The following is a 72,089-nucleotide window of genomic DNA, read 5'->3' as shown; positions in this document are numbered from 1 at the left end:
TAATGAATAAGATTGATTTCCTTTAGGTTTGACTGGTTTGATTTCCTTGCAGTCCAAGGGGACTCTCAAGAGCCTTTTCTGACACAACAGTTCAAAAACAACAATTCAGCATTCAGCCATCTTTACGGTCCAACTCTCACATCCATACCTGCTGCTGCTGCTGCTGCTAAGTCGCTTCAGTCGTGTCTGACTCTGTGCGACCCCATAGACGGCAGCCTACCAGGCTCCGCCCCTGGGATTCTCCAGGCAAGAACACTGGAGTGGGTTGCCATTTCCTTCTCCAATGTATGAAAGTGAAAAGTGAAAGGGAAGTCGCTCAGTCATGTCCGACTCTTAGCGACCCCATGGACTGCAGCCCACCAGGCTCCTCCGTCCATGGGATTTCCAGGCAAGAGTACTGGAGTGGGGCGCCATTGCCTTCTCCACACCCATACTTGACTACTGGAAAAACCATAGCTTTGACTATACAGGCCTTTGTTTTAGCTTAGTATGGCATTAATATGTTTGAAAACTAGTTAATTTGATTTGTATGTGATGCAAGATATCTCTGAAAGTCCTTTGGTAACCACTGGGGAAGTCTGTCTTAATGTACTGGGTTATGAGTAGTAGTATACTAACTTATACTGATAATATCTAGAAGACTATTCAGAATATATAAGGTGATAAGTAAGCACTGCTATTTGAAATATTATTACTGTCTTTTGGTCATTTCTTCCATATTTCTGTCAAACATGTTTTTAAAATCCACTTACATTTATGATCATCAAATTAGCAACTATCTGCATGGCTTACTCAATTCTTCTTCACATAGGTGCTTAAGAAATGCAGTCAAATGACCCTATCTTTTTCCTTTATAGTTTTCTGTTTCCTTAAGAAAAGAAGAAGAAAAATACACACACACACACCGTCTTTCCTGCTATTTTTCTTTTATATTTTTTAACTTCATAACCTCAATTCTCTCCTTCAATAGGAGTAATTGATATTTTTCTAATTCCAGAATCAAAAATTTCCCTGATTTCTCATAAGAGAGATGGGGCATGCATTTGTAAATACTTTTATAGCAAGAATAAATAATACTCAAGCTGTTTGTATATATCCTTTATAAATCATGAGATATCTAAGACAAGGGATATATCTTTTCTAACTTTGCTCTTCTACCTACTGGCACATCCTAAACAGTCTCAGAAATATATAAGTTCAATAAATACATAGTTCAGTTCAGTTCATTCACTCAATTGTGTCTGACTCTTTGCAACCCCATGAACAACAGCATGCCAGGCCTCCCTGTCCAACACCAACTCCCAGAGCCTACCCAAACTCATGTCCATTGAGTCAGTGATGCCATCCAACCATCTCATCCTCTGTCGTCCCCTTCTCCTCCTGCCCTCAATCTTTCCAAGCATCAGAGTCTTTTCCAGTGAGTCAACTCTTCGCATGAGGTGGCCAAAGTACTGGAGTTTCAGCTTTAGCATCATTCCATCCAAAGAAATCCCAGGGCTGATCTCCTTCAGAATGGACTGGTTGGATCTCCTTGCAGTCCAAGGGACTCTCAACAGTCTTCATCAATACCACAGTTCAAAAGCATCAATTCTTCGGCGCTCAGCTTTCTTCACAGTCAAACTCTCACATCCATACATGAACAAGTAGTAAATTTGATTTAGTTTAGGAGAAACAAAGTTTCAAGCCAGAGGAGAATGAGAAATCTCAAGCTGATGTGGCAGAAACCAGAGGAACTAGACAGGGGCATTCCCTGAATCCTTCACCTCCTATTGTCCATCTCTATATCACTGTCTTATTTCTTAAATGGGCCACTGGTCTAATAGTAGCTACTCAAGAAATATGTGACAATTTGCTGAAAAAGTTATGTCAAATTTCCTATAAGATTATGATAGAAGGAGCAATGTGGACAGGAAGGCCAAATACGCTGAGAACTGGGGGAGTTCTCTAGCATTCCTCCTGTAGTTTGATTAGCTCTTTTCCTTTTTTCTGCTTTGACTTCCAAACCAAAATGAGTCTCTTGCAGGAGAAGACAATATGGAAAAATCCTTTCAAAAATAACATGTCATCTAAAGGTTAATATTAAGCTCCTAAATGTTAGTGGGTTACTTCTATCAATAAATGAAGTAATATTACTGGGATTGATAGAATTACTGTAATGTTCAAGATTCAATGTGAACTCAGTTTGACTTTTCCAGACTGGGAGCAATCAATTTTATACAAATCCTCTGCAATCAGTGGATATATCCTCCATCCACACTTTTCCCCAGCTGGCTTGTTCAGTGGCCATTTTTGTAGATCCTGGGCCAGTCTCACTCAGAACAAGAGAGAAATACAGCTAGTTTTGAGGCAGCCAGAGCAACAGGTGAGCTGATATTTGAACCAACAGAAAGTCCTGCATCAGTTAATTCTTTTTGCTCTTGTCCTGCTTTCCCCAAAGTAGAAAATCTCTGTTAATAGCTTTTAGCTTAGTTTCTAGTCCGAGCTACCTATCTGACCTCTTGATACTGCGTTTATCAGTCTCTGACCTGTCCATCTGGCTTTCTTTCCTGCCTTGCCTTTACCTGAATGCTTATGTGTGTCCTTCATCAGACTGGCTAGCTTACCATTGCCCTTCAGTACGACACTGACTTATAGTGGCACACTTCTCTAGACCCTTTCTTGGTTTTGGCTCTTTAACCCATCTTTACTGCCTATAGATCCTGGTGCCAAAGTAGAAAAACAAATCAGGTGCATAATCTTGATTGAAAACTAAAACAATACTATTGACATATGCTAAGATGCAAGGGAAATAAACAGTTCTGGGTTAGGTATTTTATTTTTTCACTAATTAGGAACAAGCTCATTTAGAAAGATAATTGTCTTTCTGTCTTGGGATTCTATTATAATGGATGACTGCCTAAGTGCTAATATAAGAGAAATAGACCCCGAGGGGTGGGGGTTGTGAAAATGGATATTAGCTGATCCTGAGTCAGCAGTAAAGCCTATTATGTTAAAGGAAACATAATATTAAGAACTCCAGAAACTTTATTACAATCTGGAATTATGAAGTAATCTTTCCATTAAATACTGAATAGTTTGTGCTCTTATTAGAGCACAGTGAACAGTTCTGGACTATTTTACTAGAAAAGTTGGGCGGTGGGAATTAAATGGGTAAATAAACTTTCCCTAAAAAAAAGAAGAACAAAAAGAAGGTAAAAAAAAATTAAAGAACATTTGCAGGATGAAGAAAATAGTTCTCAAGACCAATGACTGATTGAATCAATAGTTTAAAATGTATAGGGTACTTATGAAGTGCTGTGTACATTATGAAAGGTAGCATTAAATAAGAGCTAATCTGGCTGTCAGGAATGTTGTGACTTAGCAAACTGTTGAATAAACTTGTAAGGAGAGAAAGCACTCTTGGACTGAGGATGGTTGATCAGGTCTTCATTTTCCCACTGAGGACAAATAATACCAAGGAAACCCCTATAGGGGTTTTATGTTTAGATGAGAAGGAAGATAACTGAGACCTATATCTGAATTCTAACATGTTAGAATGGTAGAATAGGATATTGGGGTCTTTCTTTTATGGAGGTCAAGTTAAGCATAATCTATTCATGTGAGCTTTTGATATGACCTTGTCTGGGAAAAGTGGACAATATGAGAAGTTTAATGTATTCTTGCAATGCTGTAGCCCTTTGCTTCTATTTATTGGGCATAGAGTCAAACTACATTTGTTGTGTCTAAGGTATGGGTGATCCTGTGTGACAGAAACATTTTATCTTAAAACAAATTAGTTAGTTGAAGCCCTTGATCCACAATAATTTATTTTGGATTGAGACATGGAAACTGCATAAAGACAAGTTCTTTTTTCAGGAATAGTGCACCTGTGTGTTGCTTTAGGCATGAAATTTAATCCTTTTTACATATTAATTTCTTTCAGCTTTAAAATCTGAGGGTCATCTATAAGATCTTTTCCAATTCTGTGACTATGAATTTTTCAATCACTTGTATGTTGGTGTCTGGAGACAAAAGATAATATTTGTCATGGTATTTATTATTTTTTCCTCTCCAGTATGAGGCATTAACAAAATCAAATACTATAATATCTCTGTATAAAACTTTCTATTTTTAATTTTCTTTAAAATAATTAAATGATTTGGGGTGTTATAGTACAGCTGAATAGAAAATGAGATGAAATTACAAATTTTTGCCTCAATTTTTAATTATCTCTCTTTTGTTTCTATGCATAGGATTTTTTTTTGCTAGCACATTATAAAACTTTTTAGATATGATTAATTTTGCAAAAGAGAGATGAAGTTATATTAACTATTCTTCATTATATAAATGAATTTCTATGTCCATTATTGGTTTTTAATCTCTTAGAGAATGAGAGAGATTTCTGATCTGGCAGATTGTAACAATTCTGTCAGCCCACTTGCCTCATACGAACCAGTTTGCCATAAGTCATTTTCAGTTAATTGCTAATTTACCTCTAAATTATTTAGTAGTTTTGATTTTAATTCTGCAACACCTAGAGGCAATGATCTGTACTTGAAACTAACAGCATGTAAAAATTTTGGTTTTAATAACCATCATTTGTTCTTAGAATTTAAGTAATGACAATATTATATAAATATTCTGTAAGAGGGAAAATGTTTAAGAAGTACTCAAGAAATGTGAGTACAGAATTTGCTGAATGCAAATTAATTATAGAAGAAATTTGTTCGGGCATTATAATCCCTACCTTTTCTACAAATTAGTGAAAAAATAATATTTGTAAAAAGGAAGATTAAAAACCTAGGAGAGTTATTACATAATTATAAAACATGGGACATGTATAATTTAAGTGAAAAGAAATACTATAATCAATTGCCTCATAGTAGGTTTAATATAAATTTTTAAGAATGACCTCTATATAGATAGATATTAGCTTCCAGATAAAATTATAGGATCTAAATTAAGAACATCATGTATGCATAATTATTATGAGCTAATAATTACTGTGTGTGTTTATGTGCCAGGCTCTGTTCTTATTACTCTATAAATAAACTCATTTAAGCCTCACACAAACTTATGAAGTAAGTAGTATTACTTATTTAATAGACGTGGCAACTGAGGCATTTAGTGCCATTTGCCAGAGCTCACAATCTTGCCTATAATCAACTTTTTTATGCAGCTATGCAATATACAAATATGTACTCATTAGGAAAATAACATAAATATTAATGATCTATAAATATTCTGTGCATTGAAATATTTAATATAAGGTAAAAATAGTACATTGCTGGAAGAAAAATCAGTAATCATAACAATGCTATGTCTATAAGCAGGCACTGCAAAATTGGAGATCTCTGGTCCATCCTCTAAAATGTTTACTTTTATCTTCTTTTATTGCTCTTGAGTATTTTAATTCACAGTGTGATTTTGAAGGTCAAATAAGATTGTGGACATGGGATCATCTCACCTCTCTACCACCATGCATCACGCTGCCATACACACATAAAGCAATTTTTAAAATACTATATTTTTGCATGTCCCTAAAGGGGATGGCATCCCACTCCAGTACTCTTGCCTGGAAAATCCCGTGGGCAGCGGAGCCTGGTGGGCTGAAGTCCATGGGGTTGCTAGGAGTCAGACGCGACGGAGCGACTTCACTTTCACTTTTCACTTTCCTGCATTGGAGAAGGAAATGGCAACCCACTCCAGTATTCTTACCTGGAGAATCCCAGGGACGGGGGAGCTTGGTCGGCTGCCGTCTATGGGGTTGCACAGAGTCGGACATGACTGAAGTGACTTAGTGGCAGCAGCAGCAACATATTCTTAATGTTATAAGTGCATTATTTTCTGTATTTGCAAATATTCCTCTCATACAGAGTTTATATTAATTTATTGATTCTCCAGATAAGTATTTACTGAGCTACTATCATTGTCAGATGCTGTTAGGTAAATTAGAGTAAAATGATGGACGAAATCCAGAGACCATCCTTAGGAGGACTTTGGTGAAGTAACTAGGTAATTATTGTGTCATACCATCAATTCAATGTTGGGTAGCATATATTGGGAAGAAAAGGGTGTCAAAAGTTTTGTAAGCAGGAAAACGAGATGCATTTTGGGAAGACTGCTCCTTCCACATTATAAGGAATGAATTGCATTGGAGGCAATGATGGAGAAACAGAAGCCAAGAGGGATTGGGGGAGGGACTATTTTAGTAAAATCAGGAGACAAGTGTTGGTGGCTAAGACAAGAACAGTAGAAGAGAGAATATACAAAACCTTTAGAATTTTTGAGATCTAATCAGCAGAATTTGAAAGTATTTGATATCATGGAAAAAATAATAGTTTCCTGTTTTATGGGATGGGTAAGTGGCTCAGATGGTTAAGAATCCATCTGCAATGCAGGAGACTCAGGTTCAATTCATGGGTCAGGAAGATGCCCTGGAGAAGGGAATGGCTGTCTACTCCAGTATTCTTGCCTCGGAGATCTCATGGACATAAGATCCTGGCAGGCTACAGTCCATGGGATCGCAAAGGGTTAGACACAGCTCAGCAACTAACCCTTTAACTTTTCATGGGATGGGCAAATGGTTGAGTGACGGAGGATCAAGATCTTCCAGGACAGTTTTTGCAAGTTGAATTCAAGGTCATTATGGAACATCCAAGCATACAAATTTATAGCATGTACTGGTTCTCATGAAACCATGAAAGAATAAGTGTCAGAGTGAAAAGAAACAATGACTGCTGATATTAAATGTATTTGTATTACATGTATGCAACCACAAATAACCATATAAAATACCTAATTAAAAAGATAATTAGAAAAGGGCTTCCTGTAATAAACATACAGTATCCTGTAAGAGCATCAGACATCCCTTAATTTTATTATGTAGATGTTATGATATTCACAAATTAACTAATAATAGAAATTTCTTGATTTATTTTGAATAAATCTATGTTTCTCAAAGGCATTCTTAGCAAAGCAACATTATTACTTTATTAAATACAAATTTTGCCTACTTGAGCTTAACAAACAACTCTAATGGTATGAAAGAATTTAATTTCAGAGCTGAATGATAATTTGTTAGGCACTGTTAATTCACATAATTCAAAGTTAATTATGTTTGCAACATTAGGAGTGTGGTGATTTTGTTCTGTTGAGCTGTAGCTTTTATAAAATTTTATATTCTGATTAAGCAAACCCAATTAACAAGAATATATCACAAATTGTAATATTTGCAGGAGATATTTTGTGTGTACACATGTATGTCTAATCAAATAATATTTTAGTCTAATTCAGTCACACTTTGGACTCTACTTCATGAAGACTCATGTTTTGTTTTCCAAGACTCATTCATTCTTCTCTGGTTATTACTGAAGCTAAAATTCTCAAGCATCATTTGTTGTTCTTGTTTTTCTTCTTCATTAGATAAAAGTGTTTTACCTTTTCCCTTGAAATTCTATTGGAGCTGCAAAAACAGTGTAATAAATTATACTTCAATGAACATTAAAATTATCTTTCCCAAATATGAATTTATGGTTCATTCTCCCATAATATTGTCTCTCCTAGTGGAGTTTTAAACAATAATGGTGAGTATTACTTTTAGTATGCTATGAATAGAGACATCACAGAAACCATTTCAGCTTCAGAAAACATGCAGGAAAGCATATCATATCTACTACATTTTCAAAGATGATCTTATGACAAGGGTTTCAGATTTCACTGTATCTTAAGTGATCAAAGCCACCTTAACATGTGTTAAGTGTGGAAAGCAAGCAAAACAAAAGGACACATCCTAGAGTGTAAGTTTATCATAGCTACAAAATTTTGCATATTGTTATCTTGAACCTTTAGTAGAATTCAGAGAATGAGTTAGAAGTTTCAAGTTAATTTTTCAGTCTCTTTGTTTATCCCCAGTATCATTTATCTCTATGAACTGAATTATCAGTTTTCAATTATCAGTTTTCAAAGCAGTTAGATCCTTTCATTAATTTCTTTCTAATCATTATACCTTTTCTAAATGTCTACCTGTCCCATTTCAAAACTTCCATAGTAGTAACTTTCTAAAAGAGTACTTTTAGCTGAATAATGAAAGTGGTCATTAAGTAGCCTTGTCAACAGAATAGAATAAAATGTATAGATTTATATACCTTAAAAAAAACTATAAAAACTTAAAAAACTATAATTTTCTCGTGGAGTCTTTAGGGTTTTCTATGTAGAGGATCATGTCATCTGCAAACAGTGAGAGTTTTACTTCTTCTTTTCCAATTTGGATTCCTTTTATTTCTTTTTCTGCTCTGATTGCTGTGGCCAAAACTTCCAGAACTATGTTGAATAGTAGCGGTGAAAGTGGGCACCCTTGTCTTGTTCCTGACTTTAGGGGAAATGCTTTCAATTTTTCACCATTGAGGATGTTTGCTGTGGGTTTGTCATATATAGCTTTTATTATGTTGAGGTATGTTCCTTCTATTCCTGCTTTCTGGAGAGATTTTATCATAAATGGATGTTGAATTTTGTCAAAGGCCTTCTCTGCATCTATTGAGATAATCATATGGCTTTTATTTTTCAATTTGTTAATGTGGTGAATTACATTGATTGATTTGAAGAATCCTTGCATCCCTGGGATAAAGCCCACTTGGTTATGGTGTATGATCTTTTTAATGTGTTGTTGGATTCTGATTGCTAGAATTTTGTTGAGGATTTTTGCATCTATGTTCATCAGTGATATTGGCCTGTAGTTTTCTTTTTTTGTGGCATCTTTGTCAGGTTTTGGTATTAGGGTGATGGTGGCCTCATAGAATGAGTTTGGAAGTTTACCTTCCTCTGCAATTTTCTGGAAGAGTTTGAGTAGGATAGGTGTTAGCTCTTCTCGAAATTTTTGGTAGAATTCAGCTGTGAAGCCGTCTGGACCTGGGCTTTTGTTTGCTGGAAGATTTCTGATTACAGTTTCAATTTCCGTGCTTGTGATGGGTCTGTTAAGATTTTCTATTTCTTCCTGGTTCAGTTTTGGAAAGTTGTACTTTTCTAAGAATTTGTCCATTTCTTCCACATTGTCCATTTTATTGGCATACAACTGCTGATAGTAGTCTCTTATGATCCTTTGTATTTCTGTGTTGTCTGTTGTGATCTCTCCATTTTCACTTCTAATTTTATTGATTTGATTTTTCTCTCTTTGTTTCTTGATGAGTCTGGCTAATGAAAACCCTAAAGACTCCACCAGAAAATTACTAGAGCTCATCAATGAATATAGTAAAGTTGCAGGATATAAAATCAACACACAGAAATCCCTTGCATTCCTATACACTAATAATGAGAAAGTAGAAAAAGAAATTAAGGAAACAATTCCATTCACCATTGCAACAAAAAGAATAAAATACTTAGGAATATATCTATCTAAAGAAACTAAAGACCTATATATAGAAAACTATAAAACACTGATGAAAGAAATCAAAGAGGACACTAATAGATGGAGAAATATACCATGTTCATGGATCGGAAGAATCAATATAGTGAAAATGAGTATACTACCCAAAGCAATTTACAAATTCAATGCAATCCCTATCAAGCTCCCAGCCATATTTTTCACAGAACTAGAACAAATAATTTCAAGATTTGTATGGAAATACAAAAAACCTCGAATTGCCAAAGCAATCTTGAGAAAGAAGAATGGAACTGGAGGAATCAACTTGCCTGACTTCAGGCTCTACTACAAAGCCACAGTCATCAAAACAGTATGGTACTGGCACAAAGACAGACATATAGATCAATGGAACAAAATAGAAAGCCCAGAGGTAAATCCACACACATATGGACACCTTATCTTTGACAAAGGAGGCAAGAATATACAATGGAGTAAAGACAATCTCTTTAACAAGTGGTGCTGGGAAAACTGGTCAACCACTTGTAAAAGAATGAAATTAGATCACTTTCTAACACCACACACAAAAATAAACTCAAAACGGATTAAAGATCTAAATGTAAGACCGGAAACTATAAAACTCCTAGAGGAGAACATAGGCAAAACACTCTCTGACATAAATCACAGCAGGATCCTCTATGACCCACCTCCCAGAATTCTGGAAATAAAAGCAAAAATAAACAAATGGGATCTAATTAAAATTAAAAGCTTCTGCACAACAAAGGAAACTATAAGCAAGGTGAAAAGACAGCCTTCTGAATGGGAGAAAATAATAGCAAATGAAGCAACTGACAAACAACTAATCTCAAAAATATACAAGCAACTTATGCAGCTCAATTCCAGAAAAATAAATGACCCAATCAAAAAATGGGCCAAAGAACTAAATAGACATTTCTCCAAAGAAGACATACGGATGGCTAACAAACACATGAAAAGATGCTCAACATCACTCATTATCAGAGAAATGCAAGTCAAAACCACAATGAGGTACCACTTCACACCAGTCAGAATGGCTGCGATCCAAAAATCTGCAAGCAATAAATGCTGGAGAGGGTGTGGAGAAAAGGGAACCCTCCTACACTGTTGGTGGGAATGCAAACTAGTACAGCCACTATGGAGAACAGTGTGGAGATTCCTTAAAAAATTGCAAATAGAAAACTGACCTTTTCAATTCCTGTGGCCACTGCTGAATTTTCCAAATTTGCTGGCCTATTGTGTGCAGCACACTCACTGCATCATCTTTCAAGATTTGAAATAGCTCAACTGGAATTCTGTCACCTCCACTAGCTTTGTTCGTAGTGATGCTTCCTAAGGCCCACTTGACTTTGCATTCCAGGATGTCTGGCTCTAGGTGAGTGATCACATCTTCATGGTTATCTGAGTCATGAAGATCTTTTTTTATAGTTCTTCTGTGTATTCTTGCTATCTCTTCTTAATATCTTCTGCTTCTATTAGGTCCATACCATTTCTGTCCTTTGTTGTGCCCACCTTTGCATGAATGTTCCCGTGGTATCTCTGATTTTCTTTAAGAGATTTCTAGTCTTTCCCATTTTATTGATTTCCTCAATGTTTTTTTGTATTTGTCACTCAGGAAGGCTTTCTTATCTCTCCATGCTATTCTTAGGAACTTCACATTCAAATGGGTATATCTTTCCTCTTCTCCTTTGCCTTTAACGTCTCTTATTTTGTCAGCTATTTGTAAGTCCTCCTCAAATGACCGTTTTGCCTTTTTGCATTTCTTATTCTTTTGGGTGGTCTTGATCACTGCCTCCAGTATAATGTCACAAACCTCCATCCATAGTTCTTCAGTCACTCTGTCTATCAGATCGAATCCCTTGAATCTGTTTGTCACTTCCACTGTATAATCATAAAGGATTTGATTTAGGTCATACTCAATGGTCTAGTTGTTTTCCCTACTTCAATTTTAGTCTGAATTTTGCAGTAAGAAGTTAATGATCTGAGCCACAGTCAGCTCCTGGTCTTGTTTTTGCTAACTGTATAGAACCTCTTCTTCTTTGGCTGCAAAGAATAAAATCAGTGTGATTTCAGTTTTGACCATCTGTAGAATCTTCTACACTTCCACACTGACCATGTATAGAGTCTTCTCTTGTGTTGTTGGAAATGGGTGTTTGCTATGACCAGTGCATTTTCTTGGCAAAACTCTGTTAGCCTTTACTCTGCTACAAAACTTTTGTACTCCAAGGCCAAATTTGTTTGTTACTCCAGGTATCTCTTGACTTCCTACTTTTGCATTACAGTCCCTTATGATGAAAAGGACATCTTTTATAGGTGTTCTAGAAGATCTGGTAGGTCTTCATAGAACCGTTCAACTTCAGTTTCTTTAGCATTACTGGTTGGGGCATAGACTTGGATTTTGTGATATTGAGTGGCTTGCCTTGGAGACGAATGGAGATCTTTCTGTTGTTTTTGAGATTGCATCCAAGTACTGCATTTCAGACTCTTGTTGACCATGATGGCTACTCCATTTCTTCTAAGGGATTCTTGCCCATAGTAGTAGATGTAATGGTAATCTGAGTTAAAGTCACCCATTTCAGTCCATTTTAGTTCACTGATTCCTAAAATGTTCGTGTTCACTCTTGCCGTCTCCTGTTTGACCACTTCCAATTTTCTTAACTTCAGAGCCACTGGATCAGCTAGAACAGGCTGTGCATTTTCAGGGGTCTCAATCATAAGCATGCCTTCCGTTAGTATTTGGATCCTTTCTCTTCACATGCCTTAGTTGTCTGTCTTCAACATTTAAACATCATTGGCTCCCAAGTCTCCTAGTACAACACTTAAAGCGCGGCATAGCCTTTTAAAAATAAAAATGTGGTTTCCAACAAACTAAACTGCTCTCAGTCATCAATCTAATTATGTAGCCAGGTGTTGTGTGTACACACCATAGAAATAATTGCCAAAGTTTCTGTAGTTTAGTTGCAAAGTCACGTCTGACTCTTGCTACCCCATGAACTATAGCCTGCCAGGCTTGTTGACCATAGGATTTCCCAAACAAGATTACTGGAGTGGGTTTCCATTTCCTTCTTCAGGGGATCTCCCTGACTTGGCAATCAACCCCGGTTTCTCTGCAGGCAGTCTCCTGCATTGCAGGCAGATTCTTTACCTACTGAGCCACCAGGGAAGCCCCAAAACTTGTAAAAAGTCACCTGTATCTTCCAGATTATTTGCTTAAGATTAGAAATTTTGCACAGAGGACTGAGTATTTCTTAAAGATAAAATCAGACTACCATAACTTAGAGAAAAAAGGAGATTCTTGAGTCCCTAAAATGTAACTTCAATATTGTGATAGATTCTTGTAATATATATTCCCAATATTGCAATAATTATGTCAGTATGAATTTTTAAGTGTGTTATAGTTTCATATGTATGATGTAGAGAGTATATAGACATGAATTTCCCCCTTAAATAAAATTATATGCGTTATTCAATTAAAATAAGATTTTGAAATTTTTACTTAAACTAGCACATCTCTTGAAAATGGTTACTGGAAGGTAAACCGCTCAAATCTTATTTACTTTGTTTGTTTGCCTTATTTAGGTCTTGTTCTGCATCATCAGTAAGCAAATATAACCTGATCTGCCAGCTGGTGAAAATTAAGTTCTACTTCATCATTAGCTTTGCAGATGGCAATTGTTACCCTAGACATCCATAATGAAAACAAAAAAGGATGGCATAATGCTCTCTAGATCAATTATAAAATAATTACATTTTCTTCCCTTTTACTTCAGAAGAAAAGAAATTCTGCTCCAAAGGACACCAATTTTTATTTTCCAAGATTAAATATTTAGAGCAAATTCATCCCCAGAAATAGAGTGTATAGATATATGGCAGTAATTCATTTCTTTAAAGCTTTTGCACACCGTGCATTGGACTTTCCTGCAAGTGTTGATTACTACTTCTGTCACTACCTCTGTTGTCATTATTAAATTATTTAATTGTGGTGCATAGCATCCCACCAGAAGCCTGTTAAGATTCTACTTGTCAAGGAATTCAATCACAGATTGTACAAAAGGCCACAGACATCCAGAAATGTTGGGATGAAACACTTAGATATCCAAGAGCATTTTTTTTCAGGCCACCACTAGTGTTATGAAAAGCAAAGATTGCTTATTTATTTTGGTGATACAAATGCAACACATGCAGGGGTATGATTCAGTCATGGGCCAATTAGGCAGCAGCTGGAATCAACAAAGTTTGTTTAGATGGAAGCACAGTGGATTCACCTTAGCCAGGCTGTTCTAGGAGCTCTAGCAAGACAGCTTCCTCAGAGAAAATCTTTTTCTTCCATTCCCCCCTGTTCTTTAAAACTGAAGTGGAATTTTTGTGGAATTTTCCCCTGCAGTACAATTATGGAGTCACATACTGAAAGCATTTGACTCTATAACAGCAGCAGTGGTCTCAGCAGTTAGATAATGATCTGAAATTTGAGAGCAGGAAGTGTTTTTCTAGAAATGGGTGATAACGGATAGTAAATAGTGATAGATTCTTGCAATATATATTCCCAATATTGCAATAATTATGTCAGTATGAATTTTTAAGTGTGTTATAGTTTCATATGTATGATGTAGAGAGTATATAGACATGAATTTCCCCCTTAAATAAAGTTATATGCCTTATTCAATTAAAATAAGATTTTGAAAGTTTTACTAAAATTAGCACATCTCTTGAAAATGGTGAGACTTCTAGGGATCAATATCCTAAAAATGTTTCGTAACATCAATGCTATTTTTATTGACAGAACATGTATTGCTGTTTATGTCAATAGCAGCATGACAGCAGATTGAAGATGTGCAAAACTAATTAAGGAAATTTGAGGATCTCAAATCTCCCCAACTTTTATACTTTAACATGCATTAGGAATGTGTAAAAGACCCAGAAATTGTAAACTTTACTGAAATATTCATACTTCAAACAGGTAATTCTATAATAGATGATGAGTTAGAAATAGTGGATAAACTTAAGTTAGGTTGGAGTAGAATATTTTACCGAACTTTCAAGCTTCTGTTTATTTTGAAAATATATGCATCATGTATGTTTCAGTTGCATCTAAAAGTTAGCTGCCTATGACTTATTTATATATATTTTTTGATATTTATGAAATCTTATTAGAAATATGGTGAGTGATAAAGGACAGATATACATTCCTAAGTTTAAATAAGTGCCTGTGGGTTCTTAATTGGTTTGGCTTCTGAATTATCTTACAGTTGAATGCAAAGTAATTCCTCATCCAATTAGAGAATTTTTTCCATTGGTATTAAATCATTTATTAGATTAGATCACTAGACTGGTCAATGTATGTCATGTATTACATTTGTTTATTTATTTATTTTTTAATACTCCGGTACTCTTAATTTTTTTATTTAGTTGGGGAGTAGGGAATGGAAGTATACAATCCTTGGCAAATATAATGAACTCAATAAACTGAATAATATGGAATAATACAGGAAAATACTATAAGTTATATCTTCAGACTGTTGATGAATGTATACTGTTGATGAATATATTGACCTTGCCCTCACCTTGTCATGCTTTCTTCTGTTTTTAAGTCTCTAAAATAAAGTGTGTAATGAAGACAATTTAAGCAGTAAGAGATTCTAGTCCTATAAAATCTCCCAAGAAAATGGCCAGGTATGAGAATTTGGAAGGGTATTTTGGAAGTACTACTAAAGAGTCCCTTCCTGGGCCTGGACCTTCGGGGCGGAGCCCTGCCATGCTCCTTGCTATGTAACAGTCAATCAGCACTTACCTGATCGAATGGCGGTAGTTACCCCATGCTCTGCAGAAACCTGAGACAGCTATTTCAGAGCTGGACCTGCTTCTTGTCTGTTTTCTCTGTGTAACGATAACCTGTGAAGAGGAGAGAGTTAACAGAACAACCAAGTGTGTCTGAGCCCTCTATATAGGTGTGAAGAAATTCCATCAAGCTCATACGTTTATCCGTGTTCTGTGTGTAGCATTTAATACCATGTGTTAGAGAAGCAACAGTGCAGAAGTGCTCTAGGAGATTCTAATTTTATTCCTGCTAATGATTTAAAGATTAAAACTTCTATTAAAAAAAAAAACTAATATCTCCTTGGTGGACGTGAAAATGAGATTTCAAGGCAACTGTATGTCTGATATTGAATTAGGAACATGAAACTTTGGAAGCTAAAGCATTTAGTAGATGGTCAGTTTCTAATCAAAATTTAATTCTGGATTTAAGAAAATACAAACTAGCATAATTTGTGAACTGTGATTCTTTCTCAATGTTATTATTCTAAATTGATGAGTCTACAGCTAATAGAGTATGAAAATGGAAATAATAATAGCACATACCACAAACAGCTTTTAGGGCTTAGATTAATATATTTATAGTGTTTAGATAAAAAACTGTAAACTGTTATTATGACATGTACTCATTATTTTACATACTAAGGAACTCACATGATTGATTTAATTTTATTTACTTATGAAGGTCTCTTGATATGAATGATGTTGAATAAAGAATAGAATAAAATCAACTAAGAAGAGGATAGAAATAAACCACTCTTTCTTGGATTTCTTACAGAAAAGTCTTCATGGATGGGGTAATGTTTGAGCAGGATTTTTGAAGAATAGATAGAAGCTTGCCTAGTAGACAGATGTTCAATGCAAGCTGAATAACATTACTGTATGTTTAGATGCATTCTAAGTACTCCTCTCATATTTGTTAGATCAATGTTTACCAATTTTTCTGTGTATACACAACACCTGAGGACCTTGTTAAAAATGCAGATTCTGACTTAGTGGGTCTAGGTCAGGACCTGAGAGTTTGCATTTTGACCAGGTTCTCAAGTGACTTGACCCTTACTTTGAGTAGGAAGGTGCCAGATTATTATAATCCCTGGAGTCTTGATATTGCCTTTAGATACCTGTGAAGTTATTTTTTTTAAATAATATAGATCCTTCAAGTTAAGGAATGAAAAGAATGCTTCTAGAAACCATCACTACTCATGTAGGTCTTGCCGAAAAACTTGAGTAACTCTCTCTTGTTAATTTTGCATTAGCAGTTATTAACTTGTGCTTCTTTGAGGAGAACATTCATAACTCAAATGCCTCAGAGTATACCAATATGGCAGCTTCTTTGGGAAGCACCATAATCAGAGGATGAGTGGGACAATAGCAAGGGCCCTCTCCTGGCTCCAAGTCTCATTTTTGAAGACTGAAAGCTTACAGCACAAACTGCAAAGCTGAAGGTCTCTGACATCCTTGACCTGAGCTGGGTGAGTGCATACACATGGGCTCTGTGTGGGTGAGGGACAAGCAGCAGGCTGTGCCAGGATTGGCACCTGGTGGTGGCTTTGTGGCTTTTGTTTGCAGCTAGCAGCTGCAGGGAGAAGTGTGTCTTTCTCTTGGAGAGGGATGCTGGCAGGAACTGGATGGTATATCAGGGTTCTCCTAGTCAAGCCAAATGACTAAAGGGTTGGTAGCTGCTTCAGTTCCAATTGAGGAAACTCAAGTATAAATCAGGATGAATATTTGGTCATACATATTTTATACATAGGCTAGAAGTCAGGGAGAAAGTCTGCAGTTTAGTGAGCATGCAAATGAATGTTGGTTTGTTCCAGATATACTAGATGTCAGAATGAAGGAAGTAGGTAAATCTAGATCTCAAGTGCGAAGGGGCTAGACCTGATGATTATGACCAACTTGTTTACGGCTGAGTTGAAGCTGAGGCATGGCTGCATATGATGGCTGAGGAGCTTCGGTGCATATATTTAGTTGGAGCAAGAACAAGGTAGTTGCTCAGTTCAGTTCAGTCACTCAGTCATGTCCGACTCTTTGTGACCCCATGAATCACAGCACGCCAGGCCTCCCTGTCCATCACCAACTCCCGGAGTTCACTCAGACTCGCATCCATCGAGTCAGTGATGTCATCCAGCCATCTCATGCTCTGTCATCCCCTGCTCCTCCTGCTTCCAATCCCTCCCAGCATCAAAGTCTTTTCCAATGAGTCAACTCTTCGCATGAGGTAGCCAAAGTACTGGAGTTCCAGCTTTGGCATCATTCCTTCCAAAGAACACCCAGGGCTGATCTTCAGAATGGACGGGTTGGATCTCCTTGCAGGCCAAGGGACTCTCAAGAGTCTTCTCCAACACCACAGTTCAAAAGCATCAATTCTTCGGTGCTCAGCCTTCTTCACAGTCCAACTCTCACATCCATACATAACTACTGGAAAAAACATAGCCTTGACTAGACGGAACTTAGTCGGCAAAGTAATGTCTCTGCTTTTGAATATCCTATCTAGGTTGGTTATAACTTTTCTTCCAAGGAGTAAGCGTCTTTTAATTTCATGGCTGCAGTCACCATCTACAGTGATTCTGGAGCCCCAAAAAATAAAGTCCGACACTGTTTCTACTGTTTCTCCATCTATTTCCCATGAAGTGATGGGACCAGATGCCATGATCTTCTTTTTCTGAATGTTGAGCTTTAAGCCAACTGTTTCACTCTCCTCTTTCACTGTCATCAAGAGGCTTTTTAGTTCCTCTTCACTTTCTGCCATAAAGGTGGTGTCATCTGCATATCTGAGGTTATTGATATTTCTCCCAGAAATCTTGATTCCAGCTTGTGTTTCTTCCAGTCCAGCGTTTCTCATGATGTACTCTGCATATAAGTTAAATAAGCAGGATGACAATATATAGCCTTGACGTACTCCTTTTCCTATTTGGAACCAGTCTGTTGTTCTATGTCCAGTTCTAACTGTTGCTTCCTGGCCTGCATACAGATTTCTCAAGAGGCAGGTTAGGTGGTCTGGTATTCCCATCTCTTTCAGAATTTTCCACAGTTTATTGTGATCCACACAGTCAAAGGCTTTGGCATAGTCAATAAAGCAGAAATAGATGTTTTTCTGGAACTCTCTTGCTTTTTCCATGATCCAGCAGATGTTGGCAATTTGACCTCTGGTTCCTCTGCCTTTTCTAAAACCAGCTTGAACATCAGGAATTTCACGGTTCACGTATTGCTGAAGCCTGGCTTGGAGACTTTTGAGCATTACTTTACTAGCATGTGTGATGAGTGCAATTGTGCAGTAGTTTGAGCATTCTTTGGCACTGCCTTTCTTTGGCATTGGAATGAAAACTGACCTTTTCCAGTCCTGTGGCCTCTGCTGAGTTTTCCAAATTTGCTGGCCTATTGAGTGCAGCACTTTCACAGCATCATCTTCCAGGATTTCAAATAGCTCAACTGGAATTCCATCACCTCCACTAGCTTTGTTCATAGTGATGCTTTCTAAGGCCCACTTGACTTCACATTCCAGGATGTCTGGCTCTAGATGAGTGATCACACCATTGTGATTATCCGGGTCGTTAAGATCCTTTTTGTACAGTTCTTCTGTGTATTCTTGCCATCTCTTCTTAATATCTTCTGATTCTGTTAGGTCCAGACCATTTCTGTCCTTTATCGAGCCCATCTTTGCATGTTCCCTTGATATCTCTAATTTTCTTGAAGAGATCTTTAGTCTTTCCTATTCTGTTTTTTTTTCCTCTATTTCTTTGCGTTGATTGCTGAAGAAGGCTTTCTTATCTCTTCTTACTATTCTTTGGAACTCTGCATTCAGATGCTTATATCTTTCCTTTTCTCCTTGGCTTCTCGCCTCTCTTCTTTTCACAGCTATTTGTAAGGCCTCCCCAGACAGCCATTTTGCTTTTTTGCATTTCTTTTCCATGAGGATGTTCTTGATCTCTGTCTCCTGTACAATGTCACAAACCTCAGTCCATAGTTCATCAGGCACTCTATCTATTAGATCTAGACCCTTAAATCTATATCTCACTTCCACTGTATAATCATAAGGGATTAGATTTAGGTCATACCTGAATGGTCTAGTGGTTTTTCCTACTTTCTTCAATTTGAGTCTGAATTTGGTAATAAGGAGTTCATGATCTGAGCCACAGTCAGCTCCTGGTCTTGTTTTTGTTGACTGTATAGAGCTTCTCCATCTTTGGCTGCAAAGAATATAATCAATCTGATGTCAGTGTTGACCATCTGGTGATGTCCAACTGTAGAGTCTTGTCTTGTGTTGTTGGAAGAGGGTGTTTGCTATGACCAGTGCATTTTCTTGGCAAAACTCTATCAGTCTTTGCCCTGCTTCATTCCGCATTCCAAGGCCAAATTTGCCTGTTACCCCAGGTGTTTCTTGACTTTCTACTTTTGCCAGTCCCCTAGAATGGAAAGGACATCTTTTTTGGGTGTTAGTTCTAAAAGGTCTTGTAGGTCTTCATAGAACCGTTCAACTTCAGCTTCTTCAGCGTTACTGTTTGGGGCATAGACTTGGATTACTGTGATATTGAATGGTTTGCTTTAGAAATGAACAGAGATCATTCTGTCCTTTTTGAGATTGCATCCAAGTACTGCATTTCAGACTCTTTTGTTGACCATGATGGCTACTCCATTTCTTCTGAGGGATTCCTGCCCACAGTAGTAGATATAATGGTCATCTGAGTTAAATTCACCCATTCCAGCCCATTTTAATTCACTGATTCCTAGAATGTTGACGTTCATCTTGCTGTCTCCTGTTTGACCACTTCCAATTTACCTTGATTCATGGACCAGACATTCCATGTTCCTATGCAATACTGCTCTTTACAGCGTCGGACTTTGCTTCTATCACCAGTCACATCCACAACTGGGTATTGTTTTTGCTTTGGCTCCATCCCTTCATTCTTTCTGGATTTATTTCTCCACTGACCTCCAGTAGCATATTGGGCACCTACTGACCTGGGGAGTACCTCTTTCAGTATCCTATCATTTTGCCTTTTCCTACTGTTCATGGGGTTCTCAAGCCACTGAAGTGGCTTGCCATTCCCTTCTCTACTGGACCACATTCTGTCAGACCTCTCCACCATGACCCGCCCGTCTTGGGTTGCCCCACGGGCATGGTTTAGTTTCATTGAGTTAGACAAGGCTGTGGTCCTAGTGTGATTAGATTGACTAGATTTCTGTGAGTATGGTTTCAGTGTGTCTGCCCTCTGATGCCCTCTTGCAACACCTACCATCTTACTTGGTTTTCTCTTACCTTGGGCGTGGGGTATCTCTTCACGGCTACTCCAGCAAAGCACAGCCGCTGCTCTTTACCTTGGATGAAGGGTATCTCCTCCCACCACCCTTCCTGACCTTCAGTGTGGGATGGCTCCTCTAGGCCCTCCAGCACCCACACAGCCACCACTCCTTGGATGTGGGGTTGCTCTTCCCAGCCGCCGCCCCTGGCCTTGGGCGTGGGGTTGCTTCTTTCTGCCACCGCCCCTGGCCTTGGGTGCCACCCCTGGCCTAGGGGGCCACCCCTGGCCTCGGACGCGGGGTATCTCCTCCCGGCCGCGCCCCTGACCTTGGACGCAGGGTAGCTCTTCTCGGCTGCTGCCCCTGACCTCAGACGTTGGGTAGCTCCTCTCAGCCATCCCTGTGGCATCGCAGCCTGGCACTCTAGGCTGCTGCCCCTGACCTTGGACATGGGGTAGCTCTCGGCAACACTTTAGCTAAGAAGTATGTATTTCTAGAAATAGTCCCTCATGTGTATTCAGAATAAGAACATGAACACTACCCAAGTACATTCTCTGTCTTAGTTGTATTCTGTGGCAGTTGCAGAATTTCCAATGCCTAAAATCAATTTCTGATTCTATAATCATGTGTTCACTTGACTGAGGTTTTAGATCAGTCACCTTGAGTAGGTGCTAGAATCAGAGGAGTTAAGTATCACCAGGGATGTCTGGGCTCATATGTCCTGAGACTTTCAGAACAGTTGAGGATAAGTTGCTAGTTTTGATGAAAGCAGCACAGAGTCTGATATGAAAGTGTTAAACAAGTCAGTGATGCTCATTTCTTTCATTTAGTGAGAATTTATTCAGTGCTCACTATGTTTGTAACACTCTCCTAAATTTTGATAATAATAAAAAAGAAAAAAATTAACAAGATAGGCATGACCCTGGCTTCCATGGAAGTAGACAAGACCCACATTTCCAAACAGTAAACATCATGACTGTATGTTGTAATAAGTGTCAAAAAGGAAACACACGCCCATACCCAATACTGGACCAGTGAGTCACTTTTGGAAGTCATCTTCTGTAAACAGGGTGGTCAAAGAAGGCCTGCTTAGGAAAGCACAAGGTGGTTCCTCTCTTTGATTCACGGTGTGATTTTGCATTCTATGACAGGACACTTGTGAATAGACCAGAGATAGTGGAATAAAAGACTCAGGTCTGGGCCAGAAGACTAGCAAATGACAAGAGCTCCAGTTCTACAAAGAAGTACTAAGAGGACAAAAACTGAGGATGGAAACTGAGATTGGACCTCTGGTTCATAACCCAGCCTTTTGGATGGAGCCTAAATGTGGGTGAGGATGGGAAAGTCTCCTTTGGGAATTTAGGGGCGCAGATTCCAGTTTCTTAGCCAGTGGTGACTGTGAGGATCAAGGGTTTAGGTGGCAGCTGTGGAGGGACCAAGCAACTCAAATCAGATGACTTGACTGTTCCCAGCATACATTTGGCTTCCCCTGCTTGGACTGTACACCTGAAAATTCTGATAGGCAGGTAGATAATCAAACGTGATCTTCCACAAGTTGTTGGCACCAGCAAAACTGGCACAAATGCATGAATCTAAAAACTCACATAAATTGTGTTTCTGAATTCACCCAAAGGATCTTGGACAAAGTTATTTAAGACCATTCTGTAAGTAATAAAATTCAAACCCTATTAACAAACTTAAAAAGAGAGAGAGAAAACAATGTAATTAAGTTTGTCCTTGATGGTATAATTAATAAAATAAATCCACAGGGATAAGTCAAACTATTCTCTCAAATTATAGTTTTATTTTACAAATAATAATTTTAAAAAACCTCCTCAAAACTTCTGTCAGAACATCCAAACTCCAAAGTCTATGAGAAATGACAGGTATTTTAAGACTAAAGTTTGATTAGAAATGTGATAAGAAAAAAGTGATTTCTGAAGAACAGTGGGGGGAATTTGAAAGCACTCCCTCGATTCCCGAAATAGAAATGCAAATCTGAAACTGTCTCTGAATGATTTAAAGAAGTTGAACAAACTTGAAGTGATCATATTTCAGATCAGGTAATTCTGAGGTGAAATAAAGGATGAAAATCGTATATGAAAGAGGAAAAGGTCAGAGAAAGGAACAAGAGTAGGGAAATAAAAGACAAAAGAAATGACAGTGAGAAAGAGGTTTAACAAATACCATCTTGACCTTGCACGTGACTCAGATATTCCCTCTTGACCTATATGCAAGGATAGGAACGAGGAACTGATCTAGGAGGCAAATCTCCTTTCTGTTTGTCTATACCATCCAATGGATTGATTCTCCAATGGTTCATTCAGTTTTCCTCTGCCTTCTAGTTTTTATTTTCCAATGACCCTTAATGGCTATATGACTTTTCTCTTTCTTGAGTGTTTAATGTAGAAGATATGGCTTAGACTGCCAGAGCTGGATCATAAGAGTAAAATTCCATACTTCTGTGATAGTCTACATTTTTAAGTAAACCATGAGGTTTTTTTCAGTTTCATAGTTTTAATCAAATGACACCATTATATGAGAGAAACTTTATGGAGAAACTATTGAACTTTAAGCCCAGATGTCCTCAGCTTCATTAAACTGGGGTCTCCAACATAGAACCCCTAGAAGCCTCCCTCGCTAAAACACCTTCTGGATTCTGACCACAGCAGGGTCAGACAGGATACTCATCCTTAACTATAGAGAAAGCTAGAATAAATGGTCTGGGGTCTGCTGTATCCTGGGAGAGCCCTGTGTGCCCGTCTCACTTGTCACCCTTTCTGGCACTATATTTGCCATGCCTTCTTGTCCGCACTTTGTTTCTGATGAGAACTTCACCTCTCCTTGATAAAGGTGACATATTGTGGGGAAGGTCCGTGGCTTGCAGAACTCTGAGTCTCAGCATATCTCTTGTTTCTTAGTACTACTGGGGGAATGCCCAAGACACTATTCTCTGATATACTCTTGAAGTCTTGTAAAAAATGAACACTCTATCCAAAGCCCCATTTTTGCCTGCTGCTTGAAACTGAGAGTCATGAAGTGGAGAAATTCCAGCTCAATGACTTTCCACCTTGATTTCATTAAAAAACACTGAGAGAGCTTATAAGGTCATGTAGATATTTCAGTCCCCACACTAGGCAACTTAATCTGAGTAACTTGGGTCTCAGTAGTTTCTAAAGCTCTTCAGATGATCCTACTGTAGTGCTATTGCTGAGAATGCTTTATAAGCTGCTGAAGGAAATGGCAACCCATTCCAGTATTCTTGCCTGGAAAATCCCATGGATGGAGGAGCCTGGTAGGCTACAGTCCATGGGGTCACAAAAGTTAGACACGACTGAGCGACTTCATTCTCATCTAACAAAATTAGATTCCTTTAGGTATCACCATATTAAGACCAGCTTCACCAATTGCACCATTTCTGTAGAAATTTAGAGTCGAACATCCACTTTCAGGGACTCTGTAATGAGGTAAGTTCATTCAACACTTGCTTCCCCATTCAAGCCTCTCCTGCAGCTGTGTCATAGTGGAAGCCAAGTCGAGACAGGCATGATGCAAGGACAGCAAGTAAGAAGGGGAAATGAATTTGTGTGTGTTTGTGTTGTTGTTTTCTTGACAGTTTCTGGAAGGAAATGCATATTTAGAAAGGAAGTGTGTTATACTTCATTTGCAGATTTAAGTGTATTTATTTGTTGAATGCAAAATAGGGCAACTAGCACTCCTAGAGATGGGTTTTCCTTATGTTGCTAAAAGTGTACAGCCATGATGGAAGATACAAAGTTTCTGCCTTAGGATCAGACAACTCTCCTTTTGATTTCCTCTCCATGCTGACTTACCTTGCCCCTGATTTCTGCATTAGAAGTTCTGATGAAGTAAAATTTTAGAATACTCTGGAAAAAGATACCTTCACAAAGTAAGTAAAATTGTGGGGAATCTTCATATCATTCACCTGGGGGGGGGGAAAAAAAAAAACAAGGAAAATATTTGAATGCAATACAGTTTCCAAAAAATAAGAGTTCCAGTGTCATCATTAACTCAGGAGAGACATTTGACTTACTCTGTTCATTTCAATTCAGTCGCTCAGTCATGTCTGACTCTTTGCAACCCCATGAACCCAGCACGCCAGGCCTCCCTGTCCATCAACAACTCCCAGAGTTTACCCAAACCCATGTCCACTGAGTCGGTGATGCCATCCAGCCATCTCATCTTCTGTTGTCCACTTCTCCTACCACCTTCAATCTTTCCCAGCAACAGGGTCTTTTCAAATGAGTCAGCTCTTCACATCAGGTGGCTAAAGTATTGGAGTTTCAGCTTCAACATCAGTCCTTTCAGTGAACACCCAGGACTGATCTCCTTTAGGATGGACTGGTTGGATCTCCTTGCAGTCCAAGGGACTCTCAAGAATCTTCTACAACACCACAGTTCAAAAGAATCAATTCTCAGTGCTCAGCTTTTTCTATAGTCCAACTCTCACACCCATACATGACCACTGGAAAAACCATAGCCTTGACTAGACTGACCTTTGTTGACAAAGTAATGTCTCTGCTTTTTAATATGCTATTTAGGTTGGTCATAACTTTCCTTCCAAGGAGTAAGTGTCTTTTGACCATCTGCAGTGATTTTGGAGCCCCCAAAATAAAGTCAGCCACTGTTTCCCCATCTATTTCTCATGAAGTGATAAGACCAGATGCCATGATCTTAATGTTCTGAATGTTGAGCTTTAAGCCAACTTTTTCACTCTCCATTCTCACTCTCATCAAGAGGCTTTTTAGTTCCTCTTTCAGTTCAGTTCAGTTCAGTTCAGCAGTCGTGTCCGACTCCTTGCGACCCCATGAATCGCAGCACGCCAGGCCTCCCTGTCCATCACCAACTCCCGGAGTTCACTCAGACTCGCATTTATCAAGTCAGTGATGCCATCCAGCCATCTCATCCTCGGTTGTCCCCTTCTTCTCCTGCCCCCAATCGCTCTCAGCATCAGAGTCTTTTCCAATGTGTCAACTCTTAATATGACGCAGCCAAAGTACTGGAGTTTCACCTTTAGCATCATTCCTTCGAAAGCAATCCCAGGGCTGATCTCCTTCAGAATGGACTGGTTGTATCTCCTTGCAGTCCAAGGGATTTGCAAGAGTCTTCTCCAACACCACAGTTCAAAAGCATCAATACTTCAGCGCTCAGCCTTCTTCACAGTCCAACCCTCACATCCGTACACAACTACCGGAAAAACCATAGCCTTGACTAGACGGACCTTAGTCGGCAAAGTAATGTCTCTGTTTTTAAATATGCTATCTAGTTTGGTCATAACTTTTCTTCCAAGGAGTAATCATCTTTTAATTTCATGGCTGCAGTCACCATCTGCAGTGATTGTGGAGCCCCCCAAAATAAAGTCTGACACTGTCTCTACTGTTTCTCCGTCTATTTCCCATGGAGTGATGGGATCAGATGCCATGATCTTCATTTTCTGAATGTTGAGCTTTAAGCCAACTTTTTCGCTCTCCTCTTTTACTTTCATCAAGAGGTTTTTTAGTTCCTAACTATTTGATGGTTAACATTGCCACATCAGAGGAAAACACAACCTTCTAGGTAAAAAGTGGGCAATAGAAAGGGGAAGAATGTGCCATTCAAGGTGTGAGTCAGAGGCAAAGAAGTAAAGGAAGGCATAAATATGCAAGGCAAGCACAGGCAGAAGTGTGCTCTTGGCAAGAAACACAGAAATTCAAAATAGCAGAGAGGCTCAATCTATTCATCTGGGTGCTTACCAGGAACAATAGGGCTGCTTTAAATATGGACGCTGTCTATGGCCAAACGCAAAAGCACTGCATCGTGTTGCCATCTGCTGTGAAGCCAAGGCCCTGAAGGTTTCACCTACAGAGAAATATTTGACATCAGATGTTTGGGGAATTTTTCTCAAAAGTATAAATTATAAAATCTCAAGAGTTCCAAAGAATGGATAGTGACAAGTAAACAAGGCAAGATTTAAAAAGAAAAACAGAAAAACTTTCAGAGTTACAGGGATATGTTATTGCAATTATTGAGAAAGGAGAGGGCATATTTGTCATGGCTTGAGTGAACGGAATGGAAATATGATTTGCTTCATTCATGGTGTCCCAGAGAAAACAGGACTTGTTAATAACATACATGATTTTTGTGGAAAATGCAGTAAACTCGGTACCTTGAGTTGGGAGAGAAGATAAGTGATGCCACAGGGATCAGGCACCTGCCTCCTTTGTGACTGTTCATCACACTCTTCCACCAGATATTTCCAGGGGTCTAGGGAAATTGCAGTCTGGATCAATGTTGCCATCTGCCCAGGCTTAGTTTTGGCAAGCTGTTAACTTGTTGCCTCAGGTCATACATTGATTACTAGATTAAAGGATTAAAATGTGAATGTGAATATTCTGATCCAGCTATCAGCACCACCAGGTAAAGAAAACTGGCCCCCAATGTTCAATTATGTTGTCTGTTATGGACGTTTATCTATAGGGTTCTTGTGTCACATGTAGTAAGCCTCTCTATAAAGAATCTGATGAGATCAAGTCAGGTGAAGAGATCTGCATTTATAAAGAAAGAAAAACTCCTGAGTATGTGTGTATGTTTAAATTCTACTGGGACCAAGTGAGACACAGTTACTAAAGCCTAGAAATATGATTCTGGAAGAGAAATAACAAAACATTGAGTAAAAAATATACCAATTACATAATAAAAGTTCATTAAATTTAACCATCAAAAGTAAGTGGAAAGATAAAGTACTCTACTTGCTAAAGGAAAATAAGAGGAAAACGTAGGAATTATGTAGAGAACTATTTTATTTCTCTTGGTTTTCTTAGACGATGGTGCATAATTTCTGGATGTCCCAATAAAGCATGTGAGTCTGTTGTGATCACTAATCAGAGTAATTGTTGAGGATAATGATGGTCATTGATATCAGGATTGACCTATGTGATATCTTTAAAGATAGGAGTGTCCCAAAGAAATACTGTTATTGAACTCCTGAGAATAACTTGTTAATACGTGTGTGGGTTAACTACAAGTTTATTACTGGATACATTTTTAGGGAGAACATTCCTTCTAATAGTTAGCACCCACTCAAACTGATCAGAAGAACATCAATAGAGAATTGTAGCACCTCTGCAAAATGATTCATTGATAGACTTTGAACATGCATGACCTTATTAGCTAAGACAGAAAGATATTGCCTGGAGTGACAGGAACTAATCACAGCCCTTGTAGAAATAAATGGAATGAGCTTTAGAAGGAAATCTTTGCCAATCCCTTCATTTGTACAAATGAGGAGCTAAGCCTAGACAGGTTGTCACTTGCCCAAGGTTATATCATTACCTGCTGTGGTAGTTGAGTCCAGACTGGAAACCAGGTCTCCAGAGAAAAGTTATCAGAAATCTGGATTGACTTTGGTCAGCCTTCCTGATAGCTCCCTGCCTCTATTCTACCCACCAAGCCAGGATTATATAGGCTCTTACCACAGAAATAACAGAACCAAGAGGCTGTGGATGGGAGGTAAACAGGTATGAGAGAATAATAGTTTTGAGTGCCTGAAGGGGAGCATGTATCCATAAGTTATTTTCTGCCAAATTTAACAGTTTAAAATTAAAGACTGAGGGGTGTATTTATGGCTTATGTGGTTTATAACAAAACTACAAGTTATTCAGGATATGAATGTGACAACTAAATGCTCTTTATCACCAACATTACCATTATCACATCATCGCCATTTACTGAGCCCTAATAACGTGCATGACACTGCATTAGACACTTTATAAATATTATATCTTTGGCTTTTAAAAAGATAATACTGTGTTGTTTAATATGTCATGAAAGCTGGTCTAAAAAGTGAACAAGGCTGCTTATAGTATGTGTAATCACTAAGTTATGGAGCTGTATTCTGATCACTGATGTATATCAACCCACAGTGATTCTCTCCACTGTCAAATTAAAAATATTAACAGATGGCATAATTTGCCATTCTAGCTTTCACACTTTCAGGTAAATATTTTAATATTAGGCAGCATTCTGGGACACCTCTCATCTTTTCCACTCCCTCTTACAGTATTTCACTTGAAATGTGTAGCTTGTGTTAGAAAAATGCAAAATGGCAAAACTGATAAAGGAGCACCTGAAGGCAGTCACAGGTGAAGTGGTCAGAGGAGGATGGTCCCAGGATGGAATATGGACTTGGTTGGCCCTAGCTGCTCTGCCTGGCTCTAGGCCTAGAGAGTTCATAAATAAATACATGGTTGTTTATTTTTAGAAGGTAGGTTTTCTGGATTTTTAGAAAAAAATTTCAAAAATTATAAACACTGCTGTTGAAATGGTTTGCTTTAAAGAGTTATCAAGATGTTATAGATGCTCTATAAATGCTATATTCCTAAGTGGTAGCAATTTCAGCTATACATTTTCAAGTATTTTAAAGAACTGATGGCAACATGTGGGTGTGATGCTAGTGACAGGTTTGGTGTTCATCCTCTCCTGGTAGAGGAAGCTGGAAGACCTTGTCAGAATTTCAGGCATGGGCTCTGCTTTGGACTCCTGGCCCTTGATGAACTCAGTCATGGTCTGACTTCTTTGAGATTACCATTTTGCAGTCAAGAGGTGTTTGTCCAATGGCTGCCATGTGCCATGATACAGAGGTTGATAAAAAAGACGTGGCCTATAATTGTAATTTTCAGTCTAATGGAAGGGGCAAACATTGAACAAATAAACACAGGAATGCACACATAATTATAGATTGTACTAAGTATTATAAAGAAGTGAGTTGCTCAGTCGTGTCTGACTCTTTGCGATCCCATGAACTGTAGCCTACCAGGCTGCTCCCTCCATGGGATTCTTCAGGAAAAAGTACTGGAGTGGGTTGCTATTTCCTTCTCCCAGGGATCTTCCCGACCCAGGGATTGAACCTGGGTCTTCTGCATTCCAGGCAGACACTTTTACCTCTGAGCCACCAGGGAAGGAGAGAAGTATTATAAAGGAAACATCAATATGGGGAGTGGAAAGGAAGCCCCTGGAGGCAAAGTTACAGGTGAGGTGAGTAGAAGAGAAGTGTCCCTTGGCTGGCCTCCTGCTGAGTCTACTTCTGTTAAAGAGCCTGTCCTCCTGGGAAGGAGGGTGGTGGAAATGCACATACCCTACAGAGAGAAATTAAGCTAAAATAAAAGTGAGGTTGATTCAACCTGAATGATAGAATGTGACTTGGTAAACAGACAATTACAAACGCTGTACATATTGTCTGGCTATATGAAACAGTAAAAACAGAAGGAATTAAAGCTAGTATGAGAAGATAGTAAAAAGAAATGCCAAGGTGTTGGGTGCTAATGATGTAGAAAAACTGCTTTATCAAGGTATATCATAATAGGAAATCTAGTGATCTGACTTTCATTAATAAAGAAATTCAATTACATTACAATTTCAGAAGACAGTTTTTAAAAGAAAGGGCTGAAGAAGGCATTACTGTTTATCCAATTCATGCTTTTTCCAAACTGTACCTTAAACTGATAGCAGAACACCGTCCTGATTTTTTGGTATCTGAGAAAAGGTGAATGTTGGTGGGTGAAATAGAACTCTCTCATTGAAGCAAAGCTTTATGCAGCTTCTGTATTCCAGCAAAACATTCATTTAACTTATTATTCTTGAGGCACAGGCCTGACAGTGTTATTTTATCTGGTGATTTTAAGGGAAAATGGAGGGTGGATTTAAATTAGAAGGATGAGATCACCCCCTTAGCATTATCTGGATCTCATTAGAGTTCCTCTTATATAGCAGCCACTTGTTGATTTTCTGTCTTTACATACTAGGAAGCATCTGCTATGGGTCAGCACTTCCAAATGTTATTTTTAAAAGTTAAGAGAGCTATATTTGTAATGGAAGCAGGGACTCTGGACCACAAACTTCCTTCCAGTAGCCTATTCATTCAGTCATTTATTTATTTATTCAAACATATTCTATGTATTCAATCAACATTTATTAAATATTTCATATATTTAGGTACTTTTGTTGTGTTAGGAATTAAAAACAGGATTGAAACCCAGTATATGTGCATGCATGCAGCTTTTAAGAACTTCAAAGAGCAGAGAGGCAGACTACCAAATAAACTGAAACATTTTAATACTGAGAGAGAAATACTGTACCTGACAGAGTTAAATAGAGAAGGAGTACTTTATTCAAGACTGCTGTAACACAGGAGAGCAATTGAATTCTACTCAGACAATAGATGGAAGAGCTTTCAAGCACTGGGGTCAGCCAGTGAAAAATACAGGACAATATTAAAGAGGAAGTGAAAGCTGGTCAGTGTAACTGGGCCTTCGGTGTTTGCTAATTGGTGCTTATCTTTGGAAAGTTGGGCTGGTATCTTCACATGGACCCTGGAAAATAAAGGTGCTATCTTTCTTGATGATTACTTTTCAAAGGGATGTCTCCTAGGTCCTTGAGAAGGACCTTCCTGGTTTGTAAAACTGTCAAAAGGCTGGGAGAATGCTTACATCTCAAAGACAAAGACGGCATTTACCGCTGTTCTCTAAAGTAAATTCTCTAAGAAAAGGGACGTCTGGGGCCTTTGGGCAGGAAGAAATCTGACTCAAGTTTAGTTAAGCAGAAGCAACATTAAGGGTGTCTTGGTCAATTCAGTGTGATGAATGAAGTGATGGAGTTTATCTCAAGGAAAACATAGGAAGATAAGTGTTAAATTACATTGGAGAGAGAAATTGATGTGACCCATGGGGCCTTTAAAAGTTAGAATAAGTGGCAAGATAGTGTGCTCAAAAGAAAACTGGACTCTAAATTATTTGGGATTTTAACCTTGACTGCTGCTTGTTATACCCGTGTGACATTGGACAAGTCAAGCCTGTTTGAGCTACTATTTTTATCTTTAATGGGGAAATGACTATATATGCCTGATTCATAGTGTTATAGTGAATATCAAATACAATAAGATTTACCTAGAGCCCTATTAAATAGCACAGCAGCAAATAAATGCAATGCAAAATTGTAAGAAATTATTGACTAAGCCCATGAAAACCTGGAAATAAAAAGTCAAAGAATTACTTCCTAAAGACTCTAAACCCAGTCAGTTTAATGAATATATTCTTTTCAGTTTTCAAATAACTGGTAATTCTCTTTCTGTATAATCCATTCTGTTCTCCCTCCCCTACCCCCCGCAATCCTATTTGAAAATATATCACTTTATTTTATTAAGCCATGATAATCTACAGTCTGAAATCTTTAGAAGAAAGCACAAAAGACAAAACTACAGACTATATTTCAGATCTTTTCATCAAACATATCCATGTGGGGCTTGTTATAGCAAAAAAAAAAAAAAAGGTTTGTGTTACAAAATCTACTAATAATCAACAGATCAGAGAGAAAAGAACACTATTTTCAAAAGAATCAAAAAGGAAATTTTACAGTTTATAGCAAATTTTTATTTTAAGTCTATAGAAAGTAATGTAAAAATAGTTATCATTTATAATAAAGGCTATTTACTGAAGTCAACAGACAACATTATACTTAACCTTGAAACTGTACTGGCATTCCCATTAAATTGAAAACGAGACCAGAAGGCACTGACATTACTATTAGCATTGTTCTGGGAGCAGGAATCAATCAATTGCAACCATCAGCAACTATAGAAGTACTGTTAAAAAAAAAAAAAAAAAGAGAAACACAATCATTGCATTTTCAGAAAAAAAATAAGTATAAATCAAGAGATTCTACTAAAAATAAATTAGATATACTGTTTTTAAAACAAAATTGTTACAAGTATATATACAAAACAATAGAGTTCAATATAGTAGCCAAAACAGTTGCAAAATTAATTTTAAAATATTGCATTTCTAATAACCTAACACTTGAATTATAAAACACACAGAAGGCTTTTGTGAACACTATTACAAACAATAATGAAGGTGAAATTAAATGGCTAAACAAATAGACATGGATAGTATGTTCTCAAATGGGAAACTGAATATTATGAAAGTAGATACATTAATCATTTTCATATTAATATATGATTCTAAATGGAATAATGATAGGAATATTAAACTTCATGAAGTAGTTAAAAAGTGATAAAGCCATAAAGTAGTTATAAAAGTAGTCTATTATTAAAATTAAACCATACATAATTGAAGAAATTTAAAGATTACTGTCCTCCTCCACACATTCTCCCAAAGTTTCCAAACAAACAGAATAGCTAGAGACATCTGAAGAGGATCTGCCTCTTTAAATATTACAGTGAGTTATAAATAGGCAATACTTAACATGTTCCAGGCACAAGAAGTGGTATTAGTCAATTCAGTTCAGTTCAGTGAAGTCGCTCAGTTGTGTCCGACTCCTTGTGACCCCATGAATCGCAGCATGCCAGGCCTCCCTGTCCATCACTAACTCCTGGAGTTTACCCAAACTCATGTCCATCAAGTCAGTGATGCCATCTAGCCATCTCATCCTCCGTCGTCCCCTTCTCCTCCTGCCCCCAATCCCTCCCAGCATCAAAGTCTTTTCCAATGAGTCAACTCTTTGCATGAGGTGGCCAAAGTACTGGAATTTTAGCTTCAGCATCAGTCCTTTCAGTGAACACCCAGGACTGATCTCCTTTAGGATGGACTGGTTGGATCTCCTTGCAGTCCAAGGGACTCTCAAGAATCTTCTCCAACACCACAGTTCAAAAGCATTAATTCTTCAGCACTCAGCTTTCTTCACAGTCCGACTCTCACATCCATACATGACCACAGGAAAAACCATAGCCTTGACTAGACAGAACTTTGTTGACAAAGTAATGTCTCTGCTTTTAATATGCTATCTAGGTTGGTAATAACTTTCCTTCCAAGGAGTAAGTGTCTTTTAATTTCATGGCTGCAATCACCATCTGCAGTGATTTTGGAGCCCCCCAGAAATAAAGTCCATTGGTATTTGCAGTGTCCCTCCCTCCTCACAACACAACTGAACAAGTGAGCCTAAATAAGTGACCACCTTCTCCCTCTTGTATCAGGGCAGAAGTTAGACACTGAAGAGACTTGCAAAAAGAGGAATCCAAAATAAAGAAGTGGGAACTGCTCTGGAAGTGACAGGTGCAACAGGTTAAAACCCTGTAGTTAACATTGACTATGCATTGGAGGGGGCCAATTGACCTTGAGAACAAGTACAAACTGGAACAAGGAACTATCTGAAACTGAACTGACCCCACACTGCCCACAACAGCTCCAGAGAAATTCCTATAGTTTTACTATTATCACTTAAAAAAAATCAAGTTATTTATTACTCTTTTAATTTTCATTTTTATAACCTACTATCACCTTGCAAAAAAAAGCCCATATTAAAGCAAATTTCATATGTATATACTTTACAATTATTGTGATTGATTTTGATTTGTATTTTCAATATTGTGTTTTTGAGAGTCTAACCTCTACTCTAGATTTTTAATCTTTGCTTTTTGGTATTTGTTATCAGTTTTGTACCTTTAAGAATCTAATCCTCAGTATCCATTTTCACTTAAGGGTGTGATTACTGGCTTGACTGCTCTCTCCCCTTTTGACTCTCCCTTTTCTCCCCCAGGTCACCTCTATCTCCTTCCTCCCCCTTCTCTTCTCTGCTTCAGTCTGTGAATCTCTCTGGGTGTTCCAGACTGTGAAGAGTACTTAGGGAACTGATTACTGGCTAGATTGCTCTCTCCCCTTATAACTCCCTCTCTTCTCCTCCTGGTATATCTCCTTCCTCCCTCTCCTCTTCTCCCTGTAACTCTATGAACCTCTCTGGGTGTCCCTCAGTGTGGAGAATTGTTTCACCACTAACCTGGATGTTTTATCATCTGTGCTGTATGGATAGAGAAGTTTTGAGACTACTGTAAGAATAAGACTGAAAGCCAGAGGCAGGAGGCTTAACTCCAAAACTTGAGAACATCACAGAACTCTTGATTCCAGGGGACATTAATAGATAAGAGCTTATCCAAAAGCTTACGTACCTACAACAAAACTAAGTTTTACCCAAGAGCCAACAGGTCCAGAGCAAGACATACCAAGCTTATTCTCCAGCACAGCAGAAAAACAGCCCTGAGCATTAAAAGACTGGCTTCCAAAAGACATGCCAAACCCAAGACACCCCAAAACTCACTACGGGACACTTCATTGAACTCCAGAGAGAAGAGATCCAGCTCTACCCAGCAGTCACAGATGTTAGCTTCCCTAACCAGGGAAACCTTGACAAGCCACTAGTCCAACCCCACCCACAGGGAGCAGATTCCACAATGAAGAGGAACCATGAACTTCCAGCCTACAGAAAGGGCACCCCAAACACAGCAATCTCAACAAAATGAAAAGGCAGATAAATATTCATCAGTTAAAGGACCAAGATAAATGCCCACCAAACCAAAAAAAGAGATAGGGAGTCTACCTGAGTAGTAACTGGGAATAATGATAGGAAAGATGATCCCAAATTTTGAAAATAAAATGGAGTTTCAAATAAATACACTAGAGACGAAGATTTAGAAGTTGCAAGAAATATTTGACAAGGACCTAGAAGAAATAAAGAAGAGTCCATCAATAATGAAATCAGTTCAATTCAGTCACTCAGTGTGTCCTGCTCGTTGTGACCCCATGACTGCAGCACACCAAGCCTCCCTGTCCATCACCAACTCCCGAGTTTACTCAAACTCATGTTCATTGAGTCAGTGATGCCATCCAAATGTCTCATCCTTTGTCGTCCCCTCTTTCCACCTTCAATCTTTCCCAGTATCAGGGTCTTTTCCAGTGAGTCAGTTCTTAGTATCATGTGGCCAAGTATTGGAGTTTCTGCTTCAGCATCAGTCCTTCCAAAGAATATTCAGGACTGATGTCCTTTAGGATGGACTGGTTGGATCTCCTTGCAGTCCAAGGGACTCTTGAGAGTCTTCTACAACACTGCAGTTAAAGAGTATCAATTCTTCACTGCTAAGTTTTCTTTATAGTACAACTCTCACATCCTAACAGAATCAGAAGATATTAAGAAGAGGTGGCAAGAATACACAGAAGAACTGTACAAAAAGGATCTTCACTACCCAGATAATCACGATGATGTGATCACTCATCTAGAGACAGACATCCTGGAATGTGAGGTCAAGTGGGCCATAGAAAGCATTACTATGAACAAAGCTAGTGGATGTGATGGAATTCCAGTAGAGCTATTTCAAATCCTGAAAGATGATGCTGTGAAAGTGCTGCACTCAATATGCCAGCAAATTTGGAAAACTCAGCAGAGGCCACAGGACTGGAAAAGGTCAGTTTTCATTCCAATCCCAAAGAAAGGCAATGCCAAAAAATGCTCAAACTACTGCACAATTGCACTCATCTCACATGCTAGTAAACTAATGCTCAAAATTCTCCAAGCCAGGCTTCAGCAATACATGAACCGTGAATTCCCTGATGTTCAAGCTGGTTTTAGAAAAGGCAGAGGAACCAGAGATCAAATTGCCAACATCCGCTGGATCATGGAAAAAGCAAGAGAGTTCCAGAAAAACATCTATTTCTGCTTCATTGACTATGCCAAAGCCTTTGACTGTGTGGATCACAATAAACTGTGGAAAATTCTGAAAGAGATGGGAATACCAGACCACCTTACCTGCCTCTTGAGAAATATGTATGCAGGCCAGGAAGCAACAGTTAGAACTGGACATGGAACAACAGACTGGTTCCAAATAGGAAAAGGAGTATGTCAAGACTGTATATTGTCACCCTGCTTATTTAACTATATACAAACTACATCATGAGAAACGCTGGGGTGGATGAAGCACAAGCTGGAATCAAGATGACTGGGAGAAATATCAATAACCTCAGATATGCAGATGACATCACCCTATGGCAGAAAGTGAAGAGGAACTAAAAAGCCTCTTGATGAAAGTAAAAGAGGAAAGTGAAAAAGTTGGCTTAAATCTCAACATTCAGAAAATGAAGATCATGGCACCCTCCCATCACTCCATGGAAAATAGATGGGGAAACAGCGTCAGATGTTTTTGTGTGTGTGCTCCAAAATCACTGCAGACGGTGACTGCAGCCATGAAATTAAAAGATGCTTACTCCTTGGAAGAAAAATTATGACCAACCTAGATAGCATATTCAAAACCAGAGACATTACTTTGCCGAAAAGGTCCGTCTAGTCAAGGCTATGGTTTTTCCAGTGGTCATGTATGGATGTGAGAGTTGGACTGTGAAGAAGGCTGAGCACTGAAGAATGGATGCTTTTGAACTGTGGTGTTGGAGAAGACTCTTGAGAGTCCCTTGGACTGCGAGGAGATCCAACCAGCCCATTCTGAAGGAGATCAGCCCTTGGATTTCTTTGGAAGGAATGATGCTAAAGCTGAAACTCCAGTACTTTGGCCACCTCATGTGAAGAGTTGACTCATTGGAGAAGACTTTGATGCTGGGAGGGATTGAGGGTACGAGATGAAGGGGACGACAGAGGATGAGATGGCTGGATGGGATCACTGACTCGATGGACGCGAATCTGTGAACTCCAGGAGTTGGTGATGGACAGGGAGGCCTGGCGTGCTGCGATTCATGGGGTCGCAAAGAGTTGGACACGACTGAGCAACTGAACTGAACTGAACTGAACTCACATCCATACATGACTACTGGAAAAACCATAGCTTTGACTAGATGGGCTTTGTTGGCAAAGTAATGTCTTGGTCAGAATTTTTTTCCAAGGAGAAAGTATCTTTTAATTTCAGGGCTACAGTCACCATCTACATTGTTTTGGAGCCCCCCAAAATAAGGTCTGTCACTGTTTCTTTGCTTCCCTATCTATTTGCCCTGAAGTGATGGGACCAGATCCCAAGGTCTTAGTTTTCTGAATGTTGAGTTTTAAGTCAACTTTTTCACTCTCCTCTTTCACTTTCATCAAGAGGCTTTTTATTTCTTCTTCACTTTCTGTCATAAGGGTGGTGTCATCTGCCTATCTGAGGTTATTGATATTTCTCCCGGTCATCTTGATTCCAGCTTGTGCTTCATCCAGCCCAGCATTTCTCATGATGTAGTTTGTCTATAGTTAAATAAGCAGGGTGACAATATACAGACTTGATGTACTCCTTTCCTTATTTGGAACCAGTCTGTTGTTACAAGTCCAGTTCTAACTGTTGCTTCCTGACCTGCATACAGATTTCTCAAGAGGTAGGTCAGGTAGTCTGGTATTTCCATCTCTTGAAGAATTTTCCAGTTTCTTGTGATCCACACAATCAAGGATTTGATATAGTCAATAAAGCAGAAATAGATGTTTTCCTGGAACTCTTTTGCTTTTTCCATGATCCAGTAGATGTTGGCAATTTGATCTCTGGTTCCTCTGCCTCTCTACATCCAGCTTGTACATTTGGAAGATCACGGTTCATGTTGGGGAAACAGTGTCAGACTTTTTTGGGGGGGCTCCGCAATCACTGCAGATGGTGACTGCAGCCATGAAATTAAAAGATGCTTACTCTTTGGAAGAAAGGTTATGACCAACCTAGATAATATATTCAAAAGCAGAGACATTACTTTGCTGACTAAGCTCCATCTAGTCAAGGCTATGGTTTTTCCAGTGGTCATGTATGGATGTGAGAGTTGGACTGTGAAGAAGGCTGAGCGCTGAATAACTGATGCTTTTGAACTGTGGTGTTGAAGAAGACTCTTGAGAGTCCCTCGGACTGCAAGGAGATCAACCCTGGGATTTCTTTGGAAGGAATGATGCTAAAGCTGAAACTCCAAGTACTTTGGCTACCTCATGAGAAGAGTTGACTCATTGGGAAAGACTCTGATGCTCGAGGGATTGGGGGCAGGAGGAGAAGGGGACGACAGTGGATGAAATGGCTGGATGGCATCACAGACTCGATGGACGTGAGTCTGAGTGAACTCCAGGAGATGGTGATGAACAGGGAGGCCTGGTGTGCTGCGATCCATGGGGTCGCCAAGAGTCGGACATGACTGAGCGACTGAACTGAACTGAACTGAACTGTACTGTTGAAGCCTGGCTTGGAGAATTTTGAGCATTACTTTACTAGTGTGTGAGATGAGTGCAATTGTGCAGTAGTTTGAGCATCCTTTGGCATTGCCTTTCTTTGGGATTGGAATGAAAACTGACCTTTTCCAGTCCCGTGACCAGTGTTGAATATTCCAAATTTGCTGGCATATTGAATGTAGCACATTCACCGCCTCATCTTTTAGGATTTGAAATAGCTTAACTGGAATTCCATCACCTGCCCTAGCTTTGTTCTTAGTGATGGTTCCTAAGGCCCATTTGACTTAACCTTCCAGGATATCTGGCTCTACATGAATGATTACACCATCGTGATTATCTGGGTCATGAAGATTTTTTTGTATAGTTCTTCTGGGTATTCTTGCCACCTCTTTTTAATATCTTCTGCTCTTAGGTCCATACCATTTCTGTGCTTTATTGTGCCCGTCTTTGCATGTAATTTTCTCTTGGTATCTCTAATTTTCTTGAAGAGATTTCTAGTCTTTCCCATTCTATTGTTTTCCTCTATTTCTTTGCATTTATTGCTGAGGAAGGCTTTTTAGCTCTCCTTGCTATTCTTTGGAACTCTTCATTCAGATGGGTATATCTTTCCTTTTTTCACTTGCCTTTGCTTGTCTTCTTTTCTCAGCTATTTGTAAGACCTCCTCAGACAACCATTTTGCCTTTTTGCTTTTCTTTTTCTTGGGGATGGTCTTCATCCCTGCCTCCTGTACAGTGTCATGAACCTCTGTCCATAGTTCTTCAGGCACTCTGTCTATCAGCTCTAATACCTTGAATCAATCTATTTCTCACTTACACTGTATAATCATAAGGGATTTGATTTAGGTCATACCTGAATGGTCTAGTGGTTTTCCCTACTTTCTTCAATTTAAGTCTGAATTTTGCAATAAGGAGTTCATGATCTGAGCCACAGTCAGCACCCAGGCTTGTTTTTGCTGACTGTATGGAGCTTCTCCATCTTTGGCTGCAAAGAATGAATCAATCTGATTTCAGTATTGGTGAAATGGTGGTGTCCATGTGTAGTCTTCTCTTGTGTTGTTGGAAAAGGGTGTTTGCTATGACCAGTGTGTTCTCTTGGCAAAACTCTACTAGCCTTTGCTCTGCTTCGTTCTGTACTCCAAGGCCAAACTTGCCTGTTACTCCAAGTATTTCTTGACTTCCTACTTTTTCATTCCAGTCGCTGGTAATGAAAAGGACATCTTTTTTGTGTGTTAATTCTAGAAGGTCTTGTACATCTTCATAGAGCCGTTCAACTTTACCTCCTTTAGCATTACTGGTTGGAAAATAGACTTGTATGTAAACATACTGTGATATTGAATGCTTTACCTTGGAAATTAACAGAGTTCATCTGTTGTTTTTGAGATTGCATCCAAGTACTGTATTTCAGACTCTTCTGTTGACTATGGCGGCTACTCCATTTCTTCTGAGGGATTCTTGCCCACAGTAGTAGATATAATGCCAGAGACTCCTGGACACTCACTGGCAAGTCTGGGTCAGTCTCTTGTGGTGTCATACCTCCTTTCTCCTTGTTCCTGGTGCACACAAGTATCTGTCTGTTCCTTCCAAGAGTCTGTTTCCCCAGTCCTGTGTAAGTTCTGGTGGCTCTATGGTGTAGTTAATGGTGACCTCCTCCAAGAGGGCTTATGCCACACCCAGGTCTGCTGCACCCCCCCTGCCCCTGTGGCGGTCCACTGCTGACCTGTACCTCCATAGGAGACACTCAAACACAGTTCTGTCTCAGTCTCTGTGGGGCCTCTGGGTCCTGATGTGCACAAGGTTTTTTTGAGCCCTCTGAGTGTCTCTGGTGAGTATGGAGTTTGATTCTAAATGCAATTTCACCCCTCTTACCGTCTTGCTGGGGCTTCTCTGTCCTTAGATGTGGGGTATCTCCTCATAGCTGGTCCAGTGCCATGCAGCTGCTGCTCCAGCACCACACAGCTGCTACTCCAGTGCTGTGCAGCCAAATAATGCAATAAATGAGATCTAAAGCTCTCTGGAGGGAACCAACAGTAGAATAACTGAGGCAGAAGATAGAACAAGTGAGGTAGAACATAGAAATGTGGAAATACATGCAGAGAGGAAAAAAGAATGAAAAGAAATCAGGGCAACCTCAGAGACCTCTGGGAAAATGTTAAACACCCAAATATTCAAATCATAGGAGTCCCAGAAGAAGAAGACAGAAAGAAAAGTGCGTAAGAAAATACATGAGGAGATAATAGTTGAAATTTCCCTAAAATGGGGAGGGAAATAGCCACTCAAGTCCAAGAAACCCAGACAGTCCCAAACAGGATACCCAAGGAATAACACACATATTAATCAAACTAATGATGGTCACAAAGAGCAAATATTAAAAACAGCAAGGGAAAAGCAACAAATAAGACACAAGGGGATCCCCATACAGATAAGAGCTGATCTTTCAATAGAAACTCTTCAGATCAGAAGGGAATGGCAGAACATTCTTAAAGTGATGAAATAGAAAAAACCTACAAGCCAGATTACTATACCCAGCAAGGGTATCATTCAAATATGAAGGAGAAATCAAAAGTATTATAGACAAGGAACAGCTGAGAGAATTCCACACCACCAAACCAGCTCTTAAATGAATGGAAAGCACCTCAATACATAAGACAAATACTAACAAGTACAAAAGGGGGAATTAACAGTAACACAGTAAGAGTGGTCTGGAGAAGGCAATGGCAACCCACTCCAGTACTCTTGCTTGGAAAACCCCATGGATGGAGGAGTCTGGTAGGCTGCAGTCCATGGGGTCACTAAGAGTCGGACACGACTGACTTCACTTTCACTTTTCACTTTCATGCCTTGGAGAAGAATATGGCAACCCACTCCAGTGTTCTTGCCTGGAGAATCCCAGGGATGGCGGAGCCTGGTGGGCTGCTGTCTCTGGGGTCGCACAGAGTTGGACAGGACTGAAGCGATGTAGCACCAGTAGTAAGAGTGGGAATTTTTAATACCCCTCTCACACCTATGGAGAGATCAACCAAACAAAATTAGCAAGGAAACACAAACTTTAAGTGATGCAATGGACTAGTTAGACCTACTTGATACCTATTTGATACCTATTTGGTAGGACATTTCACCCCCAAACAATAAATTTCACCTTTTTCTCAAGTGCAGATGGAACATTGTCCAGGATAGAACACATCCTGGGCCATAAAGCTAGCCTTGGCAAATTAAAAAAAAAAAAAATATCTGAAGCATCTTTTCTGATCACAATACAGTGAGATTAGATGTCTACTACAAGAAAAAATCTATTAAAAATACAAATAATGGATGCTACACAGCATGCTTCTGAAAAACCAACAAATCATGAAAGAAAAAAAAAAGGAAATAAACGTATGGATAAAAACAAATGAAAATGAAAACACGACAACCCAAAATCTATGGGATTCAGTAAAAGCAGTGCTAAGGGGAAGGTTCATAGCAATATAAGTTTATCTCAAGAAATGAGAGAAAAGTCAAGTAAATAACCTAACTTTAGACCTAAAGCAGCTAGAAAAATAAGAAATGAAGAACCCCAGCATTAGTAGAAGGAAAGAAATCATAAAAATTAGGGCAGAAGTAAATGAAAAACAAAGGAGACTATAGCGAAAAGCAACAAAACTAAAAGCTGGTTCCTTGAGAAGATAGATAAAATAGAAAAACCAGTAACCAGACTCATCAAGGAAAAAAGGGATAATAACAGTGGATAATAACAATGTTCCTGTTCCTATAATATTGACTAAATAAGCTAATAAATGCAAAGTATATAAAGTATAATGCTAAATAGGTGGTAAATAATATTTGTTTCTATTATCATTAAAGGCATCACCATTATCATCATTCAACAAAGCATTCAAGGATTAAAGTACCTATTATTTATTATTACTTTAGTATTAAAGTAACTATTACTTTAATATTAAAGTAGCATTTATGAAGAATCTACCATACGCTGGACCTCATACTAGATATTTTCTAGATCACTGCATTAATGCTCTGATCAGCTGTGTAACAAAAGATGGTGTAATAAAGCCAGAGATCATGTCTTTACAGCCAGAAACATTTAGGTTCAGATATTAGATCTGCCACTTATTCTCTACGTGACTTTGGTAAATTGCTTATCATGTTTTTATGTTTCTGAATGCATTTGTAAAACTGAAACAACCATTATTAACTCGGGGTGATGATATGTAGGGTAATATGAGTGTCTGTTAACATGTGCATGTGTGACTGCATGTATACAGTATATGTATGTGTGTGTATTTAGTTTAAGAGCTTAAATCAGTCCTTAAATTTTAATTAATCATACTATTAGGACCTTCTTATAATCATAATTGAGATAACTAGACTTGGAGAAAATTTATGATATGTCCATGTTCACATCAAGTTGTAGAGCCAGCATTTAAGGTCTGCTGCTGCTGCTGCTGCTGCTAAGTCACTGCTGCTCAGTCGTGTCCGACTCTGTGTGACCCCAGAGATGGCAGCCCACCAGGCTCCCCAGTCCCTGGGATTCTCCCGGCAAGAACAGTGGAGTGGGTTGCCATTTCCTTCCCCAATGCATGAAAGTGAAAAGGGAAAGTGAAGTCACTCAGTCGGGTTGGACTCCTAGCGACCCCATGGACTGCAGCCTACCAGGCTCCTCCGTCTATGGGATTTACCAGTCAAGAGTACTGGGGTGCCATTGCCTTCTCCCATTCAAGGTCAAGTGAACTTAAATATTAAGGCTTTTGTTTTCTGCACTTCATAGAAAGTGGTGGTTCAGACAGTGTCTTTGCAGAGAATTCAATGTGGAATGAAGTTGAAGAAAATCAAATGAATACTCTCTACTTTTTACAAACTTAAATTTCACAAGTCCCAGTCTGTCTTAAAATAAAATTGCTTTATATTGGTTAAAACAAAAAAGGAAAAAAGGGAGAACCAAATCAACAAAATTATAACTGAAAATGGAGAAATCACAACAGAAATCACAGAAATACAGAGCATCATGAGAGACTACTATTATCAACTATATGCCAATAAAATGGACAACTTGGAAGAAATGGATAAATTCTTAGAAAAGTATAATCTTCCAAAACTGGACCAGAAGAAATAAACAATAATAACAGACTCATCACAAGCACAGAAATAAAAACTGTAATAAAAAATCTTCCAACAAAGAAAAGCTCAGGACCAGACAGCTTCACAGGTGAATTCTACCAAAAATTTAGAGAAGAGCTAACATCTATCCTACTCAAACTCTTCCAGAAAATTGCAGAGGAAGGTAAATTCCCAATCTTATTCTATGAGGCCACCATCACCCTAATATGAAAACCAGACAAAGATGCCACAAAAGAAGAGAACTACAGGCCGATATCATTGGTGAACATAGATGCAAAAATCTTCAATTAAATTCTAGCAAACAGAATCCAGCAAGATATCAAAAAGATCATACATCATGACCAAGTGGGCTTTATTCCAGGGATGCAAGGATTCTTCAATATTTGCAGATCAATCAATGTGACACCACATTAACAAATTGAAAGATAAAAACCATGTGATTATCTCAATAGATGCATAGAAATTCTTTGACAAAATTCAACATCCATTTATGATAAACAGCCAGAAAGCAGGCATAGAAGGAACATACCTCAACAAAATAAAAGCCACATATGATAAACCCACAGCAAACATTATCCTCAATGGTGAAAAATTGAAAGCATTTCCCCTGAAGTCAGGAACGAGACAAGGATGCCCACTCTCACCACTATTATTCAACATAGTTTTGGCAGTTTTAGCCACAGCAATCAGACAAGAAAAGGAAATAAAAGGAATCCAGATTGAAAATGAAGAAGTAAAACTCTCACTGTTTGCAGATGACATGATCCTCTACATAGAAAACCCTAAAGACACCACCAGAAAATTACTAGAGTTGATCAATGAATATAGTAAATATGCAGGATATAAAATTAACATGCAGAAATCCCTTGCATTCCTATACACAAACAATGAGAAAACAGAAAGAGAAGTTAAGGAAACAATTCAGTTCACCATTGTGATGAAAAGAGTAAATTACTTAGGAGTAAATCTACCTAAAGAAACAGAAGACCTATATACAGAAAACTATAAAAACACTGATGAAAGAAATCAAAGATGACATAAATAGACGGAAAATATACCATGTTAATGGATTGGAAGAATCAATATGGTGAAAATGAGTATACTACCCAAAGCAATCTATAGATTCAGTGCAACCCCTATCAACCTACCAATGGTATTTTTCACAAAACTAGAACAAATAATTTCAAAATTAGTATGGAAATACAAAAAACCTTGAATAGCCAAAGCAATCTTGAGAAAGAAGAATGGAACTGGAGGAACCAATCTGCCTGACTTCAGACTATACTACAAAGCTACTGTCATCAAGACAGTATGTCACTGGCACAAAGACAGAAATATAGATCAGTAGAGCAAAATAGAAAGCCCATAGATAATTCCATGTACCTGTGGGCACCTTATCTTTGACAAAGGAGGCAAGAATATACAATGGAGAAAAGACAATCTCTTCAACAAGTGGTGCTGGAAAATTGGTCAACCACCTGTAAAAGAATGAAACTAGAACACTTTCTAACACCATACACAAAAATAAACTCAAAATGGATTAAAGATCTAGATATAAGACTGGACACTACAAAACTCCTATGGGAAAACATAGGCAAAACATTCTCTGATATAAATCACAGCAAGATCCTCTGTGACCCATCTCCCAGAGTAATGGAAAGAAAATCAAAATTAAACAAATGGGACCTAATTAAACTTAAAAGCTTGTGCACAATGAAGGAAACTATAAGCGAAGTGAAAAGACAGCCTTCAGAATGGGAGAATATAATAGCAAATGAAGCAACTGACAAAGAATTAACCTAAAAATATACAGGCAGCTCATGTGGCTCAATACCAGAAAAATAAATGACCCAATCAAAAAATGGGCCAAAGAACTAAATAGACATTTCTCCAAAGAAGACATACAGATGGCTAACAGGCACATGAAAAGATGCTCAACATCACTCATTATCAAGAAATGCAAATCAAGACCACAATGAGGTACCATCTCACACCAGTCAGAATGGCTGCTATCCAAAAGTCTATAAACAATAAATGCTGGTGAGGATGTGGAGAAAAGGGAACCCTCTTACACTGTTGGTGTGAATGCAAAGTAGTATAGACATTGTGAAGAAAGTGTGGAGATTTCTTAAAAAACTGGAAATAAAACTGCCTTATAACCCAGCAATCCCACTGCTAGGCATACACACTGAGGAAACCAGAATTGAAAGAGACACGTGTACCCCAGTGTTCATCACAGCACTGTTTACAATAGCTAGGACATAGAAGCAATCTAGGTGTCCATAGGCAGATGAATGGATAAAAAAGCTGTGGTACATATACATAATGGAATATTACTCAGCCATTAAAAAGAATACCTTTGAATCAGTTCTAATGAGGTCAATGAAACTGGAGCCTATTAAATAGAGTGAAGTAAGTCAGAAAGAGAAACACCAATACAGTATATTAATGCATATATGGAATTTAGAAAGATGGTAATGATGACCCTATATGTGAGATAGCAAAAGAGACACAGATGTAAATAATAGACCTTTGGACTCTGTTTGAGAAGGTGAGGGTGGGATAATTTGAGAGAATAGCATTGAAAGATGTTGTTATCATATGTGAAATAGATGCTCAGTTCAAGTTAGATGCATGAAATAGGGCACTGAAAGCCAGGGCACTAGGACAGCCAGGACAGATGGGAAGGGGAGGGAGGAGGGAGGGGGATCCGGGATGGGGGACACATGTATACCCGTACCTGATTCATGTTAATGTATGGCAAAACCACCAAACTATTATAAAGTAATTAGCCTCTGATTAAATAAATTAATTTAAAAAATCAATAAATAAAAATTGAGTTTCAAAACATCAGAAAAAAATAAGAGGATATTCAAAATCCACATAGTAAATATAGCATTATCATCCTTTTGTAAAGGCATATGTTCTTAAAATCAGTTAGAAAATAATGACAGCAGTAGAAATTAAAGAACATACAGTATAACTTAGTAGCTATCTATAAATACAAACATGTAAAAGCATATTAGTAGTTTATAAGGAAAATAAAAGTAATATATACTACTCTTTCATCTCCCATGAAGTAACAGTTAGTAGCATTATATTTAGTGTGTTTAAGACTATTTATAGTGAAATACCAGCTGGGACATAAAAACATTTCTGTAAGCACAGTTGGAAAATTGTATTAAGAGACTGAAATAACTTTAGGACAAGAAATTCTATGTATAGGAATTTTTCAAAATATGTGGATTTTTCTCAGGTATAGTCTAAATATCCACAAATTTGAGAAAGACTTTATAAATTACTAAGCTATATAATGGAATATTATAAAAAATGTTCAAGCCATAGTTTTAGGAAATATATAATGAATGGAGAAATATTTATAACACAGAGATTAAGAGATAAAAGGTAGTATGCAACTCCATATTGAATGTAATGAAAAAATATAATATCTTGTGACAGATGTGTATGTCTAAGAGAAGACATGCTTGAAACCCACCAAAATATTAATCATGATTATGGGTAAACTTATTCTTTATACTCTGTAGAATATTCTAATTTTCAAAAATTACCATTAAGTTAATTCTTTAATCAGAAAAAACGTTAGTAAAGCATAAGTGATTTAAGGCCTGCTTGGGGGCTGTTTGCTTCCCTGGTGGCTCAGAGGTTAAAGCATCTGCCTGGAATGCAGGAGACCTGGGTTCAATCCCTGGGTGGGGAAGATCCCCCTGGAGAAGGAAATGGCAACCCACTCCAGTACTCTTGCCTGGAGAATCCCATGGACAGAGGAGCCTGGTGGGCTATAGTTCATAGGGTCACAAAGAGTCAAACATGACTGAAGCAACTTAGCACTCACGCACAACATTAACCCTAATATTAACCATGTTACTTCATAAGTAATAACACCAACTGTATAGTTAAACGTCTTAAAACAATTTTTTCTCATAGTCTGAGAGACTGTGTAGAATTATGTTAGTATAATCTTAATATTTTGTACAGTAGCAAAAGAGGTAATGTAAGTTTATATTAGGCACTGCAAAACAAAAATTGTGTACATTATACCAGATACCCATTTTTTCTCATTTATTCATATTATTTAATAAAAATGTGTTGAACATTATGTAGAAGTTGCCATATATTCTAAAAAATTTGACAATCCAAGAGTCACAAATTAGAATTTTAGAAAAGTAAGCAAGATGATAGGTTTTCTGTGACAAGCTGAGTTCTGAACTCCAGAGTTTTATTTACTGAGTAAAGGAATATTTGTTTATTCCCTCTAATCTTCTCAGTGCACCTCCCTATTCCCTTTATTTTTGAACATTTATCTTCCCTCATCTTTGTATTTAGTGCTTATCCTTATCATATACTTCTGTTTTTAATCAGCTTCATGATTTATAACAGCATCCTCTAGCCTGTTCTAAACATAGTGGCCACTTATTAAATAAATGAAATTAATTCCATGTTTCACTCTTGCAATTACTGCTGAACTGGCAGGAGTTCAATTTTAGATTATTTTGCTCTGTTCATAGATAATGCCTTTACAGGTACTGTCTATTCAATACTCTGCATGTCTAAGATGCAGTGACTTTTTCTAAATATCTAACGATGAAATTAAACTATTGAATATTTAATAATGTTTAAATATTAATGTTCTTAGAGGGCAGGAATATATAAAAATGGGATTCATATTTTATTCCTTTAGATAATGGTAGTGAAACAACAATCATTGCATCTCTTGAGCATATAGATGGATAGTTTGCTATCAAAGGCGAAACCAAGTGGGTGTTCATCAAATAAGAGTAGCTGGAGGCCTGTGTTGTTGGCTGTCAATACTTCTTGTATATTAGTGTTTGATTTCAAGATTTCCTAAATTAAACTTATCTTCATTCATTAATACTGAATATAGTAATTAAACAGTCATAGCGAAAGGTAAAAATAAAAAATTGTCTTTTTTACATAAAAAAAGTTGCGGATTTTTCAAGATCTTAGTGAGGTGCATGTAGTTAGATATATAGACTAAGAAAAGGAAGAGATATAATGTTTTACTTAATTGTGTTTAAAATAAATACATATTATTGGTGGAAAGAGATCTTGCCTGCAGAGTTAAAATATCAAGAAGATAGGATGAGCAGTAATTATGGTTTGAGCACTCATGTGTAAATCAACTGTATTTAAATTGGGATGAGTGCACTATTAATTCATGGATAGTCCATTGAAGAGTTGAGAAGAAACTATTAGCAATGACATTTATATTTTTCCTGAAGATGAAGTAATAATTGTCTTGATGTTTAAAACATGAATATGTACTAGAGTCTTCACTGGGTCCTTATGTCATATTTCCTATTTCTCTGAAGAATCCGTAAGGTATTTGGGAGAATAGTGTAGTCTGCACAAAACCAAGTGGATGTTTGCATTCAGCATTTTGTAAGGCTGTATAGTTTACATGTGTCTCATTAATTTATTATATGAATTATATTATGTCATTTTTACTACATTAAACTTGTGAAAATTAATACCTGGCTCAAAATGAACCCTGAAGAATAATCCTTGGTTGAGGATAATATTAATATTTTTCTTTTTTTAAAAAAAATAAATCTAAAGCATCAGATAAGAGACAGGGAATGTCTGACAATGATCCTGAATTATTGACTAATAGCACTCCAGTATTGACTTTGCCTCACCCCCCAAACATTTTCATAATAACACTGAGATCAATTTGGAAAGCTTAGCCTATTATATCCAAATTCTAGGGAAAAATTCCCAGGGACAATTCCAATTAAAACCTGACAGCTAAATCTGATACCCTATTTCTAAACGTTAGTTTTTACTGCTGAAATGGCTCACCATAGGTAATGAGCAGAAGTATATGTATGGACTATTCTTCTAAGTGTGGACTGATAACAACTCCATCCCTTTAGTCTTGACCGGCGTTAACTGGATATTACAGAGCATTTGAGAGTGGCAGCTCTCGGAGACTATGTTCCAGGGTTTATTTTAGGTCATGTATGCATGCTAAGTTGCTTTCGTCGTGTCCAACTCTTTGTGACCTTATGGGCTGTAGTCCGCCAGGCTCCTCTGTCCATGGGATTCTCCAGGCAAGAATACTGGAGTGGGTTGCTATTTCCTCCTCCAGGGGATCTTCTTGACCCAGGGATGGAACTCATGTATCTTATGTCTCCCTGCACTGGCAGGCAGGTTCTTTACTAGCAGCACCACCTGGGAAGCCCCCTTATTTTAGGTCAGGGTTGAGCAAAGGAGATGCATTTGCTCTATCCCACAGGTTGCATTCTCAGAATACTAGTATCCCACCTAGCAAGGGGATGTAGGACCTCTGCAACTGCGAAAAGATTGTTTTATCCTAAAAAGTTTAGCAAAGGTAGTATCTGGGGCTATCTGTCTGGAAACTACCACAGTAATGATGAAACCCTAGGCTTAATGATTGCTGACTAACAAAGTGATTTGGAGTTTCAGAGAGTGATCCTTGAAGGGAAAAACTGAGTCTTGGTGGGAGGGCCTGTTCTCCATAGGCAGGAGACTGGTGCTATAGAAACTATATCACTTTATCATGCAATACCCTCTAGAATGTAGCTTGCCAGGTGGTTCAGTGGTAAAGAATCCACCTGCAAAGCAGGAGATGCAGATTTGATCCCTGGAGAAGATCCCCTGGAGCAGGAAGTGGCAACCCACTCCAGTATTCTTGCCTAGCGGAGTGGGTTGTCCCATGGACAGAGGAGCCAGGTGGGCTATAGCCCATGAGGTCACAAAGAATCACACACAATTTAGCAACTGAGCATGCACTCTGTAGAATATTGTAATATTGTGGAAATAAATTATGGTAATGTTGGAGGCCCAGAGAGAAAATAGAGCTAGCTAACTCAATCTTTGTTCCTCTTATACAAGATAGGAGACAGTTTTCAGACAAAACATGAGATCTATACCCGAGGCATGAGAAAAAATATTACCCATTGAGCAAGCTTCATACCAGACTCATATCTGAAAAATCATAACTAGATTCATACCTGAAAATTAACTCAAGTTAATTTCATTGAATTTTGCCTTTAGGAACATATTATCCACATCTGAACAATTAATAGCTTGCTATATATGATTGAACACCCATGGCAGGTGTGTATGTCTCACTATAGATCAGAAAATATCCACCATAGCAAGAGTGTTATGGGAACAAGTCTTCTCTTTTTATCAATTTCTGCCAAGATTCATTCAAACTAAGGGACATATTTTTAATTAGATTTATTTACAGTAAATTTCACACGTTTCAAGTATATAATTAGATAAGCTTTGCTTTGTTTTCCCATCTATGAAACATTGAGGTGAGTATATGAACTGAATGGAATCTTTTGGAGAAATATCTTTTAAAATGATAAGAAAATTGGACTAAATATATTTCTAAAATTAAAGGATATATTAAAATTAAAGAATATTTTATGGAAAGGTAGGAAAAATGAGCTCAGATGGTAAAGTGTCTGCCTGCAATGCAGGAGACCTGGGTTCAATTCCTGGGTCAGGAAGATCCCCTGGAGAAGAAAATGACAACCCACTCCAGTACTCTTGCCTGGAAAATTCCATGGACTGAGGAGCCTGGTAGGCTAGAGTCCATGGGGTTGCAAAGAGTCAGACACGACTGAGCCACTTCACAGGAAAAATGTAAGAGGCAGTATCCAAAAAGTGATAAAAGATTCTTAAAGTCAGATAAATGAAGAAGTAGTCACTCATTTGGGCCATGGAGGTAATTGATGGGAGATTTTAATAAAAGTGATGAGAATGGAAATCATAGTACCGGTGATTTCATGAAAATGAGAATCAAATAAAGAGTGATCTTGACTGTAGATTACCACTTTAGGAAACTTGGCTCTGAAAGTTCCAGGAAGTGTGGTAGTGAGGAAAGGATATGGGATTCATGGAGTGTTGGGGGTTGGCTTACTCAGTATTTATTTTTTAAGATTGTTGATAGTTGTTCACATCTATAGATTTTTCAGAAAGTAAATAAGATGCTGAAGATTACATTTAAGTGGGGATAACTGAGAGTGTGAGGCAAATTAAGAAGAAAAAGAATAAGGACCTAGTGTATATATAGCACATGGAACTCTGCTCGATGTTATGTGGCAGCCTGGATGGGAGAGAAGTTTGGAGGAGAATGGATACATGTATATGTATGGTTGAGTCTCTTCAACTTGAAACTATCCCAATATTGTTTGTTAGTTGGCTTTACCCCAATGCAAAATGAAAAGTTTTTTTAAAAAATTGAGAGAGAGGATTTAGAGAATAAGTGGAAGGATTATACTTCAGGTTAAAGACAGTTCTACTAATGGAGGAAGAAAATGAGTAAATATCTATTTTGGCGATTTTACCTTCAGTTTTTTTCTTCCATCTCTCCTGTTCTTATTCCTCAGTCAGTTGAGTAGATTTGTCTTTCTTTACCAAGAGCCTATTTTTACTTCAGATGTCCCTATCTAAGAAATGGTACCCTCACTAATTTCGGACAAATATCTGGAATTTGCCCTCGATCTGTGCCTTTCCCTTACCTCCCACGTGCAATCCATAAATGCATCCTTTAATACTACCTTCAAAATAGGTCTTGAATTGAATCACTCCTTACTTTCCCAATTTAGGCCAACAGTATGTATCGTCCATGTTATTGTTTAGTTGCTAAGGAATGTCCAACTCTGTGTGACACCATGGACTGTAGCCCGCCAGGCTTCTCTGTACCTGGGATTTTCCAGGCAAGACTACTGGAGAGGGTTGCCGTTTCCTCGTGCAGGAGATCTTCTCCACCCAGAGTTTGAACCCACATCTCCTACATCGACAGGCAGGTTCTTTATGACCAAGCCACCAGAGAAGCCCCTCTGTCTTTTATACTCCTGCTTATTATGTTATATATACTTATTTTATACATGAGTAGTTCCTTAATGGTTAGAGTGACCGTATGCTTAGCTTCCTAACTTAAACAAAGCATTTTTGATATTGATAAAAGATGCTATTCACACCTCATTGGTGCTCAGTCACTCAGTTATGTCTGACTCTTTGTGACCCTATGGACTGTAGCCTGCCAGGCTATTCAGTCCATGGGACTTTCCAGGCAAGAATACCAGAGCTGGTTGACATTTCTTCCTGCAGGGCATCTTCTTCACCTAGGGATTGAACCTCTGTCTCCTCCATTGGCAAGCAGATTCTTTAGCCCTGAGCCACCCGGGAAGCCCATGCTTAGGTGAAGGATTAGACAAAAAATTTGACTCCATTAAAGACACAAAATCGCCTTATTAATGGATGTTCCAGTTCCCACTCTTGTCAGTAAAAAGTTTATTCTTCCATGTGGCTGCCAGAATGAAGAGTTATCAGATTGTGTCATTTCTCCCCACTCCACTTGCCACCTCCCCCTACCCACTAAACACAAACTCATGCCCAGCTTCAAACTTCCTGGAGAGTTCCACTGAGTGTAAAGTTAAAAGCAAACTCTAGCCAATGGCCTAGAAGACCATCCATGAGTTGATTTTGTTCATCTTTCCTAACTCACCTCAGAATGTATGTTCTCCCTTTCTTCTTCTTCTTTTATTATCTCTCAGCCAAATGAGTCTCTTGCCTTTTTTGTGTACCATGAACATACACAACTTGCTTGTCTGAGGGCTTTTATATTTTCTTTTCTTTTTGCCTAGCATATGCTTTTCCTGGCTGTCCCTATGGTCCTAGGAACTTATGGTTCTTCCTGATAAGTCTAAACTCAAATGTGATTGCATGAGAATGCTCTTTCCTAACCACACAAGTAGCTTACTTTTAATCTTCCAAGCACTATAAATCTCACTACTTGTTTATGTCCTTCATAGCACTTACCACAACCAGTAATTATTTCATTTATTTCTTTACTTTTTTTGTAATTTGTGTTCTCTTCAGTTCAGTTCAGTCACTCAGTCATGTCCGACTCTTTGCGACTGCAGCACTCCAGGCTTCCCTGTCCATCACCAACTCCTGGAGCTTACTCAAACTCCTTTCCATTGAGTCAGTGTTGCCATCCAAGAATCTCATCCTCTGTCATCCCTTTATCCTCCTGCCTTCAGTCTTTCCCAGAATCTGGGTGTTTTCAAATGAGTCAGTTCTTTGCATCAGGTGGCCAAAGTATTGGAGTTTGAGCTTCAGCATCAGTCCTTCCAATGAATATTCAGGACTGATTTCCTTTAGGATTGACTGATTGAATCTCCTTGCAGTCCAAGGGACTCTCAAAAGTCTTCTCCAACACTACAGGTCAAAAACATCAATTTTTCAGCCCTCAGCATTCTTTATAGTCCAGCTCTCACATCCATACATGACTACTGGAAAAACCGTAGCTTTGACTGGATGGACTTTGTTGGAAAAGTAATGTCTTTTCTTTTTAATATGTTGTCTAGGTTGGTCATAGCTTTTCTTCCAAGGAGCAAGTGTCTTTCAGTTTCATGGCTGCAGTCACCATCCGGAGTGATTTTTCTTTTCTTTTTGCCTAGCACATGCTTTTCCTTGTGTTCTCTTACTAAAATATAGTTCATGAGATCAAGGTCTCCATACAAGTGTAGAATGGTGCACTCAATTTGAAAAGTTGTTTGGCACTTTCAATAGAGCTGAAAATAGGCCATATAGTCTAATAATTCTACCCCTCTGTATCTATCCATCAGAAGTACACAAGTGTTCACCCCAAAAATGTACTAGAATGTTTATAACAACATTATTTTTAATATCTCCAAAATAGAATCATACCAAATGTCTGCCTGTATGATAATAGATAAACATACTATGGTATATCCAGTTAAAAAAGAAGACGACAAAGGAACAAGGGAAAAGGGACATTATTTTAAAGCAAAATAACCTGTATTGTTTGAAGTCAGGCAACTGGAACACTAAAGAGCCTAGCAAGGCTTCCAGGTTACTGATGATATTTGGTTCCCTGGTTAGGCTGCCAGCTTACACAGGTGTATGAAATTTTTGAAAATCCTTCAAGATGTAAACTTATGTGCATTTTTTGTTATATCATTTTATGTTTTCATAAAAATTAATTTAAAAATGCATGGGGATGTGTCAGGATACAAGGATTGAGAATTCTTATAATAGCTGGTGCTTGTAACGTGGTACTAATTAGAAAGACTGCCAGGCAATGTAAGGTACCCAGCTGAGGTTGGAGACTTGGACTTTGTTGTGGCCTGATGCACACAGCTCTGTGATAGTCTCTGATCTGATTTTAGCAGCTTGGGTGTGAGAGTAGAGGAAGTATGATGTTCCAGATCCAGGTTGGACCTTTATTTCAGAGCAGGGCTGGCAGGAGGTTAAAGAGAAAGAAAGCTGATGTCAACAAGAGATGCATTCAAGTTGGTGTCTCTAGACTGGATACGAAGGAATATGGAGTTTGTTCACTTATTGAGGAAAGGTAGGGAGACAAGCAACTAGAGGTCTGTGGGCTTCAGTTATAGTTGTAGTAGGAAGAAACATGCGAGAACATGGAAGGATAGGTATTAGAACAAATGAGAATTTACAGTTGAAAACTTCAGAGATGGAATAGTTCCCAGGTGTAGTTTTGGGCTTCCCTGGTAGCTCAGCTGGTAAAGAATATGCCTGCAATGCAGGAGACCTGGGTTTGATTCCTGGGTCAGGAATTTGCCTCAAGAAGGGATATGCTACCCACTCCAGGATTCTTGGGGTTCCCTGGTGGCTCAGTCAGTAGAGAATCCGTCTGCAAGGTGGGAGACCTGAGTTTGATCCCTGAGTTGGGAAGATCCCCTGGAAGAAGGCATGGCAACTCACTCCAGTATTCTTGCCTGGAGAATCCTCATGGACAGAGGAGCCTGGTAGGCTGCAGTACGTGGGGTCAGAAGGAATCAGACATTACTGAGTGACTAAGCACACAACACATGTGTAGTTTTGGGTTTGAGGGCTTGAGACAAGGTGAATGTAAAGTTTTTCAGAGTCAAAAAACTCTAGAAACTTTGAAGCAAGCACTTGAACTAGTCACCTGCATGGGAGAGTTTTGACAAGAATTTGAGTGAAGGGGAAGGCCACAAGCATGGTGCTGAATCTTTTGATAAACATGGAAAAGTGACCCAGAGGCTGGTGCATGATTCTGGATCACAGAATTGAGTGGCATGATATCAAAGGAGGCAGGCTCTCTCCATGAGGTTGAAAGAGAAACAGTTCTGGTGTCAGGCTTTGGATGGGGTGGAGCTGAGGACTAGCAGAATGCTGACATCTTTTCTGATTCATGAATTCCCTGACCCTGTGACTTCATTGTCTTCATTTCAGAGACCTAGGCTTAGTGGGTAGGAGAAGGCAATGGCACCCCACGCCAGTACTCTTGCCTGGAAAATCCCATGGGCGGAGGAGCCTGGTGGGCTGCAGTCCATGGGGTCGCGGAGAGTCAGATGACTGAATGACTTCACTTTCCCTTTTCACTTTCATGCATTGGAGAAGGAAATGGCAACCCACTCCAGTGTTCTTTCCTGGAGAATCCCAGGGATGGGGGAGCCTGATGGGCTGCCGTCTGTGAGGTTGCATAGAGTCGGACACGACTGAAGTGACTTAGCAGCAGCAGCAGCAAGCTTAGGGGAAAGAAGGAAGACTATTTTCAGGAAAAGGGAGGAACTTAGGGGGCAGTTTGATGAAGGGCTTTTTTTTTTTTTTTGCTTTGCTTTGTTTTGCTTACCTTGGAACAGGGATTTTTAAAGTTTTAGGAGAAGATCAGTGATGTCTAAGTAGAACAGTAAAGCATGAAACTGTATGGAAACAAGAGTAAACAGAACACTCTGGGTTCTGATCAAGGGTGACCAGATGCTAAGAATGGTGTTTTGCTGTATCTTAAAGTGCCATGTATCTGTTGTTAAGTTATTTCAGCATTTTCGATAGGGCCAAGTTCCAGGTAAAAGCGTGAAAGTGACTCAGCTGTGTCAGACTCTTTGCAATCCCATGGACTGTAGCCCACCAAGCTCCTTTGTCCATGAAATTTTCCAAGCAGGAATACTGGAATGGGTAGTGATTCCCTTCTCCAGGGTATCTTCCCAACCCAGGAATCGAATCTGGGTCTCTTGCATTGCAGGCAGACTCTTTACCATCAGAACCACCAGGGTAGAGTCATATAATCCATGATATAGGCAAAATGGGCTGTTCTTCAGAGTTCCAGCAGATTGGTAGGGAGACTTCAATACAATGCTCCTGGAAAATTCTAGACTAAGGTTAGAGAGGAAAGACAATTTAGTTCTTGGGACATATCCCTTCTTTGTAATTGTGTCAGTGTTTGGTGGATGGATAAAACGTGTACTCCTTCAGAAGAAGCCAGGGAACTAAGCTAGTTTTTAGAGTAATAATCTGTGGTATCGATTCCTGACTCCCTATTGAAATGGTAGCTGGTAACCATGGAAAATAGATTTCCATAAGGCTGGAGCAAGATATAAATAGGGAATCTTCCCTGGGGCGGACTGAAACAGTGTTTGAAAGAGCAACAAACTGTTTCTGAGAACAGGATATGCAGTCCAAAAGGAGAGAAAGTAAATGAGGGGAAGCCAAACTGGCTCAGTGGCAACAGTCTCTGGTTATCCCAAAGGGGTGGCTTGCTTGTTTCCAGGGCTGGTAGATTATGCCCTGGTAACACTCTGTGTTGCTGCCCATCTGTGTCTTTAAAGGACTTGACTAGCAGCTAGGGAGTGCAAGGGTGTGATCTAGCTCCATGGGCACAATCATTGCCTTTCTGCAGTTTAAGAATGCTCTAAACTGGGCCTTTGAGATCCCGTTATGTCCTCAGAGTTGATGAAAGGGCTGAATTTCCTAAATAACTAGGGTCTATTAGCTTGCCATGCAGAGACCCCACAGCTGGCGAGATCTGATGCCCCATAGCAAAAGAACCACACGATTCTGGAACCACATGATTAAAATTAGGAGGAGGAAAAGAGAGTGAATTAAAGATTCAAAGAAATGATTTGAGTCTTAGAAAGAGAGCCAATAACCACATACTTGAGAGTAAAGACTCTTGGGATGCTTATAAATGTTTATAAGGCTTGGGAGAAACCTCCAGAAAGTAAAAGATTTTAAAAAATATGAGTGTGTGTATGTGTGAACAAAATAACTTAAACACTAAAGAATGACTGATGCACTGAGAATATAAAGAAAATGATAAGCAATTATCTTTGAAAAATTCACGTTATTTTTTATAAGCAAAAAAGGAACACAGATTGTATTAGCTTGGGACTTTAATATCTTGCTATATCCAAATTGTAGAATAAAGGTAAGAGAAAGTAGGTATTTGGTTCTTAAAAAGGCATAAGAAATGAAGGGATAAATGTCTAAATGAGAGGAAAATTTAGAGTCTTCATTTTCTTTTGAGAAAAGCCGTGCCCCGGAAGCCTGCTGAAATGACTTGCATAAGAAACAGATATATTCTAAAGACTCTGGTAAAATGTCTCCTCCCTTCAAGCTCTCTTTTAGGCCCTTAGCTCTACTCTGTCTCATTTTCTGTTTTGTAGGACTGAATTTAAATCAGTAAATAAAAACATAAAGATGTTAAAGCACTTCATCAATTTGAAGTATTTAATGAGATGTTCCAGGGTGCTATATCATGCTGTGGATGCTGGTTCAACTCCCACATTCAGTTTCTAAAGGCCTAATTTATATTATGGAAATAGTTTAAGTTTCAAGGTAGCTAAAATGACCCTTTTCTAGCCCCATGATAATTCTATGCCCCAAATTTTCCATTTGGTGTCTTGTAAGTTTTTAAGATAATTATTGTTTGATCTATGGTATCTCAGAATATTTTATTTCTCCTGCCACAAATATTATATAATTGCTTCTTTATCTTTGCTGCTTTTTAAGGTCTACATGGTATTTCTCTCTCTAATGGCTAAAAAGTAAATATGACACTGTGTTTTGTATGTGCAAGGAGTTCAACTATGATTAAGTGGCAAGCACTAGAAAGTACTTCCTTAGAAAAACCAATAACAAGCATTATTTGGCTTTTCAGTGTGGAAAATGAATGTTGCATTTTATTCCTTTCCATCATCGCCCTTAGAATTGCATCTTCTTGCAATAGCACCAAGAATAATGCAAGGTCATTTCTAAAGTGTTTGCTTTTCTTAGCTTTGTTCACCTTTCCTCTGAGAGAAGGAGGTTATATGTTTAAATTGTGACCCTAATGTCTCTTGTGTGTCCAGAAGCTCCCCTTTAATTACTTAGGTGGGCAGATGAAAATTGAATAAGTGCACAAAAGTTTATGGTTTTAATAAATGCATCCATTGTGATGATTTTCATTATCCATACCATCTGAAGGCTATGTGCTTTTTAAAGCTAGCATTTTCCAAGTCTGAAGCAAAATAAAACCATAGAAAAGTTGATTTCCAATAGAAACTGGTGAACTGCTTTCTCTATACCATTACTTTAAAGAGTTTATCTAATAATTACAGTTTTCAGTCTCCGGAATCTCCTTCCCTTGCTTTGATATGCTCTAGTATGTAGAGCATAGGCTCAGAACTCATATTCTGCCATGTTAGTAGGTTCTTTGAAAACAATATTTATTTGTAAACCTAGGGTCTAGTTAAGTTTTCATTTTAATTAACCTATATAATCTATTTTTGAAAATAAAACTCATCCTTTCATCTGCATTTTAATTGCAGGGTGTAAAGAATGTCAAGTTTTAATTGGCTTAAGAGACCTATGTACAATAAAGCCTCATAGCAAATGTATCAGAGGGCTTTATAGGGGACCAGCTGGCCCTCTGTTAAGATTAGGACTACCATAAATGGAAAAGGTTTAACCCTCTTTCAGATTCTCCAGTATCTCAAAATCAATACAGAAAAGCTTCATAGATGCCCTGATCTTACAAAAGAGTGTCACAGATGATTTCTCCAGGGGGTTCTAAATATGCTGCAGTTACTAGTTATTATTTCTGCACAGTTACAGTACCTACTCATCCATAAGCAGCTAATGTTGATGGGGTAAATCCAGTAGCATTACTATAAATCTGGACTGAATAGTGGTTGAATGAAAAATTCCTAAAATCTCCTAAATCCTTATGATTTCAAGGAGTTCTAAATCTTAAGTATTTGTTATGTAAACGATATTGTTAAGCCAGAAAATTTCTAAAAGTCTTTATGCTTCAGATGTAAATTCTCAACTCACAACCCCACCTAGTTCTCAGCGCTCTTTCTGTTTTCTCTTTTCATTCATTATTCTTAATAGCCAGTAGCTTTTTCAAAACGTACTGGAGTGAATCCATCTTTTTATTGGGCTCTGACAGATAGGGAGGCTTAAAAAATGCGAAGTCTTCACGATAAGACATCTGAGGAAAAAATATTGTAGATTTCCCTCTGAATGCCTTCTTCAGCATGAAGAGCTCAGAGTAAAACATTTCAAGTACAGCTTGGGAGCATGTATATATTCAGCTGAAGACAGCTCCCCTCCCCTTTGCTCTGAGAGCATTTCACTGAAGGCTTCTTAAACTGGAAGCAAATATGACATTTTGACACAAATATACTGTTTCAGCGTTTGACTCAGAATTTAGCTTGTACACTGCTACCATTAAACATTTGAAGTATTTATGTGATGTCAAATTTAAAAAGACCATTTATTTTTTAATGATTTTTAGAAATGTGGCCATTTATTTTTAATGCTCTACCTTATTTTGGAAGACTGGATTCGAGGAAGTGCTACTTTCCTTAATCGAATTCCTTTTCAACCTGTATCTCTTTTATGTCAGAAATATTCAGTGATTTCAAAAGAAACTTCTGAAGTCATAATGATATTCAGTGAAATAGGAAATAATGTTATAGTGTCAGATGAAAGGTTTTTCCCAGGCAAGAAATCTTTGCCTACCTTGTTCCCCCACCCACTTCAGCATTCCTAGATATTGGTCCATCTTGTAGATCTTTAAATAAGCTTATAATTATTATCTTGTCACCATGGTTCTTAATGTTAACTCATAAAAATTGTTTGGTTTGGGGACTATAATGAGAAATTTTTTGAAATAAATATATTGGAATGATCCCTCAAAACCACTGAATAGCATTTCTTACCAATAAGGTTAGGGACATCTCCTACTCCCCTAGAAATAGGTGCTGAGATGTCAGCCTACCAAAACATTAAGGAAAGAAAAATTATAAATTTAATATTTCTCTTTTGTTAACAGTTTAAACTTAACAAGACCACCAGGGGGAGCAAGTTACTGGTCAAAGGAGGTGAGGTACAGTTCCAGTCTTTTAATAGAAAACCTAACTTGAGAAAATTGCAAAATTGCAAAATTGCACCAGAATCAGTGGGAATAAAAGCAAAACATGACTCAAAATTACAAAATCTTCCAACTCTCTAGAATAATATCTTCTTATAATCAACTTGTTTTACTTTAGTTTCTGAAACAAGAGGCTATGGCAATACTGTATGCACGCGTGTACTCAGTCGCTTCAGTCATATCTCACTCCTTTCTACCCTATGGACTGTAGCTTGTGAGGCTCCTCTGTCCATGGGAGTCTCCAGGCAAGAGTACTAGAGTGGGTTGCCATGCCCTCCTCCAGGAGATCTTCCCAGCCCAGGGATCAAGCTTGCGTCTCCTGCTTTGCTAGGTGGACTCTTTATCCACTGAGCCACCTGGGAAGCTGCTAATAATGCATAGTTGTTTTTTTTTTTTTTTGTCCTTTGTAAATATTTTTCTAGGGTATCCCATCTTCTGCAACCCTAATGATCTATTTGCTAAGAAAACTTTGGAAAATACATATGATTCTACCAATTTAATGACATATCACATACCAGGCCCATATAACTATAAATACAAAAATAAATCTGGCAGTACAGAGAGTCTACCTGCTTAAAAATAAGCAGTATAATTTACGTATATAGAGAAAAGTCCTCAAAGATTTTACATTCAAATTAAGGGAAAATAACATATATATATGTGTGTGTGTGTGTGTGTGTGTGTGTGTGTGTGTGTGTGTGTGTGTGTAAAGTGACTTCTAAGCAATATGTGAGCCAGTACTCTTGATTCCTATGACTGGGATTTTTCAAGAAGTACTTCATGGAACAAGAAAGATTATTCATCAAACATTTTTTAGCAGTTGTGTACAAATTTATAAGTCATGGTGACTGTATAAATTTAACAGAAAGCATTTTGAGGGAAACAACTTGTATCAGTGTTATTATGAATATTTCATATTGGAATAGAGCAGAATAAAGCCTAGATTTTATTTAATATGAGCTATTTATTGACTGCATACTGAATATATAATATTTAAAAAAAAACTTTTTGACCCCATTCTCCTGGATGTAAGGGAAAGAAAAACATAATTACTCCAATATATGATTATATAGCATGAAAGTATTCTAAGAAAGCACTATATGCAATGGGAAAGTATACTAGGGATCCTAATTTTGGTTAGGTACTCAGAGAACTACTCTCAGAGGAATATATGACATGGTAGACACTAAGAGTTATTAGAATCATAAACAGGAAATAAGAATAATTTGGTTAGAGGAAACTGAATACTTGAGGAACTGAGAGGCACTGAATGAATCAGAGTTGAGAAACAGATGGAAATGCAGATCAGTGGTGAAGATGGAAGAACTGTGGCATCAGATGAATCTGAAAAGACTTTCTAAATTGTGTTGAGGATTTTAGATATTGATCAGAATACAGTGGAGTCTGGAAGGATTTTGTACTGAAGAGTGACATGGTCCAGGTGAGGTCCGGGGAAAGTCACATTAGTATATGCACGGGAAAGAATTAGTGTGAAAATAATGAAGAAGCAGGAAGACCAGTTGGAAGTCCTTTGTGGTGATCCAGGTAAGAAACGTGATGGATGGAATTAAGATGGTGACAATGAAAATGAAGAGAAGCACATATATACTTTTGGAAGTAGAATCCAGATTTGATAGTGAACTGAGCACAGAGAATGATAAAGAGGGAAAAGGCTAGGCTAGGAAATACCCTTTAATAATGTGACAAAGACTGTGAAGAAAGTTTTGCAGAAAGAGATTAATAATTCATGTTTTCAAATATTTGAATATTCAAAAGTTGGAAATTCCTGTGAATCCAAATTATCCAAGATGCCAAATTACTCATATATTCTAGCGTCTCTCTATATATATGCATTAAATAAGCAACATGATTGGAGTGCAAATATGAGAGTCATTGGCCATCAGATGGTAACAAAATTGAAGACATAAGAATTGACAAATAATATACAGATAAAGTGTAGAGTTAGAAGTGTCAATTATATAACACTGAGAAACCTAATTAGTTGCATAGTCTGACTAACTGAGAAGCTTACCATAGAAGTTGAGGAAGTGTTATCAAGAAAAGGAGAAATCTAGATCTGTGCATATATGAAAGTCAGAGGAAAGGTTATTCAGATGTTTAGTTTTTGTCACATGTGTTAGAATATTTTGTTTTTAAGGAGATAACTACATTTAAGAGGGATTGACAGTTATTGAATACTAGGACTATATTTAGAATTATTCTTTCAAATAAAGTTTATTGTTGATTGTATTCTCAGAGGAATAAGAATTTTACTAGTCTTCTTTATCTTCTTTGTGACCCCATGGACTGTAGCCTGCCAGGCCCCTCTGTCCATGGAATTCTCCAGGCAAGAATACTGGCGTGGGTAGCCATTCCCTTCTCTGGGGGTCTTCCCTACCAGGGATCGAACCTGGGTCTATGGCATTGCAAACAGATTCTTTACTCTCTGAGCCACCAGTGAAGCCCTCTTTATTGATGAATTGTCAACATGTAGACTGTAAAAGTATTTGAGGCAATATTCTGGTGTTACACATCATCTAGTTACTTAGAAAACAAGGTGAATTAAATACATGTACCTATATGCCCATGGGTTCCATAGTCCCTTCAGAACTGAGTAGCTATAATGGCTTTCAGTTCTGTTCAGCTTTCCTCTGAATGGAAGCTGCCAGTAGTTTCTTTTTTCATTACTGCTAGGTGGTTCATATTCTCACATGGCTGACGTTTCTTCCTGTTGTCTAAACCATATTTCTGTTCTCATTTTATTTGCAACTCTAGTTATTAGCAGATTCTTGACTTCTGTTCATTTCGCTATTACAGTACACTTGAGTCTGGATAATTTCTCCAACTTTCCACAGGGTAGTTCTGTACAGTATCATGGCATTATATTGGAAGACACTGAATGATTTTCTTGTTACACACAAGAACATTGTTTACTACAGTGGATGTCGCCCTGCTGAGCTGTGCCACACTCTTTCATATGAAGTTAGGATATGTGTCTATCCGTTTAACTCTTACACATACTTATCCTGTTTATTTAGCTATCTGAATCTCTTGCAGCTCAGGGTGTAAACATATTACCCAAAGTTTTCTGTGTCTTTATTTTTCCCAGTAGCTTAAGGAAGCCTGTTGTACCCCCTTGAGATATGAAGTCCATGAGAGAACTGTGCAGATAATTCAGTCACCACATACTTCTGAATAAACTCTATGATATAGTTAGTATACTATAAAACCAACAACCCAAAACATGATGTGTTTACTGTTTGTGTCTGTAAAGCTTCATCATGGTGAACTGTGGCAGCAAGTAATAGGTTTTTTTTAAAAAAAAAAAAAAAAGGAAAAAATACTAAAAAAACCCTGGGAAACATCATTACTGATACAAGATTTCCTTCAAGTCAATAGTGGGTATGTCCAGTATCCTATCCAATCATTGAAATTCTTAAATCTGGAATTTAATTTTGAGCTCATTTTAGTGTCAGTTGGACATATTGATGTGATTTGGTTTTTCATTTTGAAATATTATCTTTTGTTCTGATTATTTTATGTGCTATATATAGCTTTTAGCTATATATAAAAACTCTTGGTAGAAAAGTATTTTCTTTTTAGATTGGAGAAATTTTCCTCTTACAGGTTATCGTTTTCTTTTCTTTAAATGTAAAATTACTTCAGATGTCATCTTTGGTGTCAGGCAAAACACTGTAGGGAAAAAAAAAGGTTGTGCCAGGCTTAATCACAAGATTTTCTAGATAGGAAGCCTTTTGTCCTGATAGACTGGGAATCTTAAAAATGAGTTCACAGCAAATGCAAAGCTTATAACAAATCTATGTAACGTTGAATCTGATGTAAAGTTCTATGAAACCATTAGGATTTACCTATTTACTCTAACCTAGCATATTTAAAGTTGCTTCTTTCACCCCGTTGTTCAGTCACTAAGTCTTGTCTGATTCTTTGTGACCCCATGGACTGCACCATGCCATACTTCCCTATCCTTTACCATCTGCTAGAGTTTGCTCAATCTCATGTTCATTGAGTCAGTGATGCCATCCAGCTATCTCATCTTCTGTCGGCCCCTTCTCCTCCTGCCCTCAAATTTCCCAGCATTAGTGTCTCTTCCAATGAATTGGCTCTTTGCATCACGTGGCCAAAGTATTGGAGCTGGAGGTTCAGCTTCAGCATCAGTCCTTCTAAAGAATATTCAGTGTTGATTGCCTTTAGGATTGACTGGTTGGATCTCCTTGCTGTCTAAGGGACTCTCTAGAGTCTTCTCCAGCACCACAATTCAAAAGCGTCAATTCTTCAGCACTCAGGCTTTTTTATGGTCCAGCTCTCACATCTGTACATGACTACTGGAAAAACCACAGCTTTGGCTATATGGATATCTGTCAGCAAAATGATTTTTAATATGCTGTCTAGCTTTGTTACAGCTTTTCTTCCAAGGAGCAAGCATCTTTTAATTTTTTGGCTGCTGTCACCATCCACAGTGATTTTGTAGCCCAATAAAATAAAATCTGTCACTGTTTCTACTTTTTCCCTATCTATTTGCCATAAAGTGATGAGACTGGTTGCCATGATTTTAGTTTTTTGAATGTTGAGCTCTAAACATCCATTTCTATGATACAGATAGATTATAATTAAGCTTCCAGATGCACTGCCTTGTTTGTAAAACCTAGATTATTTGTGGTTTTAATGATATGATGATCTTCTGTATCTTTAGTATCCAAAGTGTCTTCTTCTTAGTGTATCTAAAAGGGGTTGATGAGGGAGACACCTGACTTAGGACCTGATTCACTAGCTTAATTACAAGAAAATTTTCTATGAATGTGTAATTGTCCGATTATTTTATATTCCATAAGCAACTTGCTGTAATGATGATGCTTTAGAAAGAGGTCAGTCCACTGGATATTGATATTAGTCAATATGATGAAGAAGACACATAAGATAATATGTTAATATTGGTGAAGGTTCTTCAGAGAAATAGAACGAATAGCATGTATGCGTGTATGTGTGGGGTATGTGTATGTAAGAGAAAGAGAGAGAAATTTATTTCAAGAGAGAGAAAAAGAGAGAGATTTATTTTAAGGAATTATCTCACATGATTGTGGATACCAGCAAGTCCAAAACACGCAGAGTAGGTCAGCAGGCTGGAGAAGCCGGGAAGCGCTGCATAACAAAGCCAAATGTAGTCTGCTGGCAGAGCTCTCTGTGGAGGGTGATAAGTCATTTTCTCAAGTCCTTCAACTGATTGCCTGAGTTACACTCACATAATGGAGGGAAATGCCATACTCAAAGTTACTGATTAAATGTTATTCCACCCCAGAAATACTGTCACCGCAATGTGTAAAGTGCTGTTTGACCACATATTTGGTACTGCAGCCTAATCAAATTGACATGTAAAATCAACCTTCACAGTTTCTAAAATAGAAGGAAACACAAAATTAATGTAATTTTGATTACATTAATTATTCCATACTGCACTCTTTCTCCTATCATTGTCCTGTGGCCAGAAAATTCAGATACATTCTGCAAAAGATTTAGGAGTCCTGCTGAGAGAAACTTATGTATGTAACTATGTAGAAACTTCCTTGGTTTGGTATTAATGCAGCCAGCCGCTGAGTCAACCTCTGAAATTTTTTACTTTGGACATAAAAATTAATATCAGTCAAAAAGGTTTTTTTTTGTTTTTTTCCTGTAGGCTAAGCTAGCTTTCCACTTGTGCTGTTACTGAAGTTACAAGCAAGAATCTGAAAAACAGCACTGAGATGCGCTGTGAGAAATGCCTTGAGTTTAGATCCAATTTACTGATACCCTAAAACTAATCTGTTATATAGTACATTTTCAAAGACTGGGAGCCCTCTGGCCTGGTTATCATTGATATTGAAATAGAAAATAACTAAAGTAGACAAGCTCTGTTATGCATAAAGAGAAGAGAGAACTGAATAAGACAGTGCATTTTTTATATACATAAAAGCCTACAGAGTGTATTTTAATTCTTTTGTTACTAATTTATATGTCAGGGTTTTCAAGCTCTACTTATTTCTTAAATTTTTAGTTTTCTTTGTAAAAGTCAGTGAATGCATAATAAATATACAGAAAATTGCGAGCTAAACATTAATGTTTCACAGTTACTAACTTTCCCTATGATATTTTTATATTTATAATTTTAGTTGTGTTATTAAAAAGTTTCAATAATATACAATTTCTAATTGCATATTACATGCTGCTTTAAAAAATTTACGATCATATAAGTACTTTATTATTCAATGTCTAGCACATGCTAAAGACACTTGCTAAAATATATGAATAAATTAATGAATATAGTTATTGTAAGACAATGTATATTGAAATTCACCATAAAAATTATTTTTAAGTTTTGGCTTATTTAATCAGGCAAATATTCCATAATTATGTAATTATTTGCATATTAACCAACATTTAGTTTATTTTCAGTATTTTTTTTTATAAATAATTATATAATGAGCATCTTCAAATGTAAAGATTTTTCTACTTTCAGTATACTTTCTTAGATATATTTTTCCAAATGATAATACAAGGTCAAACAATTTTTTTAAGAAAAAACTTCAATTTACCTTTAGGTCATTAGAGAGAGAAAGGATATATTTGTTATAAAGTTTCAGGTTAAAGATATTTTATTGCATAAAATGAATAATGTTTAGCATGAGAAAAGATGTGCATGCAGGAATACAAAAAACTGGAAAATTGAAATACATATTATATTCCTTTCTTTCTGATTTTACTCAGATATCACTTATAGTCCCAGCAGTCCCTGTACCTAACTTCTGGGGTTTGGGAACTCAAGCAAACAAAAATCATAGAATTTTACAAAATATTTCAAAACCAAATATTTAGCTTTTTATTTTATTTTATTTAAATATAAATTTAGTTTTAACTGTTACTTTGGATTACCCAAATCACAGCTTTTCTTCGTAGAAAAACTTAATAGTTGGTAATATTGAAAATAAGTAGGAGATGGACAATGGAGTATGGTAGGTATGCTGATGCTGCTGCTGCTGCTAAGTCACATCAGCCGTGTCCGACTCTGTGCGACCCCTTACACAGCAGCCCACCAGGCTCTGCTGTCCCTGGGATTCTCCAGGCAAGAACACTGGAGTGGGTTGCCATTTCCTTCTCCAATGCATGAAAGTGAAAAGTAAAAGTGAAGTCGCTTAGTCGTGTCTTGACTCTTTGCGACCCCATAGACTGCAGCCTACCAGGCTCCTCTGTCCATGGGATTTTCGAGGGAAGAGTACTGGAGCAGGTTGCCATTGCCTTCTCCATGGTAGGTATAAGTTGAATAAAATTGATTGGCTTGAATGTAAAAGATATATTTTATATTTACTCAACCAGAAATTCACAATAAAGATAACAGTGTTCTGGGCATCTGTTATTATTCTTTCTTTGTCTGTATTCACAACAGGATATTGTCCAGGGAGAGAGTAAATGCTAATACAACTAGTGATGCATCCTCCAGGCCACAAATAGATGTACATAATATTAGAAGAGAGCGAAGGCAATGGCACCCTACTCCAGTACTCTTGCCTGGAAAATCCCATGGACAGAGGAGCCTGATAGGCTGCAGTCCATGAGGTCGCTAAGAGTCGGATGCGACTGAGCAAGTTCACTTTCCCTTTTCACTTTCATGCGTTGGAGAAGGAAATGGCAACCCACTCCAGTGTTCTTTCCTGGAGAATCCCAGGGACGGGGGAGCCTGGTGGGCTGCCATCTATGGGGTCGCACAGAGTCAGACATGACTGAAGAGAGTTAGCAGCAGCAATATTAGAAAAGCAATATTAGAAAAACATCAGAAGTTCATATTATATAACACATAGAAAATATGAAAATAGAAATAAATTGGCCCAACCACTAATAGTCTTGGAGAAACAATTTAAGGGCAAGCATTAAAAATAAGCTTGTCAAGAGAATGCAAATAAGTAAAATATCTTTTGTTATTTGTTTGCAGTATTAAGAGTTGACAGGAGCTGCCCTGGTGGCTCATACAGTAAAGGATCTGCCCACAATGCTGAAGGTCTGGGTTTGACCCCTGAGTGGGGAAGATCACCTGGAGAAAGAAATGATGACTACCCACTCCAGTATTCTTGCTGGGGAATTCCATGGACAGGGGAGCGTGATGGGTTACAGTCCATGGAGTTGTAAAGAGTAGGGCATGACTGAGTGACAGAAACACACACACAAGAGTTGGGAACAGCCTGAGTCCTCTCTCCATCCTTTCTTGGTTGCCCATCTGTGCATTTTTTCCCATAGGAATTTATTTGGTGTTCTTTTCCTTTTAAATATTTTTCTTCTTTATATCCTGAGACTGGATGATGATTTCCCCATGATGCTGGATTTCCATTTTTCTGTTGATCAAAATAATCCACATACTTTTGACTAATTTATCTCAGGAAAATAAAAGATAATACAAATATGATATTTAAGGACAGAGCCATTGCAAAGGTGTAGGAATCTAGTAAAATTTTTAGTTATAGTTATTGGAATAAAATTCTTCCTATTATTAGATAGTGCTATAAGCATCTTATTTTCTAAATTTCCTCTTGAAATAAGATAGATGTAAGACTAGAACAAATATTTGTTTTTAACAAATTTCAGACAGATATGTAATAGTGGTCCTCAAAATTTGCTGTGTGTAAGAACCAGAAGCATCCTAGGATCCTGCTCTAGGTATTGTGCTTCATGGACCAGCAGCATCAGCACCATTTGAGAACTTGTTAGAACTGCAGATTTTAAGGCTTTACTCTAGACCTGCTCAATCTGAATTTTAGCAAGATTCCCAGGTGATTTCTATACATGTTAAAGTTTGAGATATGCTGTGTGATTCCATTTAAATGAAATGTCCGGAAAAGGCAAATCGATAGAGACAGTAGATTAATGGTTGTCTGAGGCAGGGTGGGCATGGATATTAACAGTAAAAAGATGCAAGGGATCTTTCTGGGGTGATGAAAATGCTGTAAAAATGATTTATGGTGATGGTGTCACAAGTTGATAAAAATTTTAAACAAAAATAGACTCAAAATGGATTAAAGGTCTAAATGTAAGACCAGAAACTATAAAACTCCTAGAGGAGAACATAGGCAAAACACTCTCTGACATAAATCACAGCACAATCCTCTATGATCCACCTCCCAGAATTCTGGAAATAAAAGCAAAAATAAACAAATGGGATCTAATTAAAATTAAAAGCTTCTGCACAACAAAGGAAACTATAAGCAAGGTGAAAAGACAGCCTTCTGAATGGGAGAAAATAATAGCAAATGAAGCAACTTACAAACAACTAATCTCAAAAATATACAAGCAACTTACGCAGCTCAAGTCCAGAAAAATAAACGACCCAATCAAAAAATGGGCCAAAGAACCAAATAGACATTTCTCCAAAGAAGACATCCAGATGGCTAACAAATACATGAAAAGATGCTCAACATCACTCATTATCAGAGAAATGCAAATCAAAGCCACAATGAGGTACCATTTCACACCAGTCAGAATGGCAGCGATCCAAAAGTCTACAAGCAATAAATGCTGGAGAGGGTGTGGAGAAAAGGGAACCGTCTTACACTGATGGTGGGAATGCAAACTAGTACAACCACTATGGAGAACAGTGTGGAGATTCCTTAAAAAACTGCAAATAGAACTGCCTTATGACCCAGCAATCCCACTGCTGGGCATACACACTGACGAAACCAGAATTGAAAGAGACACCTGTACCCCAATGTTCATCGCAGCACTGTTTATAATAGCCAGGACATGGAAGCAACCTAGATGTCCATCAGCAGATGAATGGATAAGAAAGCTGTGGTACATATACACAATGGAGTGTTACTCAGCCATTAAAAAGAATACATTTGAATCAGTTCTAATGAGGTGGATGAAACTGGAGCTGATTATACAGAGTGAAGTAAGCCAAAAAGAAAAACACCAATACAGTATACTAACACATATATATGGAATTTAGAAAGATGGTAATGATAATCCTGTATGCAAGACAGCAAAAGAGACACAGATGTATAGAACGGACTTTTAGACTCTGTGGGAAAGGGAGAGGGTGGGATGATTCGGGAGAATGGCATTGAAACATGTATACTATCATGTAAGAAACAAATCGCCAGTCTATGTTCGATACAGGATACAGGATGCTTAGGGCTGGTGCACTGGGATGATCCAGAGAGATGATATGTGGTGGGAGGTGGGAGGGGGGTTCAGGATTGGGAACTCATGTACACCCATGGCTGATTCATGTCAATGTATGGCAAAACCAATACAGTATTGTAAAGCAAAATAAAGTAAAAATAAAAATTTTTTAAAAAATCAACCACAGCCCAAAAAAAAAAAAAAACACAAAGAAATGAATGGATCATATGATGTGTAAAATAGAAAATATGCTTAATAAAATTATTTTAAAAATGAGTAAAATGTCAAAATGCAGATTCCTGGATCCTACCCTAGATCCCATGTAATTCTATCTGGTTTGTTTGTGGACTTTCAATGAGAAACACTGATCTTAATAATAATACCCCAAACCCAAAACCTACCCCAATGATCAGCTCAACCTCACTGCTTCTCCTTCTTCACATGTCCTGAAGAATTCGTGTCAGTTTTTAAATTTTTTTAATATAAATTTATTTATTTTAATTGGAGATTAATTATTTTACAATATTGTATTGGTTTTGCCATGCATCAACATAAATCTGCCACAGGTATACACGTGTTCCCCATCATGAACCCCCCTCCCTCCTCCCTCCCCGTACCATCCCTCTGGGTCATCCCAGTGCACCAGCCCCAAGTATCCAGTATCATGCATCGAATCTGGACTGGCGATTCATTTCATATATATTATACATGTTTCAATGTATGATTTGGGATGATTTGGGAGAATGGCATTGAAACATGTGTAATATCAGTTTTTTAATTGATGAGTAGTATTTCATAGTATATCTATATCTATAACTCCTAGAGGAGTATATCTTTATCTTTAACTATATCTATATTGATGGAGATTGGTTTCCCTGTATTACAATGTTTCAGTTACATTTTTTATACATGCCTCTGTGTACATGTGCAAGTATTTCTTTAGGATAGTTACATAGAAATGGAAATTGAATCTAGTTGTTTGAAAAATTAAGTTTGTAATAAATACTATTGAAATGATTTCCAAAAAGTTGAACCAATTTAACCTCTTCTAATATATCCTCTTATAGAGTATAAGAATAGTATTTCCCTATGATAAATAATTCAAAATACAGTCAATTTTTTCCCTTTTGGACAGAAGAATATCATTATTTATTTACAGAAGAATATAATTCTTTATTTAAATCTGTAGTTCTTTTAATGTGAGATTAACCAAAC

General features: G+C 37.9%; 2 non-coding genes across 2 annotated transcripts; one reads left to right on the top strand and one right to left on the bottom strand.

The window, feature by feature from the left end:
- Positions 1-29,307: 29,307 nt before the first annotated feature.
- On the bottom strand, positions 29,308-29,379 carry TRNAS-GGA (transfer RNA serine (anticodon GGA)). Its single transcript has one exon. It is a non-coding gene; the product is annotated as a tRNA-Ser (tRNA).
- Positions 29,380-47,129: 17,750 nt separating this feature from the next.
- On the top strand, positions 47,130-47,201 carry TRNAS-GGA (transfer RNA serine (anticodon GGA)). The gene has a single exon. It is a non-coding gene; the product is annotated as a tRNA-Ser (tRNA).
- Positions 47,202-72,089: the final 24,888 nt, after the last annotated feature.

This window comes from Capricornis sumatraensis, chromosome 13 (assembly GCF_032405125.1).
Source record: "Capricornis sumatraensis isolate serow.1 chromosome 13, serow.2, whole genome shotgun sequence".
NCBI classification, from domain to species: domain Eukaryota; kingdom Metazoa; phylum Chordata; class Mammalia; order Artiodactyla; family Bovidae; genus Capricornis; species Capricornis sumatraensis.
This window is presented reverse-complemented; position numbering and strand designations above follow the sequence as displayed.